The sequence below is a fragment of the Podarcis gaigeae genome, assembly GCF_964106915.1.
Source record: "Podarcis gaigeae genome assembly, chromosome: 2".
Lineage (NCBI taxonomy): Eukaryota > Metazoa > Chordata > Lepidosauria > Squamata > Lacertidae > Podarcis > Podarcis gaigeae.
In genome coordinates this window covers 109,248,621-109,319,297 of record NC_139679.1, presented here as the reverse complement: position 1 = coordinate 109,319,297, position 70,677 = coordinate 109,248,621, and the positions used below count along the sequence as shown (strand labels likewise).

Here is a 70,677-nt window from a genome sequence, read left to right as displayed (position 1 = left end):
ATACCAGATCTCGAAGAAAAACTTGGAGAACTCTTGTGCCCATCGAATCTGTCTCTGGTTGAGTACTCACGCAGTTCTCCAGTACTCCAAGTTCTTGTGATCTGTGCAAACCTGGATCTTGTGCTGCGCCCCTATTAACAGATGTCTCCATCGGCGAAACGCTGCATAGATAGCTAGCAGTTCGCGGTCATACACCGTGTAGTTCTGCTCCGACTTGTTCAGCTTCCTCGAGAAAAAGGCGCACGGCCTCCAGTCTTGCTGGGTTCCTGGCTGCAAAAGCATGGCTCCTATGGCCCGGTCTGACGCGTCGGTCTCTAGCCTCATGGGTTTTTCCAGATCCACGTGCAGGAGCTGTTCTTCCGATGCGAACACTTTTTTCAGGCTTTCAAAGTATTGCTGGGCTCCAGACGAACTTCTTTTTGCTACTGAGACAGTCTGTGATGGGTGCTGTTAAATGGGCAAAGTTCTTGATGAACTTCCTGTAGAAGTTGCTGAACCCTAGGAACCTCTGCACGTCCTTCCGGGTCCTGGGGGCCTTCCATTCCAGTACCGCCTGCACCTTGCTGGGGTCCATAGCTAGGCCCTTGTCTGACAACTTGTACCCCAGAAACTCGACCTCCCTTGTGTGAAATTGGCATTTTTCCAGCTTGACCCACAACTGGTGCTTCTGCAGTCTCTTTAGCACTTCCCTGACGTCTTTGACATGTTGCTTCTCATTGTCAGAATAGATTAAGACGTCGTCCAAGAAGGCTACGCAGTTTTTGTACAGCAGGGAACCCAACACGTGGTGCATGAAAGCTTGAAAACTGGCGGAGCCCGACTGTAATCCAAAGGGAATAACTAAGTACTCAAAGGCTCCCAGTGGGGTGAACATGGTGGTTTTCCATTCGTCCCCCTCCCTCATCCTGATCAAATTGTATGCTCCCCTGAGGTCCAGCTTGGTAAAAATTTTCCCCTACCTCACCCGTGTTAAAATATCGTCAATCCTGGGCATTGGGAAGGTCACGGGTTCTGATACCAGGTTCAAGGTCCTAAAATCTACGACTAATCTGGGCTGATTAGTGTCCTTTTTGTCCACAAAGAACACCGGACTGCCCCCCCACCGCCCTTGATTCTCTTATGAAACCTCTTTTCAGGTTCTTGTCAATAAATTCCCGCAACTCCTGCATCTCCCTGTCCGACATGGCATACAGTTTACCCACTGGCAACTGAGCCCCTGGGAGTAGGTTGAATTGGCAGTCAAAGGGCCTATGGGGGGGTAGTCTATCTGCCTCCTTCTCGCTGAAGACCTCCTGCAGGTCAGCATATTGGGGTGGCACCTTCCCCTTTGGCTCCACAGCCATTCCAGCCACCCTGGCCACTGTCATCCTAGGGGTCTCACCCCCCATGCAGTGTTCCAAGCAGTAAGCTGACCCAAAGGTGACTGACCGCTGGTGCCATGCCACTACTGGATCATGCAGTGCCAGCCAGCTCATTCCCAGTATTATTGGGGGTCCTGACAGTGTGGCTACGTGAAAGGCAATGGTCTCTGTGTGCCTGGACACCCTCATTCTCATTGTTGGGGTCTGGTGCGTCACCTCCCCTCCCAGAAGTTCCCTGCTGTCTATGGTTGTCACCTGCAAGGGGAAATCCAGAGGCAGCAGGTGGAGTTGGTGTTCCATAGCAAAACTCTTGCTGAAGAAATTGCAGGAACTGCCTGAATCCAGCAGCCCCTTCACCTTCACTGGGTGCCCATTTGGGAGTTCTAGCACCACTTCTATGGCTATGGCTGCCCTGGGAGGGTCTGGTTGGGGCACTTCTATTGGTTGTTGGCTTGGCTGCTGCCCCCGCTGATTGGCAGCCAAGCTTGGTCGTTTCCCTGGGCCTGCTCCATTTTCCCCTCCCCCTCACAGCCAGCAGCTCCCACCATCCCTTGCAAGGCCTTTCTTAGAGGGCAGACCCTGGCAAAATGTCCTGGCCGTTGGCAGAGGAAACACTTCTTGTGGGTTTTCCAATCCTTTCCCTCCCTCTTGCGCCCTTCAGTGGTGTTTGAAACCTCGCGCGTACGCGCGCCATCTATTTCCATTGGCTCAGCCGGCTGGAAAGGCTGCCTCGGTATTTCAGGAATGCGGTAGTCATGGTAACGTTCCCCGCTCCCTCTGCTCTTCTCCTGAGCCTGGGCTTCCTGTCTTGCTCCAATTGCAAGCACAGCCTTGGTCAGCTGGTCCATCGACTGCGGGCGGGCACGCGGGAAAGCTCATCCTTGACCGTTGGGGACAACCCCTCCTCAAACAACATCTGAATGGGTTCAGCGTCCAGATCCCACCCAAGCCGGTGGATTAACATCACAAAGCACGACCAGTACTCTCTAACAGATTGGTTCCCCTGCTTGCACCCCATCAATTGCCGTCGAACCACAGTTCGCTTGAAAACATTGCATTCATTGCCTGAAAAAATTTCCTGACGTCTTTCAAGGCGGCATTTTGCGTTGCCATTAGGGGCCTGATCGATTCCCGCGCTCCATCCTCCAGATGCCCCACAATGTAGGCCACCCTCTCCCCATCATCCACAAAGTCATCATGCTGCAGTTCCAAAGCGTACTCTATTTCCATTCGGAACGCGTTGTAGTCCTGGGGCTTCCCCCCAAACTTGTGCACTAGCCCCGGTACCTTCCTTGCGATGGGGGTGGGTCTGACCTTGGCATCCTGAGCCCTCCGTTCTTCCAGCCTCACCGTCAGCAGAGCCACATGCTGTTCTAAATCTCGGTTCCTCTCCACCAGATTCTGCACTCCAGCTGCTCGCTCCGCGCCGCCGGCTTCTCCGGTCTGACTCATTATGCTCCCCTGCCTGTCGCTGTGCACAAGCAACTTCAGGGACTGACGGATTGCTGTAATGGCTTTAAGGGTTGCTTGTGTGTAAGTTACCGCCTCTCCGGGCTAGTTTGCCTGGTTAAGCCGTTTCTCTCTGGACAGCCCTCCACTCCGTGGCTGTTCAGTCGCTGGCAGAATCCGTCAGTGGGTGTTTCTTGAACCTCTTCCAGCAAAGAAGCTCTTTGACGCCAAGTCACCGCCTACTTTCCCTGCGCAAAAGTCTTCTGCGCAGGGTGGGTGTAGGCAGCGGAGGACCTGTGCTCTCCTCGCTGGTCTCCTGTGAAGAGTCCTGGAGCCTCCTCTCCGCTTCCCCCATCGGCCCCCCCTCTATCCCTGGTGTAGCACTGATTATCTTCCCCAGCCGGGGACCTGCCTCTCTCCCTGCTTGGCCCCTCTCCAGCATCGCTGTTGAGCCTCGCCTCCTCTGCTAGCTGCGATGGCAGTTCCCTGACACCATCCAAATCTGTTATCATGGCCTTCTAAGTCCAATGCTTCTTACTTTTCCAGTTTTATCCAGTCCCTGATCCATACCAAACATGCAGCCTCATAATACAATTTAAGGTCTGGGAGGGCAAAACTGCCTCTTTCTTTTGTGTCTGTAAGTATTTTATGTTTAATCCTTGGCCTTTTGCGCCCGCACGCCCCCAATAAACTTGGAAATTTCCTTCTACCATCTTTTGAGCCAATCATCTTTCACCATTACTGGGACTGTCTGGAAAAAAAAGAGCATTCTTGGCAAAACAGTCATTTTTACCACTTCAATTTTTCCTAGTAGGGAGAGGTTCATTCTACTCCATATTTCTAAATTTATTTTTATCTCAAGCCACACTTTTTCATAATTATCTTTATAAATGCATATATTTTTTGCAGTTAGCCATATCCCTAGATATTTTACTTTTTTATGGCTTCTATCTCAATACTTTGCTCCAACTCTTTTTTCTCTCCTTCCTTCAGATTTTTTACTAATAACTTTTGTTTCTATTTAATTTAAATCCTGCCACTTCCCCAAATTTTTGAATTTTTTCTACAACTCTGGGGAGAGTTTTTTGGATCTTACACTGTAATCACTAAATCATCAGCATATGCTTTCAATTTAAACTCACTTTTCCCAGTTATTATCCCAGTGATCTCTTTATCTGCTCTTATGTTTCTAGTAAGTACCTCCAGAACCAGAATGAATAACAGCAGTGATAGTGGACATCCTTGTCTAGTTCCTTTTTGTATCTTACAGTCATCCATTATCACCTGATTTACAATTAATTTAGCTTTTTGTTCTGAATATATTGCTTGTATTCCTTTTAAAAATATGGATCCACAATTAATTTCTTCAAGTAATTTTGTCATAAAATTCCAAGAAACATTGTCAAAGGCTTTTTCGGCATCTATAAACATCATTGCTGCTTTCTTTTCATTTTTGACCTCCAGATATTCTATTTCATTCAGGATATTTCTTATATTCTCTTTCATTTGCCTACCTGGAAAAAATCCTGTCTGATCTTGATGTACATACTCATTTAATATTTTTTGCTAGCTAAAATGTTTGCAAATAATTTATAATCATTGTTTAACAATGAGATAGGCCTATAATTTTTAATTTGCAGCAAATCTGAATCTTGTTTTGGGATTACTGTAATATAAGCCTTTTTCCATGTTTCTGGGATTTCACCTGTATTTAAAATCTCATTCATAACATCTTTCAGTGGGTTTACCAATTGTTCACTTAATTTTTTATAATACTTTGCAGTTAAACCATCTGGACCCGGTGCTCCCACTGCGCTCCGGAGGCTTTGCATTGCTTTCGCTGAAGCCAGGAGAGCAAGAGGGGTCGATGAGCGTTGCAGCCCCAGAGTCGTCTGCAACTGGACTTAACAGTCAAGAGTCCCTTTACCTTTAATACCACTTTAAACAGCCATGGCTTACTCAAAGAATGCTGGGTGCTGTAGTTTAAGTCAGGCTGCCATATTTCAACACCCCCCCCTTTTTTTGCCAAATCTTAAAAAAAAAAAGAAAATCGCCAAAATCTACACTACCAACATGGGCTGCCACACATCCAGATTCTCCCAGACATTTCAGTGATTTTCCACCCCGACGCTGTTTACAAGTACTGAATACTGACTGTGTCCAGGAAATTTTGGACGTGTGGCAACCCTAAGTTTATGGTGCTGAAAGTTATTAGAAAACCCCTGTTCTCCTCACAGAGCTACAGTTTCCTACAGAATCAGACAGGATTTTTAAAAATTAGTAATCTACTGTATAGACCACAGGAGCAAATCAGATCCACTTTCCCCTTCCCAAAAGCAGCAGCTCAAAGCACCTTATGAACTATGAAAACAAGCATTACAAATAGCAGAAAACAATAGTATTATTATTATTATTATTAGTAGTAGTAGTAGTAGTAGTATTTTATTTCTACCCCGCCCATCTGGCTGGATTGCCACCAACAGTCGCCAAACCAAAAAGCAGCATCAAGGAAGAAGAACATAAAGGGTCCAAATGAAGAATCAATAAACTAACAGTTAATAACTTTGCCGAACTTGCAACACAAGATTCACAACTTTGGCACAATTATAGCAGTTTGAAGTACTTCTGCAAATGACGAAAGAACTCTGACGAAAGTCGCCTTCCCTGAGGATGTCATGCGAGTGGCAGCTGGCCTTTGGGACTGCATGTCTTAATAGGGAGTCTGCCTCTAATTGTTCAGCTTGAAGTTTGATTCCCTGAGGCTCCGTGATGTGCAGGAAACTTCCTTGCATTGTCCATTAGATTCTGGAGACGCAGCAACAACAGCCCCTTCTTCAGTAAGATCCCCATAAAGCCAGCTCCCTTCCCCTTCAATGCCCTGCAAGAAGTAGGCTGAAGCGGGGGGAGGTCTCTAGGTACATGTAGGTGGGGTGCAATTCTCAGCCAGAATAGCAATGATGCTGGGGTGAAGAAGACAAGTTGTGGGGAGAGGGAAGATCCTGCTTCTCCCTTTTATTTAATCTTTGAGGCTCAACAACTATCCTTCCAACCTTTCTGATAGTCTATATTCGTATCTGTTTCCATTCTCCTGATCTTACTCTCTCCCTTTCCCACCACAAACACACACACAAAGAATGGACGCTACCTCCCATCTAACTTCTAACTGCATTCAACTCCTTTCTCTCACCTCTTTTTTCTGTCACAAGTAAAGACATTGACATTTAATTCATTATAGTCTATAATCCTTGGACTCTTTCCTGCGAACATAGCATTTCCTTTCTTCACATTCCACATCATCTATCTATCTGTCTGCCTGCCTGCCCACCTGCCTCTTTGTACCTCTCCACACCTGTCTGCTTCTCTTTGCTTGACTTTCTTCTTCCATGTTGCCAGCTTCTCCCTCAAGCCAACTTCTGCCACAGCCTGTGATCTCTGGCCATAGCTTCCGAACCATAAAAGCATCTGTTGATGGGAGCGAAGCCCCGAGACAAGCTGACTGCGCTAGTTTCCTACAAGTAGGAGGACAAATACGGATTCATCCCTGGAATAGAAGCAAAAGTTGTATCCTTAGTCCTCACACGAGAAAAGAACTGGAAGAAGGGAAGGCGATTGTTACGAAGACAGAAGTGAGGTTAGGAAGGGGCCGACCCAGTAAAAGAACAATAACTTTGTACTAGAGTACCGATATACGTGAGATGAAAAGGAGAGCTGAGATTAAGTGGCGTTTAGTTTATGTTTTCGATCTATGGGAAGCAGCCTTTTCCTTCATGCAGAGGTGAGTACTGTAATTTGCTTTATTTACTCCTGCCGGAAGTTCCTAGTCCTTGTGGTTTTGCAAAATTTTGTGCCAACAGGCCTTTGCAGCTGCCTCCCCAGAAACACTCTTTAATGCATATTTGTTCTGATTTGCCCTCATGGTGCTCTCTGAGCGGTCACACTCAACCCCACTTTTAATACAGTTTGCGCCTGCAGAAGATTTCGGATAGTCATACTATTTCATTTCCAAGCAGTGCACAAGCTGTAACATGCTGCTGAAACCCTGTAACTTTTTATACCACAGCGTTTCCATATTATTTTTGTCCTGCTGCATCTGTACAGCAATAACACGCTAGCGTTGGGGAAGTGTCGCAGAACTGAGGGCTCGTTGACACTTCCGCTTGTCCGTTGCCTAGATAGAGCAGTTTTCCCCAGGGGAAAGCAGGGGAGCAAGAGGAAGCGTGGACAAGCCCTAAAGCAGGATAAATCCATTACTAATTCACTGTTGGGGGGATGCAGGTGGCGCTGTGGGTTAAACTATAGAGCCTAGGACTTGCCGATCAGAAGGTCGGCGGTTCAAATCCCTGTGATGGGGTGAGCTCCCGTTGCTCAGTCCCTGCTCCTGCCAACCTAGCAGTTCGGAAGCACGTCAAAGTGCAAGTAGATAAATAGGTACTGTTCCGTTGGGAAGGTAAACGGTGTTTCTGTGCGCTGCTCTGGTTCGCCAGAAGTGGCTTAGTCATGCTGGCCACATGACACGGAAGCTGTACGCCGGCTCCCTCGGCCAATAAAGCAAGATGAGCGCCGCAACCCCAGAGTCAGTCACGACTGGACCTAATGGTCAGGGGCCCCTTTAATTCACTGTTACTGTGTCATTAACATGTTGCAGAAGACACATGCAATAACACACCCATCTAGAAGTGTCCTCGGTTGATTTTTCTTTCTGAGCTCCCCCACCCCACAACTTCCTTATACATTCCTTCTTTGAAGTTGCTCTCTTCCTTGACTGTATTGTTTCCATTTGTCTTTTTCTGCACCTCTTTCAGTTCTACAGAACTGTGCGAGAGTCGGAAACCAGAGCAAAACACAGTTTTCAGTATTTATTATTATTGCTGTTTGTTGAATTTTTATACTGCCCTTCATCCAAAGATCCTGGGGCAGTTCACAACATAAGAACACAAAATGAGAATACAAAATACATAATAAGCCAAAAACACCCACACACAAAAACAACACATTAAAAAAGACATAATAAAACCCAAATAAGCCCATAGGAAGTCCATGGGTTGAAAACTTGGCATATTAATCCATGTCATATTAAATCACTTTGAGGTGTTTTATAGGAAGTGATTCACTAGTTAAATCATCACCATGCTCCTTTATTTTCAGTCCCTTTCCCAATAATTACTGGCACTGAATTGTTTTGTCTCTCTCTTTTTATTCCCCCCACTGCCAGCCCTAAAGAGCAGGCCGAAAGGAACCTGAAGGCTCCAGAGCCCAGTGGGAACTCCCGCTACGCTCCAAAGGCTTCGGGTTACCTTCACTGAAGCCTGGAGAGCGAGAGGGGTCAGTGCGCACCGACCCCTCTTGCTCTCCAGGCTTCCAAAGTAGCTACCTGAAGGCTCCAGAGCACAGCGGTAACTCCCGCTGCGCTCTGGAGGCTTTGGGTGAATGCACCTTAGCACACCTTGTTTTAGAGGGGGAGAACAAGATTTTTTTTTTCTGTTCTCCCCCTCCTATGGTCCAGTGCGTCCTATAGAACGAAAAATACGGTATTCAATAAATATTTTCCAATCTTCTTTAAACGTATGTGAGGGGAAAAACAAAACCCCACAGCTTTCTTGCCCCCATAAACTGTCAAATTGGGTTGCAGACAACTACGTTCTACTCAGAGCCACTGAAATTCATCAGTGGGTCTACTTTGAGTAGGACTAGCAATACAGACGGTTGTCTCCCCTTGATCTCTTGGGTTTTTTAACCAGTAACATAATCCATAAGAACAGAGGATCTCAAAGTGTGGTGTGCGGATCATTCAGGTGCTCTGTGGGGTTGCTCGTATTAAATATGAATTTTGCATAAATATAAATGAATATGGTATATGGATATACAAATAGATATTGTATATGGATAATTGTATTTTTATTCCATGGAATGCAATTTGTAACACAACAAAATAGAACGCCAGAAATCTAAACAGTGAAAATGCAATTAAAAATCACACAGCATCTACCACAGCACTTTACAATTGTTACAACAGGAAGAAACATAATTAAGGGTCCACCCATACCTTGGCTTAATGTGGAATGTGAACTACTTGTGCCTCCATCAATTCCTCTACATCCATGCATTGTTCCCCAACTGTTGCTGTCCCACACTTTATCCTCCCTAAATCAATGCAGCTCCCGTACTTGAATTTTCAAAGCATAGGCAATATCCAGTTTTGAGGACGGGAAAGTGTTGAATAGCAGTAGTTGGAGGAGAATGCTCTCAGTGGAGCATGAGACTCAATCTCTGGGTTGTGGGTACATTTATTAAAGATCACAACATAAATATCACTGCATGTGGTCCCTTTCATGTACCCTCCAGCATTTCTCCAGTGAAAATAGAGGTGTTGTATTCAACAACAACAACAACAACAACAGTTTTACTATTTATATCCTGGTCATCTGACTGGGCTGACCAAGCCACTTCTAACATATATAAAAACATAATAAAAAATTAAATATTTAAAAAACTTCCCTATATAGGACTGCCTTCAGATGTCTTCTAAAGGATGACACAATCGCTGCTGAGCACCCTCTCCCACTTTGTGGTTCTCGCTTGGATCCCTAGTATACTCTAGAAGAGAGTGGTCCAACACACGGCCCTCAAGGCCTTTTTTGGCGGCCCTCAGCACCGTATGCTGCCCACCACCTGCAGCCCTCGCCTTCCCAAAGCTGGATAAGTGAGTTGCTGGGCTTTGCAAAGGCGGAGCGAGGGGTCTGACAGGGTCTTAGGGTCCCCCTGCCTCCTTCCCAAAGCCCAATTAGTGCTTTTGCAGCTTTAGGAAGAAGGTGGGAAGGTTCAAGGATGCCGTCAGAGCATCGTGCCTCCTTCCCAAAGCCCAGCCCTCGCTTCTCTGGCTTTGGGAAAGCAGCAGGAGGGACCCCCTCAAATCTTGGCCTCGCTCCCCTGCCCTCCATGACAAGGCAGTGTGCAGCTTGTGGGTTCTGTGTCGAAATTCTTGGTATGAAAAGTTGGACTGCCCTGCTCTAGAATCAAGGGTGAGGAAAGAAGCTGGAAGGTGATTCCAACATGCGTGGAGGAAAACTCTGTTGAATGAAATTGAACACTAGTGAGGGCTCATAGATTCATCGAATTGTAGAGTAGGACCCACAGGACCATCTATTAAAAGCCAATAATTTTAAAAGTTGTGTGTCCTTGTTTCTCAATTTGATCCTTTCATATGGTTTTCTGGTCTTTCATGCATTGTGAGTTGCCATTATTTTTATTGATTATAGTTTAGTAAATCTTTATTATACAGTGGTACCTCGGGTTACAAACACCTTGGGTTACAAACACTTCAGGTTACAGACTCCACTAAGCCAGTAGTACCACCTCGGGTTAAGAACTTTACCTCAGGATGAAAACAGAAATCGCGCACCAGCGGTGCGGCACAAGCGGGAGGCCCCATTAGCTAAAGTGGTACCTCATGTTAAGAATGGTTTTAGGTTAAGAACGGACTTCTGGAACGAATTAAGTTTGTAACCAGAGGTACCACTGTAATTGTTAAATGAAAACTATTTAATTATTATTTGCTGATATTTAAGTTTGCTGTTTACTTATTGAATATTGCTTTATTAGATGTAAATTGTTTATTTTAAAATTACGTTTTTATTATGGCTTCTTTGCATTGGATCAGATCGTTATTAGGTGTGTGATCTTTGCTGTCTATTTTGTGGTTTCTTCAGCTTGTAAACCGCCTTGTGCATAGCAATATAGAAAGGTGGCATGCAAATTATGATTCTTGGAGAAAGCACAATCTCCCAGCCAAATAACTATTGCTTCCATTTGCTGGTTGTCTGTGATTCATTAAGGTCTCCTTGATGTTACAGATGATGTACAGGGAAGCATCATGGGAAGAAGGCAACCAAAGCTACCAAGGAGAATTCATCTTACTGGGAGTGGCTGACCGCCCACGCTTGGAGATGCTGCTCTTTGCCATTATCCTGATCTGCTACGTGATGACCCTGCTGGGAAACACAACCATCATTGTGGTGTCACGACTGGACCCCCATCTCCACACCCCTATGTATTTCTTCCTCTGCAACCTCTCCATCCTTGACCTTTGCTTCACCACTAGTGCGGCCCCACTGATGCTGGTGAACTTTTGGAGGAAAAGCAAGACCATCAGTTATGGTGCCTGTGTGGCCCAGCTCTACATCTTCCTTGCCTTGGGCTCCACAGAATGTGTCCTTTTGGCTTTTATGGCGTATGACCGATATGCTGCAGTCTGCCATCCGCTGCGCTACACTACCATTATGAACCATTCTGTATGTTTCACAATGGCTGCCATCTCCTGGGTTAGTGGCTTCAGCAATTCACTAGTGCAGACCGTGTTGACATTTAGGATTCCACGATGCGGAGAGAACCGAATAGACCATTTTTTCTGTGAGGTGCCTGCCTTTATGAAATTGGCCTGTGGGGACACCTCACTCAATGAGGTTGTCCTCTTTTTTGGCACTGTGGCCATTCTTCTGTTACCAGTGGGCCTGATCACCATCTCTTATGCCTACATTGTGGCAGCTGTGTTACGGATCCGTTCAGCCAAAGGCAGGCAGAAGGCCTTCAACACCTGTGCTTCCCACTTGATCGTGGTGTCACTCTTTTACGGGTCAGCCATTTTCAGTTACCTCCAGCCCCGATCCGGCTACTCCCGTGACCAGGAAAAGATGGTCTCCCTTTTCTATACATTTGTCACCACCATGCTAAATCCACTAATCTACACCCTGAGGAACAAAGAGGTACACAAAGCTCTTGGAAGGGTATTGAAGAGAATCCCAATAGCTCCTACCTTTTAATAATAATAAAATCTCTCATTAATCATCTGTATGATTCCCCTTCCTGTGGGAATATGTCACTTTTCTAGGTCGTATATTAAGGAATGTTTCTTTTGTGAATGTTTTATTGCTGTTATGATTACTGCAGTCTTATGATGCTGTAATATTGTTTTATTGAAATTGTTATAGAAAGGTGGGGTGGAGATGTTGAAAATAAATGAATCTATCTTTCTTTCTGTTCTGGCCCTTGCTTCTTGACAGAGTACTCAAATTCAGGTTTCTGTTTCTACCAAAATATTTTATTCACAGATTACTATGATACATAGGCACCACAGCTGACAGGAGATGGTAGTGCTGCAGCAGGACATTCATCTCATATCTAGCTCATGCCCCCTTTTCTCTCTCTCCCATCACACCAGAACTTGTGGACCTCAAACAAAGCTGACTGTCGAAAGATAAATTATTTCTCCCCAAAGTGCATATATAAATTTTGGCGTTTGCTCCCACAGGAGGCAGTGATTGCCACCAACCTATAAAGCCTTGTCCTCCATGCTTTTCTCCAACCCTCTTTTAAAGCTATCATTGGCTACTAGTCACGATGACTATTTTCTACATCCTCTGTCAATACCAGTTTCTAGAAGTTGCAGGAGGATAGAGTGCTCTTGTACTTGCTAGTTTTCCGCAGGCATCTGTGAGACGACTATATGGGCCTCACCTGATCCAGTAGGCTCTCATGTTCTTGATGTGCTCCTAAATTTTCTCTATATTGAATAAATATTTTTAGAGATTGCATTTATGATTATTGTCAAGAGGTTTTCACTGCCACAGTACACCAAGGGGTGGGTTTTCTCTAATTGCAGAGGGCAGGCCAGCTTCTTCCACTTCTGATACTCTAGAATTTGTAAACCAATATTTTAGATTGCAGCATGGTTAAAAACGTTTTCCATTAGGAAAAGCTAAACCCCTTTTGGTTGAGTATTTTTGCTGCTACTCTGGGCTTCTTGTTGTTGTTGTCGTTTAGTTGTGTCCGACTCTTCGTGACCCCATAGACCAGAGCACTCCAGGCACTCCTGTCTTCCACTGCCTCCCGCAGTTTGGTCACACTCATGCTGGTAGTTTCGAGAACACTGTCCAACCATCTTGTCCTCTGTCGTCCCCTTCTCCTTGTGCCCTCCATCTTTCCCAACATCAGGGTCTTTTCCAGGGAGTCCTCTCTTCTCATGAGGTGGTCAAATTATTGGAGCCTCAGCTTCAGGATCTGTCCTTCCAGTGAGCACTCAGGGCTGATTTCCTTCAGAATGGAGAGGTTTGATCTTTTTGCAGTCCATGGGACTCTCAAGAGTCTCCTCCAGCACCATAATTCAAAAGCATCAATTCTTCGGCGATCAGCCTTCTTTATGGTCCCTGCTCATAAAAATTTGAATAGTTCTTCCTATTTTTTGAAGTAAAGTTTCGCTCACCTTCAGTGGTACATTTGACATCAGTAAATAGGATTTGTTTATGTTCATCTTTATTACGGAATTCCTAGCCACCCAAAAAGTTTCACATTTTCCCAATTGCTAGATGTTTACTTCTTTCTTTAATTTATTTGTTATGATTAAATATTATTCCAAATTAGTGGTGGATTTATACCTGGGCATCCGCACACATTTGATGTCTTGGAATGTTTCCCCAATGATACTGCATCTAGAGTATTGGCATCTAGAGGGGTAGAAGAGAAGAGTTTGTATTTGATATCCCGCTTTATCACTACCCGGAGGAGTCTCCAAGCGGCTCACATTCTCCTTTCCTTCCTCCCCCACAACAAACACTCTGTGAGGTGAGTGAGGCTGAGAGGCTTCAGAGAAGTGTGACTAGCCCAAGGTCACCCAGCAGCTGCATGTGGAGGAGTGGGGAAGAGAACCCAGTTCACCAGATAACGAGTCCACCGCTCTTAACCACTACACCACACAACAAAAACAGAAATTAAATTGCAAGGTTTACAGTATAAAAAGTTACAAAATTTCAGCAGGAGCTACATGGCGTGCACTGAAATATGACATGCACAGAAACAAAGCAGCATGTCTACCCCAAATATTTGCAGGTATAAACAGCATTGAAGGTGGGATCACAAAGAAACAATAACCTGCCTGGATGGCCACTGTGAGAAAAGGATACTGCACTGGTCGTTGCCACGATCCAGAAAACTCTTCTTATCTTCTTATATATGCAATGTTATGCACAGTCTTTGAGCGGTGAGAGATTCCAGTGGTTCCTTCCTCCCAGACCTCCATTTGAAGGTTAGCAGAGACTGGTATCTTTAGAATATATGCATATATATTCTATACATAACCTGAGCACAGGATGGAGGAGCTCACAGCTCTAACATCCCACTAGATCTTGCTTCCCCATTTAGTTTCCAGAGAAACCCCAAAGTTCAACACACAGAGCAAAACATGTTTCTCTCTCTAGTTTACACAACAAGGGACATCTTTCCCATTGGGTGTAGTGGCGCAGCGAGCCAGGGCGCCAAGCAGTGGACAGCGCTAGGTGGAGAGTCCGGGGAGAATCCAGGGAGGGGAGATTGGGGAGGTAAGTGAGGCGGAGCAGGGGCTTAGTGTCTGCATGCCTCCAGCACCCATCGGAGGCAGGAAGGCTCCAGATGCTTTCCTGCCGTCCAGAGCTCTCTCCACTAGCTCCGCGACACACCACCTCCTCGGCTGCGTGCTATGTGCTTGCATCCCAAGCTCTGTGCATAATAAATGTGACTCTACCACCGCTCCCCCTGTCCACTCTACCTCAAAACATCCCTGTGCTCGAGGTTACAGGCTGCAACTGCTGCTCCCAGCGGCCCTCCCTCCTTCCCCTGCTTTTCCAAAATGGTCAAAGGCCTGGAAACGATGCCTTATGAGGAACGGCTAAGGGAGCTGGGCATGTTTAGCCTGGAGAAGAGGAGGTTAAGGGGTGATATGATAGCCATGTTCAAATATATAAAAGGATGTCACATAGAGGAGGGAGAAAGGTTGTTTTCTGCTGCTGCAGAGAAGCGGACACAGAGCAATGGATCCAAACTACAAGAAAGAAGATTCCACCTAAACATTAGGAAGAACTTCCTGACAGTAAGAGCTGTTCGACAGTGGAATTTGCTGCCAAGGAGTGTGGTGGAGTCTCCTTCTTTGGAGGTCTTTAAGCAGAGGCTTGACAACCATATGTCAGGAGTGCTCTGATGGTGTTCTGATGCACTGCCATGCTTGGTAGGGGGTTGGACTCGATGGCCCTTGTGGTCTCTTCCAACTCTATGATTCTATGATTCCACCACCTTGCACGGAGCCTGCCTCCTCCCGCTGCCCCCACAACCTCTGCACTCCTTCACACGAACCACATTTCCTTCCCCTGCCCGATCCCCTCCCAGTCACACTCTCTCTCCCCCACCCCAAGCAAGGATGGCGAGACTGCGGCTGAGTGAGCGCGCTTCTCTGCTGCGGCGACGTGGATGCCCAGCTCGCTTTGCCTGTCCCTGCCCAGACGACATCCCCGCCTGCCTCCCATGCCACCCCCATCATGCCTGGCTGCCCAGCCCCGCACCATGATCCCACCGCAGGAGCTGATGCCCGGTCGCGCATGGGCAGCGCAGGGCAGTAGCGCGAGGGCGGGAGCAGCCTTTCCTAATAAAAGGTCTACAACTCTGGGAAATGGGGGGGGCACTGGAGGGATCTTTGCACCACAGATATGCTTAAGACGGCCCTGTACACAACTCAGGATGTTGTTCTTCTATGTACCACACAGGTGAGGTGGCAACAGGAAGGCAACTGTTGAACAGGATCCAGAATGCAGCAGTCTGATTGGTCCGCAGGAGGATCAACCATAGGATCCAGAATGCAGCAGTCTGATTGGTCCGCAGGAGCCACCCAATCCAGCTCCATGGTGGAAGTGAATCAGCGACCTGATTGGCCTGCAGGAGCAGCCAATCAGGCTCCTGGATGAAGTGAATCCGCAACCTGATTGGCCTACAGGAGCAGCCCGGAATTAGCCAATCACGCAGGGCCCATTGTGTAAATAATGTATATATTAGCTAGATGTTTTGGGGAAAGTTTCATTCATTGCTACTACTATGAGCTGAATAAAGAGCATGAAATTCACACTGGACTCCGAGTATATTTCATCTTCCTTATAGATTTAAAGCTTCTGCCGCTAGCACAAGGGAAAGGGAAAAGAACCCTTGTTTTGTCCCACGCAAGAGTAAAGGCTGGGAGGTAGGGGAGGCAAAAGGTGGCGGACGCCAAAAGGCTGGGTAACCAAACGCCAAACAAAAGTAAAAATAAAATAAAATAAGGGTGGGGGGAGTAAAGCATAGAAATTTAACTAAGGAAGAAGGAAAATGCAGCGGTAAATGGGGGTGGGAGGAGGGGGAGGATCCAGGGAGGGAGGAAAGCAAAGCGCTCTATGAGGTAAAGCACCCAGCTCTCACACGCCCTTCTCTCAGCAAAGTTTGGGGGGGGGGAATCGGAATTAAGCAAAGCTGCAAACAACGCAGAAGAGAGGGGGGAAGGAAACCTCAGGACAAACCGCAGGACAAAAGGCAAAGCGCCCAGAAACCTCTCTCACCTGTGACTCCGTTTTGGCTTGGATAGACTTTGGTCGTCCAGAGGCGAGGGGTGAAGAGCTTTGGCAGAAGAGGCTTCACAGAAAATAGACAGAAAGCCAAGCATGGAGAAGCTGACTGATGTGGAGAGGTAGAAAGAGGCAGGCACGTGAATAGATAGATAAAGATAGATATGGGGTGTTTGGGAAGAAAGGCTGACTAGATAATGCAACGAGAGAGATCCAGTGGGCAGGCAGTAAGATGAGGAGAAAGGAAGCAGGAGAAAGATGAAGATAGGTCCAGCTACAGCAGTTAGCCTCAAAGTTTAAAGAAAAGGGAGAAGGTGGACATTTCTTCTCCGCCCAACTCCTGCCCTGATCAGCTTGTCTATTTCACCCCAGCATCTTTGCTATTCTGATTCAGCATTGCATCCCAACTACATGTCCCACAGCTTAAGCCTACTTCTTAAGAGCCGGGGCTGGGAGAGATACTCGGTTTTATGGTATTCTTAGTGAAAGAGAAAGGGGCTTCTCCGCCAGCCAGCACTACCATCTCCTGTCGGCTGTGGTGCCTATGTATCATAGTTGTTAAGATGTGGGTTGACATAACAGACGGCACAGCGATTTCTCCAAGTAGCTCTTTATTTTGTAAGCTGGAATAGAACTGACTGCAAACAGCTCAGCCGGCCTGCTTTTATAGGCAGCCGGCTGTCAACATTGTAGCAACAACAGCCCAGAGTTTCCCGCCTAAAATAACTGACGTGGACCTGAGTGAAAACTACCGTAGTTTTCGCTCCAAAACACGCACTTTTTTGCTCCTAGAAAGTAAGGGAAAATGCCTGTGCGTGTTAAGGAGCGAATGCACGGATCGGAGCCATGGCTGCCGTCAGTCAAGCAGAGCGGAGCCGCTTACACACTCTACGAGGCTCTCTCGCTTTGCTTGCTTTAAAGCGACCTGGAGCCGGGGAGGAGGGAGGGAAGGAGAGCCATGGCAGCAAAGCGGGCAGCAGCCACTTACACGGGAGGAGGGACAGACGCTAGCAAAGGTCCGTGCGCTCTCTAAACAGAGCAATGAGGCTGCAGAGGGACGGCAGGAAAGATAAAATTTAAGCAACCAGCAGCAAAATAAAACCAACCTCAAGCTCTGAGCCACGCAGTGAAAACGAGGAAGTTAAAGGAAAAAAGGCTGGGGATGAGGGAGAGGGGAAAACTTCGCAAATCCCCGCATCCGCTGGGAGGGAGCAGCTTGTTTTCAGGCAGGATAGATTCGAGCATTGTCTGGGTCCTAGTGCCCCTACCCCTTTTTTGTGCTCCATTCTATTGCTGCTGTTGGCTGCTTATCACTCAGGCTGCAAGGAGGAGCGCTTTTACACAGCTAATGGTGAATCCCCTGCAATCCAAGTCCTCCTCACTTGCTCAAATCTACTCTGCCTCAAAACAAGGAACGGAAGGAAAAGGCTGCAAACTGTTAAATGGAAAAAAAACCCAGGCACAGGGCAAGTACCTTAAGTATACCTTTAAAGCAACAGTGCTCTTTCCCTCCCTCCTCCCCGCTCAGCTCACCGAAAAGCTCCTTCTCCAGGCGTGCTCCCTTGAGTGCTTTTCCTTCCCTCCCCACTTAAAACGTGGTTACAAAGCATGGATCCACATGGATCCTCAGGATTTTTGCATTGGGCTACCCCAAACTCACCATCAGATCACATGTCTGTGGCCACAGCATGAACCATAAAAATCATGCACCCACTGTTTTGTTCAGAATATTTTTTTCTTGTTTTCCTCCTCTAAAAACTACGTGCGTGTTATGGTCAGATGCGTGTTATAGAGCGAAAAATACGGTATATACAGTATCCCCCTGCTGGCCCAGGGTGAAACTTCACTACATAACAATAGTAATCTGTGAATAAAATATTTTGGTAGAAACAGAAACCTGAATTTGAGTACTCTGTCAAGAAGCAAGGGCCAGAACAGAAAGAAAGATAGATTCATTTATTTTCAACATCTCCACCCCACCTTTCTATAACAATTTCATTAAAACAATATTACAGTATCATAAGATTGCAGAAATCATAACAGCCATAAAACATTCACAAAAGAAACATTCATTAATATAGGACATAGAAAAGCGACAGATTCCCACAGGAAGGGGAATCATACAGATGATTAGTGAGAGATTTTTTTATTATTAAAAGATAAGACTGAACTGCTGAATAAAGTTAGGAGCTATTGGGATTGATTCCTCTTCAATACCCTTCCAAGAGCTTTGTGTACCTCTTTGTTCCTCAGGGTGTAGATTAGTGGATTTAGCATGGTGGTGACAAATGTATAGAAAAGGGAGACCATCTTTTCCTGGTCACGGGAGTAGCCGGATCGGGGCTGGAGGTAACTGAAAATGGCTGACCCGTAAAAGAGTGACACCACGATCAAGTGGGAAGCACAGGTGTTGAAGGCCTTCTGCCTGCCCTCGGCTGAGCGGATCCGTAACACAGCTGCCACAATGTAGGCATAAGAGATGGTGATCAGACCCACTGGTAACAGAAGGATGGCCACACTGGCAAAAAAGAGGACAGCCTCATTTAGTGAGGTGTCCCCACAGGCCAATTTGATAAAGGCGGGCACCTCACAGAAAAAATGGTCTATTCGGTTCTCTCCGCATCGTGGAATCCTAAATGTCAACACCGTCTGCACTAGTGAATTGCTGAAGCCACTAACCCAGGAGATGGCAGCCATTGTGAAACATAAAGAATGGTTCATAATGGTAGTGTAGCGCAGCGGATGGCAGACTGCAGCATATCGGTCATACGCCATAAAAGCCAAAAGGACACATTCTGTGGAGCCCAAAGCAAGGGAGATGTACAACTCAGCCACACAGCCGCCATAGGAGATGGACTTGTTTTTCCTCCAGAAGCTCACCAGCATCCGGGGTCCGAGGCTGGTAGTGTAACAGAGGTCAAGGATGGAGAGGTTGCAGAGGAAGAAATACATGGGGGTGTGGAGATGGGGGTCCAGTCGTGACACCACAATGATGGTTGTGTTTCCCAACAGGGTCATCACGTAGCAGATCAGGATAATGGCAAAGAGCAGCATCTCCAAGCGTGGGCGGTCAGCCACTCCCAGTAAGATGAATTCTCCTTGGTAGCTTTGGTTGCCTTCTTCCCGTGATGCTTCCTTGTACATCATCTGTAACATCAAGGAGACCTTAATGAATCACAGACAACCAGCAAATGGAAGCAATAGTTATTTGGCTGGGAGATTGTGCTTTCTCCAAGAATCATAGAGCTGTAGAGTTGGATGGGACCCTGAGGATCATTTAATCCTACTCCCTGCAATGCAGGAATCTCAACTAAAGCATCCACAACAGATGGCCATCCAACCTCTGCTTAAGAACCACCAAGGAAGGCAGGTCCACCACCTCTCATAGGACTTCCATCCTTGGACTGGCACTTGAGCTCTGGCCTCTAAAGTTTTGGTCCAATTTATAGTTAGCGGGCTGCTGTCATCTCCATACCCAGAAAAGCTGTGCTGGACGGCACAATGGGGATGCAATGGAGGCAGCCTTCAGTGCCTCTAGGTAGGCTTGATGACTCAGTTTGTTTACAAAGCTATTGTACTACCAACCTTACTGTATGCTTATGAACCATGGACCACTTACAAACGCCATCTCCAGCTTCTCAAAAGATTCTCTGAAAAATCTTACACATCACTTAGGAAGACAGGCAAACTAATATCAGTGTACTGGATGAAGCAAAGATCACCAGTGTTGAAGCAATGATTCTTCAACATCAACTTCGTTGTACGAATGCCTGATTATTGTCTTCCAAAGCAACTACTCTATTCTGAACTTAAAAATGGAAAGCATAATGCTGGTGGTCAACAAAAGAGGTTTAAAGTGTTTCTCAAGGCAAATCTTAAAAAATGTAGTATAAACACTGACAACTGGGAAACACTGGCCTGCGAACGCCAGTGGCGTAGCGTGGGGGGTGCAGGGGGGTCCGGGCACAACATCTGGGGGTTAGGGTTAGGGGGCGCAAATCCACGGGTTAGGGGATGCAAATTACTTGCCTTGCCCCGGGTGCTGACAACCCAAGCTACGCCACTGGCAAACGCTCCAGTTGGAGAACAGCCCTTATCAAAAGTGCCGTGGACTTTGAAGAAGCATGAACTCAAGGCTAAGAGGATGGCATGTTTGGCAAACCTTCACCATGATCAACTCCCGCACGGAAACCTATGTCTCCACTGTTGAAGGATGTGTGGATCTAGGAATTGGCTTCCACAATCACTTACAGAATCACTGTTAAGACTGTTTTTGTGGAAGACAATCTTACTTGGCTACGAGTGATTGCCAAAGAAGGTTAGGGTGTGGTGCTGACCATGCCAAGGTTGTGGGTTTGATTCCCATATGGGGCAGCTGCATATTCCTGCAATGCAGGGGCTTGGACTAGATTTCATTTCATTTCCATTTCACTTTTTTTTTTAAAAAAAATATTTTTTATTGCTTTTTAGAAATACAGAAAAAAGAACAAAGAGTGGTTATAAGAAAATAGAATAGAAGAATAACAAATTTCCATATTCTTTTTCCATCCAATCTATAGGACTTCCCCACATCCTCCAAACCCTGCGTTCCCTGTCTTATAAAGCATCAGCAATTTGTTAACTTATTTCAAAACTTATTGTAACTTCCATTTTATCATGTTCCCTAATTTCAATTTTACTGTAACCCAATTCTTATATGCTTTGTATTAAACACAATAAAGTTGTTTCATTATTTTACCTCTAAATTCTTGTGTCTTAATTTTCATTTCATTAACTTACATTTGCTGAAGCTAGAGTTTCCTGAAAGGTGCATTTTTTAACATTCATACAGCTTATAGTGTTTTTTCAAATAGTCCTTAAACTTTTCCCAGTCCTCCTCAATTGTTTCTTCTCCCACGTCTCGAATTCTGCCAGTCATTTCAGCCAATTCCATATAGTCCATCAACTGCGATTGCCATTCCTCCAGCGTGGGTAAATCTTGTGTCTTCCAATATTTTGCGATCAGAATCCTTGCTGCTGTGGTAGCATACATGAAAAAGGTTCTGTCCTTTTTAAGCACTCTCTGGTCCACCATGCCCAGAAGGAAGGCCTCTGGTTTCTTAGGTAAGGTAAATCTCAGTACCTTTTTTAGTTCATTATGGATCATTTCCCAGAAGGCCTTCACTTTCGGGCAGGTCCACCAGAGATGAAAGAATGTCCCTTCCGCCTCTCCACATTTCCAACATTTGTTGTCAGACAGATGATATATCTTAGCTAGCTTGACTGGGGTCATGTACCACCAGTATACCATTTTCATAATATTTTCCTTCAAGGCAGTGCATGCCGTAAATTTCAAACCGGTGTTCCATAACCTTTCCCAGTCTACAAACATAATGTTATGCCCCACATCCTGAGCCCATTTTATCATAGCGGATTTGACTGTCTCATCCTGTGTATTCCACTTAAGCAGCAAGTTATACATTCTCGAAAGTAGCTTACTTTTTGGCTCTAACAATTCAGTCTCTAGTTTCGATTTTTCCACCTGGAATCCAACTTTTTTATCTATTTTAAATACCTCTTGAATTTGCGCATAGTGCAGCCAGTCTCGTACCTTAGTTTTCAATTTCTCCAAGCTTAGCAACCTCCAATTGTCTCCAATTTTTTCAATTATTTCCCAATATTTAGGCCAATGGGCCTCCATGTTAAGTCTCTTACGTGCCTTGGCCTCCACCGGTGAGAGCCACCTCGGAGTTTTACTCTCCAATAAGTCTTTATATTTTATCCAGACCTTCCAAATTGCTCTTCTGACAATATGGTTTTTAAACAATTTGTGCACTTTAACCTTGTCATACCACAAATATGCATGCCACCCAAACGCATTGTCAAACCCTTCCAGATCTAGGACGTCAGTGTTCTCCAATAAAATCCAATCTTTCAACCAGCAGAAGGCTGCAGATTCATAATATAACCTCAAGTCTGGCAGGGCAAATCCCCCTCTTTCTTTCGCATCAGTTAATATTTTAAACTTTATTCGGGGCTTTTTGCCCTGCCAAACAAACTTAGAAATATCCTTCTGCCACTTTCCAAAACATTCCACCTTGTCCACGATCTGTAGGGCCTGAAACAAAAATAACATTTTCGGCAATACATTCATCTTTACAGCAGCTATTCGGCCTAACAAGGAAAGTTTCAATCTTGACCATGTTTCCAAATCTCTTTTGATTTCTGACCAACATTTCTCATAGTTATCTTTAAACAAATTCAAATTTTTGGAGGTCAGGTACACCCCTAGGTATTTTACTTTTTTAACCACATTCAACTCCGTTTCTTTAGAGAACTCATCTGTTTCTGTAACTGTCAAATTTTTTGCTAAAACCTTGGTTTTTTGCTTATTTAACTTAAACCCCGCCACCCGACCAAAATCAGAAATTAATTCTAACACTCTTTTAGTACTGGAGACTGGTTCCTGTAATGTTAATACCAAGTCATCTGCAAATGCTTTCAATTTATATTGTTTCACTCCGACCTCAATTCCCTGAACCAACCGGTCCTTTCTAATCATGTTTAGCAACACCTCCAGAACTGAAATGAACAATAGGGGGGATAGGGGGCACCCCTGACGTGTCCCTTTTTCAATTTTGAACTCCTCTGTCACCACATTGTTTACTATCAATTTAGCTTTTTGTTCTGTGTAGATTGCTTCTATACCATTTTCGAACCCCCGCCCCACTCCCATCCCTTCCAAATTTTTCTTCATAAACATCCAAGAAATATTATCAAAGGCCTTCTCTGCATCAATAAAAATTAAAACCGCTCTGGTATTAAGATTTGTTTGTAGAAGTTCCAAAATGTCAATAATGTTTCTTGTGTTATCAAACAAATGCCTACCAGGGAGAAAGCCAGCCTGGTCCTTATGAATCACTTCATTTAGTACTTTTTTAAGTCTACTTGCCAAAATATCGGCAAAAATTTTATAATCCACATTTAGGAGTGAAATGGGGCGGTAATTCTTGAGTTGAGTCTTTTCAGTTTCTAATTTAGGTATCAATGTGATGAAAGCTTCTTTCCACGTTTCCGGTGCCTTCCTTCCCTCCATTATCTGGTTACAAACCTCCATCAAAGGTTGTATCAAATAGTCCTTTAAAACTTTATAATATTTGGAGGTTAAGCCGTCAGGGCCTGGGGACTTGCCAAGTTGAAGATTTTGAATGGCACTTTCAATTTCTTGCTGTGTAATGTTACAGTTCAGGTTTGTTCTCATTTCCAGGGGTATTTTTTGTAATCCATTAGTTTTAAGAAATTGATCCACCTCTGAAGCTTTTTGCGGCCCTTGTGAATAGAGTTCTTTGAAGTACCTCTGGAAGCACTTTCTAATTTCCTCGGGTTTCTGAACCATTCTCCCTTCAATCTCTAGATTTGTAACTGTATTAAGCTTTTGTCTCTTTTTCAACTGCCAGGCTAGCAGTTTCCCACACTTATTCGCCGATTCGAAGGATCTTTGTTTCATTTGTTTAATTTTCCATTCCACCTCCTGATTTATCAATTTTGAATATTGCGCCTGGAAAAATTTCACTTCTCTTAACACATCCTTCGACTTAGGCCTAGATCTTAATTTTTTCTCTCCTTCTCTTATTTTCTCCAATATCTTCTCCTTCTTTTCATTCCAGAGCCTTTTCTTAATCGTGTTTTGTTGTATTAGAAACCCTCTCATAACTGCCTTACTTGCGTCCCAGATTGTTCTTTTTTCCACGGTGGTATTCAAATTTATCTCAAAATAGTCCTTTAAAGTTTTTTGGGCCTTCTTCACAATCTCCTGATCTCTTAATAAAGTGCCATTCATTTTCCATCTAAAGGAACCGGTTGTATTAAGTCTCAATTCCATTTTCAAAGCATTATGGTCGGAGCAGGTTTTTGGGCAGATTTCCACTTTTCTAGTCTTAGGTGCCAGTCCTCTAGTTGTCCAGATTTGGTCGATTCGTGTCCATGTCAGATGAGCTTCAGAAAAGAAAGTCCCTTCTTTCCCTAGAGGGTTCTTAACCCTCCAAATGTCAACTAAGTCCATATTGTCTGTCATTTCAAAAAAAGTTTTGGGTAGTCTGCCGTCTTTCGATATGTTGACACTTTGTGACTTATCCATATTTACAGACACAACCCCATTCATATCACCCAGCATAATGATGTTACTATAGTCCAAGTAATCCAGCATAGTCTCGTGCAGCTTCCTGAAAAATTCCGATTTTCCCTCATTTGGAGCATATATTCCTAATATCAAAAATTTTTCTCCTTATGTCTGTATTTCAATCGCCAAAATTCGGCCATGTTCATCTTTAAATAGAAGTTTCGGTGACAGGCTCTCCTTTGCGTATATCACCACTCCTCTCTTCTTAACTTTGTCCGAAGAAATAAATTCTTGGCCTAGTCTTTTATTAATTAACACTTTTCTATGAAGCCTTGTCACGTGTGTTTCCTGTAGGCAGATAACGTCCAGTTGTTCCTTTTTCAAGATGTGAAAGACTTTTCTTCTTTTTTCCGGGGAATTTCCGCCATTTATGTTCCAACTAAGAAGCTGCAGAGACATCCTGAATCAATTGACGGGTTCTACAATGGGGTATCTAAGCTTCCCCCCGATCCCGGAGGAGGTAGTGCTGGTCCTGATCCAGGTGGTATAACTCTTGGAGGTGGTCCCGGTGGTGGTGGAGGCCAAGAAGCTGCAGCTCCTTTTTGCAGGTCCTCCTCGTGGTCGTGTAGGAACTTCTGCTGGTCTTCAGGTGATTTAATCTTTATTTTCCTTCCTTTGTAAGTAAATGAAAGTCCTTGTGGAAACTCCCACCTATAAGGAATTCCGTTGTGTCTCAACAATTTGGTCAGATCTATATAGGTAGTCCTAAGTTCCAAGAGATATTTGGGTATATCTCTGTAAATTTCGGCCCTTTTGCCTTCTATCTCCAAAGATTTCTTAAAATGTAGGCCTAATATCTTATCCCTTTCTTCTCTTGATCTCAGAGCAACTAAGCAGTCTCTGGGCTTGTCTTTCTTTACTGATTTTCCCAGTCTAAAGGCTGTCACGATTTTAAAGTCCTTTTCTTCCTCAATTCCCCAGAATTTGGAGAACAAAAGTGTCAAAAATCCCTCTAAATTATTTTGCTCCAGTTCCGGGATAGCCCTTATCCTGAGATTACTTTCTTTACTTTTCAATTCAACCAATGACAGGTAGGCTTGTTGTTCCCCTACCTGCCTTTTCAGAGGTCTTCCTTCTCCTTTAATTTCATCAACCTTTAAATTCGCCTGTTCTGCTTTTTGATTGGCTTCCACAGCTAATTTGTAGTTTTCTGCCGTAGCTCCTTGCAATTTCTCAATTGCCTGAGTATGCTGCGAAACCTGTTCGGTTAATTTGCCAATAGAGGATGTAGCTTGGTCAATCTTTGATGTTTGATTGTCCACTTTTTGATTTAAAACTGCCAATTGTTCCAAAATTTGTTTCAAAACTGTTTCAGATCCTCCAGTTGCCATATCTTCTGCAGCAGGCTGCACTAGTTCCACCTCCTGTGCTGTCAGCACAGTTGGGACAGATGATCTGCGGTGATGAGTTAAGGTTGTTTGCAAAAGTTGCCCAGATTTTTTCTCTTTTTCTTTATCTTTGGCTTTAGCTGCTCTTGTTCTCCCTGTGCCGCTCATTCCACACCTGCCTCTGTTCAAGGTCAGATGATCTTTTGTCCCATGGGAAAGACAAGTCCCAAGTATAAACAAATTAAACCACAAAAAGTTTCAATAAAGCTCAATTCCCATGCCACTATACTTCCACAGTCCTATAGGGGGGGTATTTCAAAGTTTCAAAAAAGAAAGGAACTATTTTCCGCCATTGAAGTTCCTCTATTCCCCATGTTAAGTTTTGTAGTTCCCAAACACCGAAGGAAGGTTTCCAGAACTTCTGATCTCTTAAAATCCAGCCACAAGGTATCAATATAGGTCCATGCAACAATGTTTAATGCTAATGTCTCAGTCTATGCACCAATTTCAATCTCTGCAACAATGTCGTCAATTTGACAGCAGTTTGACAGTTCTTTTTCTATGCACTGGCAGCCCGATGACGGGGTTATCTCTTTCAACCCCGTTTAGCCCAAAGATAGGAGGGTAGTTCCAAAAAATAAAAGTCTATAAATCACACAGTTCTTTCCCTTTTATCTTCAAAATGCAGAGTCTATCAATGCACCCTTTCTTCCACTTTTACAGTCCCTTTTAAATACTTCAGCTCGTTTCCGAGCCCTTGCTTTGATCTAATTAGCAGAGTCGGGAGGCGGACTTCCTGTTACTCGCCTCCCGTTTTCAGCCGAATTTCTTCAATTTAAGTTAAAAATTTAGGTCCCTTACTCACGGGTATGTTGCTCCAATTCCGATAATTTCAAGAAGAAAGGTCAGCGCTCATCAGCAGCAGCAGCGCGGCTTTGCTTCCACGAAAAGAGCGATGAACTCACAGCGCCGCTCCCCCTTTCACGTTCCGGAGCCTCTTACGAGGCTCCTTCCCCGCTTCTGGGGGGGCTCCAGGCGCCCGCCGAGTCCCACGGCCGCAGGCTCGCTCTGCCTGCGGTTTTCTTGATGGGTCTCCGCTTTGCCGCAGCGGACGACCCTTTTTCGCGGAGCCCCTCTTCACAGCGCGAAGAGGACCGCCATTGCTGTTTCGCGCCGCCTCCGGAAGTCCCATTTCCATTTCACTTTTAATTTGCCTGCCACCTTTCTCTATTGCTATGCACAAGGCGGTTTACAAGTTGAGGAAACCACAAAATAGACAGCAAAGATCGCACACCTAATAACGATCTGATCCAATGCAAAGAAGCCATAATAAAAACGTAACTTTAAAATAAACAACTTACATCAAATAAAGCAATATTCAATAAGTAAACGGCAAACTTAAATATCAGCAAATAATAATTAAACAGTTTACACTTAACACTTACAGTGGTACCTCTGGTTACAAACTTAATTCGTTCCAGAAGTCCGTTCTTAATCTGAAACCATTCTTAACCTGAGGTACCACTTTAGCTAATGGAGCCTCCCGCTTGTGCAAGATTTCTGTTTTCATCCTGAGGTAAAGTTCTTAACCCGAGGTGGTACTACTGGGTAAGTGGAGTCTGTAACCAGAAGTGTTTGTAACCCAAGGTGTTTGTAACCCGAGGTATCACTGTATAATGAAGATTTACTAAACTATAATCAATAAAAATAATGCCAACTCACAATGCATGAAAGACCAGAAAACCATATGAAAGGATCAAATTGAGAAATAAGGACACACAACTTTTAAAACTATTGGCTTTTAATGGATGGTCCTCTGGGTCCTACTCTACAATTTGATGAATCTATGAGCCCTCACTAGTGTTCAATTTCATTCAACAGAGTTTTCCTCCACGCATGTTCGAATCATCTCCCAGCTTGTTTCCTCACCCTTAATTCTAGAGCAGGGCAGTCCAACTTTTCATACCAAGAATTTCGACACAGAACCCACAAGCTGCACACTGCCTTGCCATGCAGGAGGGGAGCGAGGCCAAGATTTGAGGGGGTCCCTCCTGCTGCTTTCCCAAAGCCAGAGAAGCGAGGGCTGGGCTTTGGGAAGGAGGCACGAGGCTCCGACGGCATCCTTGAACCTTCCCACCTTCTTCCTAAAGCTGCAAAAGCACTAACTGGGCTTTGGGAAGGAGGCAGGGGGACCCTAAGACCCTGTCAGACCCTCGCTCTGCCTTTGCAAAGCCCAGCAACTCACTTATCCAGCTTTGGGAAGGCGAGGGCTGCAGGTGGTGGGCAGCATACGGTGCTGAGGGCCGACCAAAAAGGCCTTGAGGGCCGCATGTTGGACCACTCTGCTCTAGAGTATACTAGGGAGCCAAGTGGGAACCACAAAGTGGGAGAGGCGATTGTGTCAACCTTTAGAAGACATCTGAAGGCAGTCCTATATAGGGAAGTTTTTTAAATGTTTAATGTTTTATTATGTTTTTATATATGTTGGTAGTGGCTTGGTCAACCCATTCAGATGAGCAGGATATAAATAGTAAAACTGTTGTTGTTGTTGAATAGGACGTCCCTATTTTCATGGGAGAAATGCTGGAGGGCATATGAAAGGGACCACAGGTTGTGATCTTTAATAAATGTACCCACAACCCTGATACTGAGTCTCATGCTCTGCTGAGAGCGTTCTCCTCCAACTGCTGCTGTCCAACACTTTCCCGTCCTCAAAACTGGATATTGCCTAAGCTTTGAAAATTCAAGTACGGGAGCTGCATTGCTTTGTGCATTGTGGGACAGCAACAGTTGGGGAACAATGCATGGATGTAGAGGAATTGAAGGAGGCACAAGTAGTTCACATTCCACATTAAGCCAAGGTATGGCTTGTTTCTTCCGGTTGTAACAATTGTAAAGTGCTGTGGTAGATGCTGTGTGATTTTTACTTGCATTTTCACTGTTTAGATTTCTGGCGTTCTATTTTGTTGTGTTACAAATTGCATTCCATAGAATAAAAATACAATTATCCATATACAATATCTATTTGTATACCCATATACCATATTCATATTCATTTATATTTATGCAAAATTCATATTTAATACGAGCAACCCCACAGAGCACCTGAATGATCCGCACACCACACTTTGAGATCCTCTGTTCTTATGGATTATGTTACTGGTTAAAAAAACCCAAGAGATCAAGGGGAGACAACTGTCTGTATTGCTAGTCCTACTCAAAGTAGACCCATTGATGAATTTCAGTGGCTCTACTCTGTGTAGAACCTAGTTGCCTGCAACAGAATTTGACAATTTATGGGGGCAAGAAAGCTGTGGGGTTTGGTTTCCCCCCTCAAGTTCTGCATTGAAACTGTGGAGTTAACATATAGAATAAGAGAACAAGAGGAACATACGTTTAAAGAAGATTGGAAAATGTTTTTTGAATATACGGGTGAAAATTGTGTACATTTGAAAATGTTGGCAGTATTAAGATAAATTCAACAGTGTAAATAAATTTTGATGGCTGTAGTAATGGAATAATGAATGGTTTAGTTTATGTAAAATATGCAGGAATTTATGTTATGTAAAATAAACCATGGGAAGAGAAGAAGGGAAGTCATTGACATTTAAAAATTGTTTAAATGAATATTCTAAAATGTAAAATAGAATGTGTGTGTGTGTGACACTGGTTTTACTTAAATGATTCATAGGCAAGTCAAGGGTGTAACTTGAACTAGTCAGGTTTTCTAATAATGACAGTAAACTATTCATTATTGTAAAATTCTGAAGAACTCCAAAACCAAAATTGTCTAAACAGGCAACAGCAGAGCAAGTGAAATTCAGGCTAAGGCTAAAGTGATGCATACCAGGGCAAAGAGGTCTGAATTTCACAAACATGCTAACGCTGTCTGAATGGGGCTGTGGGCTCCCAAGGTTTTCCCAATATATCCTGGGGCCATATCAGAAAGCCCACTTATTATAGCAGTGTGCTGTAATGAATAAAAATAGAGAGACAAAACAATTCAGTGCCAGTAATTATTAGGAAAGGGACTGAAAATAAAGGAGCATGGTGATAATGATGATTTAATTAGTGAATCATTTCCTATAAAACATCTCAAAGTGATTTAATATGACATGGATTAATATGCCAAGTTTTCAACCCATGGACTTCCTATGGGCTTATTTGGGTTTTGTTATGGCTTTTTAAATGTGTTTCTTTTGTGGGTGTTATTGGTTTGTCTTTGGTTTATTATGTACTGGTATTTTGTATTCTCAACCTATGTGTTCTTATGTTGTGAACTGCCCCGGGATCTTTGGATGAAGGGCAGTATAAAAATTCAACGAACAACAATAATAATAAATACTGAAAACTGTGTTTTGCTCTGGTTTCCGACTCTCGCACAGTTCTGTAGAACCGAAAGAGGTGCAGAAAAAGACAAATGGAAACAATACAGTCAAGGAAGAGAGCAACTTCAAAGAAGGAATGTATAAGGAAGTTGTGGGGTGGGGGAGCTCAGAAAGAAAAATCAACCGAGGACACTTCTAGATGGGTGTGTTATTGCATGTGTCTTCTGCAACATGTTATTGACACAGTAACAGTGAATTAAAGGGGCCCCTGACCATTAGGTCCAGTTGCAGATGACTCTGGGGTTGCGGCGGTCATCTCGCTTTATTGGCCGAGGGAGCCGGCGTACAGCTTCTGGGTCATGTGGCCAGCATGATTAAGCCGCTTCTGGCGAACCAGAGCAGCGCATGGAAACACTGTTTACCTTCCCGCCAGAGTGGTATCTACTTGCACTTTGACATGCTTCCGAACTGCTAGGTTGGCAGGAGCAGGGACTGAGCAACGGGAGCTCACCCCGTTGCGGGGATTCGAACCGCCGACCTTCTGATTGGCAAGCCCTAGGCTCTGTAGTTTCACCCACAGCACCACCTGCGTCCCCCCAACAGTGAATTAGTAATGGATTTATCCTGCTTTAGGGCTTGTCCACACTTCCTCTTGCTCCACTGCTTTCCCCTGGGGAAAACTGCTCTATCTAGGCAACGGACAAGCGGAAGTGTCAACGAGCCCTCAGTTCTGCGACACTTCCCCAACGCTAACGTGTTATTGCTGTACAGATGCAGCAGGACAAAAATAATCTGGAAAAGCTGTGGTATAAAAAGCTACAGGGTTTCAGTAGCATGTTACAGCTTGTGCACTGCTTGGAAATGAAACAGTATGACTATCGGAAAGCTTCTGCAGGCGCAAACTGTATTAAAAGTGGGGTTGGGTATGACCGCTCAGAGAGCACCATGAGGGCAAATCAGAACAAATATGCATTAAAGAGTGTTTCTGGGGAGGCAGCTGCAAAGGCCTGTTGGCACAAAATTTTGCAAAACCACAAGGACTAGGAACTTCTGGCAGGAGTAAATAAAGCAAATTACAGTACTCACCTCTGCATGAAGGAAAAGGCTGCTTCCCATAGATCGAAAGACATAAACCAAACGCCACTTAATCTCAGCTCTCCTTTTCATCTCACGTATATCGATACTCTAGTACAAAGTTATTGTTCTTTTACTGGGTCGGCCCCTTCCTAACCTCACTTCTGTCTTCGTAACAATCGCCTTCCCTTCTCCCAGTTCTTTTCTCGTATGAGGACTAAGGATACGACTTTTGCTTCTATTCCAGGGATGAATCCGTTGCTCTGGTATTTGTCCTGCTACTTGTAGGAAACTAGAGCAGTCAGCTTGTCTCGGGACTTCGCTCCCATCAACAGATGCACTCTGGATAGGCCTTTATGGTCGGGAAGCTATGGCCAGAGATCACAGGCTGTGGCAGAAGTTGGCTTGAGGGAGAGGCTGGCAGCATGGAAGAAGAAACTCAAGCAAAGAGAAGCAGACAGGTGTGGAGAGTACAAAGAGGCAGGTGGGCAGGCAGGCAGACAGATAGATAGATGATGTGGAATGTGAAGAAAGGAAATGCTGTGTTCCCAGGAAAGAGTCCAAGGATTATAGACTATAATGATGTGTTTACTTGTGACAGAAAAAAGAGGTGAGAGAAAGGAGTTGAATGCAGTTAGAAGTTAGATGGGAGGAAGCGTCCATTCTTTGTGTGTGTGATTGTGGTGGGAAAGGGAGAGAGTAAGATCTGAAGAATGGAAATAGATATGAATATAGACTATCAGAAAGGTTGGAATAATAGCTGTTGAGCCTCAAAGATTAAATAAAAGGGAGAAGCTGGATCTTCCCTCTCCCCACAACTTGTCTACTTCACCCCAGCATCATTGCTATTCTGGCTGAGAATTGCACCCCACCTACATGTACCTAGAGACCTCCCACAGCTTAAGACTACTTCTTGCAGGGCATTGGAGGGGAAGGGAGCTGGCTTTATGGGGATCTTACTGAAGATGGGACTGTTGTTGCTGCGTCTCCAGAATCTAATGGACAATGCAAGGAAGTTTCCTGCACATCACGGAGCCTCAGGGAATCAAACTTCAAGCTGAACAATTAGAGGCAGACTCCCTATTAAGACATGCAGTCCCAAAGGCCAGCTGCCACTCGCATGACATCCTCAGGGAAGGCGACTTTCATCAGAGTTCTTTCGTCATTCGCAGAAGTACTTCAAACTGCTATAATTGTGCCCAAGTTGTGGAACTTGTGTTGCAAATTCAGCAACGTTATTAACTGTTAGTTTATTGATTCTTCGTTTGGACCCTTTATGTTCTTCTTCCTTGATGCTGCTTTTTGGTTTGGCGACTATTGGTGGCAATCCAGCCAGATGGGCAGGGTAGAAATAAAATAAATAAATATAATAATAATAATAGTAATAATAATAATGTTTTCTGTTATTTGTAATGCTTGTTTTCATTGTTCATAAGGTGCTTTGAGCTGCTGCTTTTGGGAAGGGGAAAGTGGATCTGATTTGCTCCTGTGGTCTATACAGTATATTACTAATTTTTTTTAAATCCTGTCTGATTCTGTAGGAAACTGTAGCTCTGTGAGGAGAATGAAACTTTCCCCAAAACGTCTAGCTAATATATACATTATTTACACAATGGGCCCTGCATGATTGGCTAATTCCGGGCTGCTCCTGTAGGCCAATCAGGTTGCGGATTCACTTCATCCAGGAGCCTGATTGGCTGCCCCTGCAGGCCAATCAGGTTGCTGATTCACTTCCACCTGGAGCTGGATTGGGTGGCTCCTGTGGACCAATCTGACTGCTGCATTTTGGATCCTATTCTTCTAGGATTCAGCTCAGTACATAACAGAAGAGGAGCGTGTAGGCAGTGGGTGTATAACAAGGGCTGTTGCTTCCTCCCTCCTCTCAAGGCTTAAATTAACCTTTCCTTCATTGAAACAAAATTTAAAAAAATCCTTCCAGTAGCACCTTAGAGACCAACTAAGTTAGTTATTGGTACGAGCTTTCATGTGCATGCACACTTCTTCAGATACACTGAAACAGAAGTCACCAGACCCTCATATATAGTAGAGGGTGAGGATGGGTATTACTCAGAAGGGTGGTGGGAATGGGTGATTGGCTGATAGGTGTGGTAAACCTGTTGACAACTGCAATGGTCTTACAGGAAAAAGCAATGGTGAGATGACTAAAAATAGCTTTGTCATGTATAATGATAAGAATCCAATGTCTCTATTCAGACCAGGTCTCTCCATGGTTTTAAGTTTGGTAATAAATTGCAATTCAACTTCACTTTCCAGTCTATTTTTGAAATTCTTTTGTAATAAGACAGCTACTGCTGGTGAGCTTCTGGAAGAAAAACAAGTCCATCTCCTATGGTGGCTGTGTGGCTGAGTTGTACATCTCCCTTGCTCTGGGCTCCACAGAATGTGTTCTTTTGCCTGTCATGGCCTATGACTAATAATAATAATAATAATAATAATAATAATAATAATAATTTATTTATACCCCGCCCATCTGGCTGGGCCTCCCCAGCCTCTCTGGGCGGCTTCCATAGAAACCAAAAATACACTAAAATATCACACGTTAAAAACTTCCCTTAAGATGTCTTCTGAATGTCAGGTAGTTGTTTATCGCTTTGACATCTGCTGGAAGGGCGTTCCACAGGGCGGGCACCACTACCGAGAAGGCACTCTGCCTGGTTCCCTTATAGCTTTGCTTCTTGCAATGAGGGAACCGCCAGAAGGCCCTCGGCGCTGGACCTCAGCTTCCGGGCAGAACGATGGGGGTGGAGACGCTCCTTCAGGTATACTGGACCGAGGCCGTTTAGGGCTTTAAAGGTCAGCACCAACACTTTGAATTGTGCTCGGAAACATACTGGGAGCCAATGTAGGTCTTTCAAGACCGGTGTTATATGGTCTCGGCGGCCGCCCCCAGTCACCAGTCTAGCTGCCGCATTCTGGAATAGTTGTAGTTTCCGAGTCACCTTCAAGGGTAGCCCCACGTAGAGGGCATTGCAGTAGTCCAAGCGGGAGATAACCAAAGCATGCACCACTCTGGCGAGACAGTCCGCAGGCAGATAGGGTCTCAGCCTACGTACCAGATGGAGCTGGTAAACAGCTGCCCTGGACACAGATTTAACCTGTGCCTCCATGGACAGCTGTGAGTCCAAAATGACTCCCAGGCTGCGCACCTGGTTCTTCAGGGGCACAGTTACCCAAGGACCAGGGAATCCTCGACACCTGCCCACCTCCTGTCCCCCCAAAATAGTACTTCTGTCTTGTCAGGATTCAACCTCAATCTGTTAGCCGCCATCCATCCTCCAACCGCCTCCAGACACTCACACAGGACCTTCACCGCCTTCACTGGTTCTGATTTAAAAGAGAGGTAGAGTTGGGTATCATCCGCATACTGATGAACGCCCAGCCCAAACCTCCTGATGATCTCTCCCAGCGGCTGCATGTAAATGTTGAAAAGCATGGGGGAGAGGACAGAACCCTGAGGCACCCCACAAGTGAGAGCCCAGGGGTCTGAACACTCATCCCCCACCACCACTTTCTGAACATGGCCCAGGAGGAAGGAGCGGAACCACTGTATGACAGTGCCCCCAGCTCCTAGCCCCTCAAGACGGTCCAGAAGGATGTTATGGTCGATGGTATCAAACGCCACTGAGAGATCCAGCAGAACTAGGAAACAGCTCTCACCTTTGTCCCTAGCCCTCCGGAGATCATCAACCAGTGCGACCAAGGCGGTTTCGGTCCCATGATGAGGCCTGAATCCCGACTGGAAGGCTTCCAAATGGTCCGCTTCTTCCAGGTGTGCCTGGAGTTGTTCAGTAACCACTCGCTCAATCACCTTGTCCAAGAATGGAAGATATGCTGCAGTCTGCCATCCGCTGCGCTACACCACCATTATGAGCCGCTCTGTATGTTTCAAAATGGCTGCCTTTGCCCGGCTTTGTGGCTTCAGTAATTCACTAGTGCAGACAGTGTTGACTGTTCAGCTTCCACGGTGCGGACATAACCGAATAGACACTTTTTTCTGTGAGGCGCCAGCCTTAATCAAATTGGCCTGTGTTGACACCACGCTCAATGAGGCTGAGCTCCTTTCTTCCAGTGTGGTTTGTCTTCTGTTACCACTGAATGTCATTATAACCTCTTACAGATACATAACAGCTTCTTTGTTGAGGATCCGCTCAGCCAAAGGCAGGCAGAAGGCCTTCAGCACCTGTGCTTCCCACTTGATTGTGGTGTCACTCTTTTACGGGTCAGCCATTTGCAGTTACGTCCAGCCTCCATCCAGCTACTCCATGGAGAATGGCAAGATGATGTCGCTCTTTTATACATTTGGTACCACTACCCTCAATCCGCTGATCTACACTCTGAGGAACAAAGAGATGCACAGAGCTCTCGGAAGACTAATGAGGAAATCAACAACTTGAGTTGAATGGCTGCCAACTTTTTAAAAAAGGTTTTTTATTTATACTTTTCAAATTGATACATTTCATTAATTTTACAATCCATTTAACATTTCAAAATTTGACTTCCTTCCCCCTCTTTCTGTGGTTCCTTAATTTTTTTCATTTCTGCATATCCAAATTCATTTAATTTGCTCATTTAATTATCTGCTACGAATATATAGTCTTATAAAACTACAGATTATTACAGTAATCCTGCTAATGTTTTTATCGGTTTACAATTTGTCTGTAATTATTCAATAAACCATTTCCATTCTTTTATAAAGAGTTTGTTATCTTGATTTCTTATTTTTCCAGTAAGTTTTGCCATTTCTGCATATTTCATAAGTTTTTGTGTCCATTCTTCTTTTACTGGGACATCTTTCCATTTTGGCGCAAGTAATATTCTTGCTGCTGTAGTAGCATGCATAAATTAATTTATATACAATTTTGGTAGTCGTGTCCCTATAATTCCCAAAATAATTTTTTTATAAAATATTTTTTAGAAATGTTATTTTGAACATCATTTTCAATTCATTGTATATAATTTCCCAGTAAGCTTTAACCTTACTGCAAGACCACCACGTATGCTAAAAACAACCTTCTTTCTCTTTATGTTTCCAACATTTGTTTGATTTAGATTGAGATTTTGCCAATTTTTTTGGTGTTAGATACCAACGATATATCATTTTCATATAATTTCCTCTTAAACCATAACACGCTGTAGATTTTACATTCAAATTCCACAATCGTTCCCATGCTTCCATATCTATATGATGACTGATATCTATTGCCCAGTGTATCATTGAAGATTTTATTTGCTCATCCTTTGTCTCCCATTCCAATAATATTTTATACATTTTAGACAACACGTTTATATTACATTCCAGCAGGTCTCTCGCCAGTTGTGATATTTGTTCCCCAAAGCCTCATGTCCAAACTTTATTAAACACTTCATTCAAATGATGATATTATAACCATGTTGTTAATTTCCCAGATAATTCCCTAAATTCTTTTAATTTATACTCTCCTCCCTCTTGTTTTTATAAATTTCTATAAGTTGTCCACCCTTCTGTCGTGTTCTTTTTCTTTACTGCTATAGCTTCCAGCTGTGAAAGCCATAATGGTGTTTTTACTTCTAGTAAATTCTTCTAACTATCCTGCACTCTATACAATTTTTTCCTAATTATATGGTTTGTAAATCCTTTATGAACATTCACCTTTTTGTACCATAAACAAGTGTGCCAGCCAAAAATATTATCATGATTTCTAAGTCTTAAAATATGTGAATTCTCTAACGTTATCCATTCCTTCAACCAACAAAGACAGGATGCTTCATAATATAATCTCAGATCCAGCTGGGGAAAACCTCCTCTTTCTTTTGCATCTATTAATTTTTATATTTTATCCTCGGTTTCCCCTTGCTAAATATGTTTAGAAATATCTTTTCGTGATGCCCAACAACAATCCGTCCTGCCGATCATTCGAATCGATTGAAACAGAAATAACATTATTGGCAACACGTTCATCTCTATGGTTAACACTCTGCCTAATAATGAAAGATTCAAATTTGGGACAGAATGGCTGCCAACTCTAATAATAATGAATTGTCCTTCATTCTCTGGCAACTTGCAGTGTTTCTTCTGTTCATTTGTTTTTAATGATTATTTTACAGATGTTTTATTTCAGTGTTGTAACATTGTAATGTAATAATGACATTATTTTTATAGAAAGGTGAGGCGAAAATGCTGCAAATCAGTGCTCCTGATTGGTGGACCTTGGTCCCCGGGGGATCCATGGCACCATTCACATAACAAAGGCTGCCATAGAGATATTAAAATATTAAAAGTAAGGGTCCATTTGAAAATCAGAGGGTCCACAGTCCTCAGTGCCGGATTACCAAATAGGCAGAGTAGTCACCAGCCTATGGGCTCCATGCCCATAGTTTGATCTCCCTTCAAACTAAATCCAGTTCCCTAAATGTAACACCACATGAGGTCTCCTAACAGGTAATTGGAATACCCAGAAATATCCATATGCAATGAAATAAATTTATCCTGCCAACTTTGAAATTTTCTGCATAGCTAGTTAATTAAAAGACTTTTGCCCCCTAAGGAGTTAAGTAGTGTTCTCTTTTCCATCCCTGCCCTGGTGCAAGTCACAGCCTCCAGAGGACGCTGCGCAAGGGAAGAGGAGGCAGGTCCTTTGGGGCTTCATTGCTCATGACTGAAGGGTAATATGTAGTTTTCCCTTAATTATCGAGCCTGAGTTCTGGCCCTTATGGGGCTTCATGGTGGTTCCTCAGAGAGCTGCTGAAGAAGGGGAGAGAGCAATTTCCTCCACCTCTCCCATCCTCCTGGATGACATCATAAAATCATTTATCCTGACCCCTGAAGGCCCCTTTAGAGACAGAGAGATCATCCTACTATGGCCACGTAGATGTGCTGGTACAATACTGAGGCAGAAGAACCAAGGCACTGGACCGAATTAGGCAAGCCGACCAGAGTAAGAGTTGCAGGGAGCATTTCTCTTTTCCCACCATCATTTACACTGATCCTTATGGAGGTAAAACAAAAAAAAATCCTTCCAGTAGCACCTTAAAGACCAAGTAAGTTAGTTCTTGGTATGAGCTTTCGTGTGCATGCACAATTCTTCAGGTACCTGAAGAAGTATACTTCTTCAGATATCTGAAGAAGTGTGCATGCACACGAAAGCTCATACCAAGAACTAACTTACTTGGTCTTTAAGGTGCTACTGGAAGGAATTTTTTTTGTTTTGACTATGGCAGACCAACACGGCTACCTATCTGTAACTGGCCTTATGGAGGTGTAAGAGAATCTGCATTTCTATCTTTTTTAGTCTCCTCCTGCCCTTTTCCCCTTGACCCTCTCCCCTTCAGATACACATACAGACTGCTCTTTCTCTCTGCTTTTTCAAAAAGATTTATTCTTATTTGAATTCATTCTCTGCCTGCTTCGACTATAGAACAGGAAGGTGTAGAGCAACCTTCTCTGGCATCGTGCCTGACAGGTGGTTTGAATGACAACTACCATCAAATGATTAATAGTCAGGGGTGTGTGAGGTTTATTCTGAAGCAGCCTTCCCTTTCCTACCACACCACCCCTCTTTAGTGCTCACCCTGCCTGTTGGACTACAACTCCCATCGTCCATCACCATTGGCTAAGGTGTCTGAGGGTTGATGGGAATAGTAGTCCCACAAAACCTGGCAACTCAAGCATGGAGAATACTGTGTAATACTGAGATAGCTGGACTAATGCTCTTTTTGGCTATAAGGCAATTTCATGACTGCCCAGGCTACCCCTGGTATTTTCCACACAGTAACCTCTTGATGACCTGAACTACGGAGTTGCATCCAGAGTGAGCTCTGTGAGAGTTTCCTTGGCCCAAGGTGGAGCCACTTGCTCCCTCAACACAGACTGTCACAGCAGACCAAGAGTCAGGGGTGAGCTAATTCCAAAAATGAAGGGTGCTAAAAGTTCTAACATGACAGGAATTCAAAATATATTTTTGTTAAATTAATACAATTTTGTTTTGCTTGATAAGTAAAATGGGTGTAAGATTGCATAGATATCATTCAAATTGATTGCCAAGTGCTTGCAGTTATATATTTTATATGATAATATTAAACTTATTCGGTTTTCCCAAAGTAGTTTATGTGCTTCTTCATCAAACATGGACTTACCAAACTAAATGTTGTCCAGTCACAAAAATAATAGCAGATTTGTATTCCTCACACTCAAGAATACCTTGCAATAATTAAGTTTCAACCCTCAAATGGCACACCCTTCTGAGTTGAGAAAGGGACCACAAATTATAGGATGGATGGAAGAGAAATGAAGAGAAGAAAAGAGATAAAATATTGGATACACATTTTTCAGAATGAATTTACTTCTCACTGAGACAGAGGTGAGCTAAATCCAAAAATAAGGGTTGCTAAAATGTTTTAATATGACTTGGAAATTCAAAAGATATTTTGGTTAAATTAATACAATTTCATTTTGCTTGGTAAGTTAAATGGGTGTAAGATTGCATAGATATCATTCAAATTGATTGCCAAGTAGTTGCAGTTATATATTTTATATGATAAAATTAGTATTATTTGGTTTTCCAAAAGTAGTTTATGTGCTTCTTCATCAAATGTGAACTTACCAAACTAAACATTGTCCAGTCACAAAAATAATAGCAGATTTGAATTCCTCACACTCAAAAATACCCCTCACTGAATAAATTGGCAAGAACTAAGTTTCAACCCTAAAATGACACTCCCTAGTGAGGTAGTGTGAGGAGTATCATCTGAGAAAGAAAGGGACCATAAATTATAGGATGGATGGTTGTGAAATGAATAGAATAGAGATAAAATATTAAATACACCTTTTTCAGTTCATGGGACATGGCACTTTCAACAATATACTGGTGAGTAATTTTCTTGTCTTGTCCTAAAGTTTCTCTCCCTCACAGCTTTGAGACGTGTGCTTGGAAATGTATATGGGGAAAGTGTATGGGAAGGATATTTCAAGCTGAAGTTGGGAAACAGATTAAGCATCTTTATCGCGGATTCCTACTCCCTCCTTAAGTTGATTCTTCTTTTAAATACCGGGGGGGGGGGGGCAAGCAGCTTTTGTCTTTCCGTTACTTGTATTTGCAGCTGATACAATTAGGTTATTCGACCTTTGTGTAGTTTCTCTAAACAAATCTTCCTTATAAGCGAGGTCTCCAACCCTGGATCATTTTATTGTATGCTCTTTGTCTTTATGTATTTTTAACCGCAAGTCTACATTTTTCTGAGATTTGACCACCAGAATAGTGCACAGTATTCAAGGTGTGGCTGACCACTGGTTTACATATGAGCATATGGTAGCTGGTAATTTATTTCAATCTAATTATTTTCAACTCTAATTTGCCTTCTTTCTATCACTACAAAATATTATCGTTTTTAGTAAGCATCTCAACCCTTACATGTCCTGTTCAGAGCCAAACAACATTTCCCCTTTTTAAAACAGGAATTGGCTAACTCCCAGTTTGTGGTTTCCTGTCAGAAGCCACTGTATTTTGTATGAACTAAACTCTTCTGGTATGTTCTAAAGGTAGCACCATCTAGAGCACATTTAAATATTTATTTGAAAATACAGATATGCCACTACAGTGGTACCTCGGGTTAAGAACTTAATTCATTCTGGAGGTCCATTCTTAACCTGAAACTGTTCTTAACCTGAGGTACCACTTTAGCTAATGGGGTCTCCAGCTGCTGCTGTGCCACCACTGCACGATTTCTGTTCTCATCCGGAAGCAAAGTTCTTAACCCGAGGTACTATTTCTGGGTTAGCGGAGTCTGTAAGCTGAAGCGTCTGTAACCCGAGATACCACTGTACTCATAAAAATACCAGAGTGGTTCCCCACAGCTCTGAATAAAAACCATACAATAAAAAAAGCAGAGCAATCTTAAAATCCAAGATCAGTTACGTATACTCTTCCATTAGCACTATGCCTCCCATCATTCCTGATCATTTCCCATGCTTTCTGGGAGCTGAAGTCCAGTGTTGGCTTTCCCTGTGCTAGAATAACCTGGAGCAAGAATGTATGCCCATCCACCCTTCTGCTTGTCCCGTGTGTAGAAAGCATGGGTCCAAGTGATTTTCCACTTGTCCCATGCTTTCTAGGGCCCTGCTACTTCCCCCGGAAAGTCCACACTTCAGTCCTAAATCAGAGCACCCTAATCTTCTGATTGTAACCTGGTTTAACTCCCTTTAATCTTGAATATCAGATTACCCTTGGCCCTCCAGACATAGCTGAACTACAACTCCCAGCATCCCATGCTTTTTGCGATGCTTCCAGGGCCGAAGAGGGTTATAGTTCAGGAACATCAGGAGGGTTTCCCATCCCTGCATTAAGCCATGTAAAAATTAGAAGGTTTTCTCATTGTACACATGGTACATGGGTGATCTCAGCCATACCAAAATGCCACTATTGCTTTTGTGTCAACCGTTTATTCCAGCTCAATTTTGAGTAGGTATTTTGCTATTTTTGTTTCTTCCTTTTCTAGATAATGTACAGAGAAGGATTGTGGGAAGAAGGTAATCAGAGCTACCAAGGAGAATTCATTTTACTGGGAGTGGCTGACCGCCCACGCTTGGAGATGTTCCTCTTTGCCATTATCCTAACCTGCTACATGATGACCCTGTTGGGAAACACAACCATCATTGTGGTGTCACGGCTGGACCCCCATCTCCACACCCCTATGTATTTCTTCCTCAGCAACCTCTCCTTCCTTGATCTTTGCTTCACCACCAGCCTCGGACCACAGATGCTGGTGAGCTTCTGGAAGATAAAGAAGTCTATCTCCTATGGTGGCTGTGTAGCTGAATTGCACATCTCCCTTGCTCTGGGCTCTACAGAATGCGTCCTTTTGGCTGTCATGGCCTATGACAGATATGCTGCAGTCTGCCATCCACTGCGCTACACTACCATTATGAGCCACTCTTTATGTTTCAAAATGGCTGCCATCGCCTGGCTTTTTGGCTTCAGCAATTCACTAGTGCACACAGTGATGACTGTTCAGCTTCCACGGTGTGGAGAGAACAGAATAGACCATTTTTTCTGTGAGGTGCCAGCCTTAATCAAACTGGCCTGTGTTGACACCTCCTTCAACGAGGCTTTGCTTGTTGCTTTTAGCGCAGTGTTCCTTATAGTACCACTAGGCCTCATTATGGTCTCTTATAGCTATATTGTGGTTGCTGTGTTGAGGATCCGCTCAGCAGAGAGCAGGCAGAAGGCCTTCAACACCTGTGCTTCCCACTTGATCGTGGTGTCGCTCTTTTATGGGATGGCCATCTTCAGCTACGTCCAGCCCGCGTCCAACTACTCCCGCGATCAGGGCAAGATGGTTTCCCTTTTCTATACATTTGTTGTCACCATGCTCAATCCCCTAATCTATACCCTGAGGAACAAAGAGGTGCACAAAGCTCTAAGAAGACTGACGAAGAGAACTTAAGACCAATGTCTCCCAACTCCATGCAGAGGCTCTGTGGTTATATTTTAATAAAAATAAATAAAACATCACTGATCACTTATATGGCAACCAGAGCTTCTTTTTTATGTTGGATTGCCTGCACTTGATTGTGGTGTCACTCTTTAATGGGATGGCCATTTTCAGTGACCCCCACCTCCATCCAGCTACTCCAGCTAATTCCAAGAATAAATCTGAGTACCTCAACCACTTGATATCCATATTTAACTTTTTCTGGGCCTTCGCCTCCATTGGTGAAAGCCATCTGGGTGTCTTCCTTTCTAAGAGATCATTATATTTTATCCATACGTTGTACAGAGATTTCCTAGTTACATGATTTTTGAAAGCATTATGGGCCTTTCTCATACCATAGATATGCATGCCATCCAAACAAATTATCGAATCCCTCTAAATCTAAAACATCAGTGTCTTCTAGTTGTATCCATTCTTTAATCCAGCAAAAAGCAGCTGCCTCAAAATAGATTTTCAAATCTGGAAGGGAGAATCCCCCTCTTTCTTTAGAATCCCTAAGTAATTTATATTTAATTCTGGGTTTTCCCCCCTGCCAGAGAAATCTAGATAAAGCTTTCTGCCATTCTTTAAAGCATTTCACATTGTCTATGATTGGGAGGGCTTGAAACAAACAAACAAAAACCTTTGGCAATACATTCATCTTAACCACTGAAATCCGGCCCATTAATGACAGTTTTAAATTTGACCATATATCTAGGTCTCTCTTAATTTCATTCCATAGTTTCTCATAGTTCTCTTTATATAAGTTCAAGTTTTTCCGAGACAGATTCACACCCAAATACTTGACTTTTTTCACAAAATCTAGGTCCGTCTTTTCTTGTAATAGTTTTATTTCATCATTATCCAGATTTTTCTCTAATACTTTGGTTTTACTCTTATTTAACTTGAATCCCGCTACCTGCCCAAATTCCTGTATCAACTCCAATGCTTTCACTGCACTGGAGTCTGGATCCTGTAATATCAGTACTAAATTGTCAGCAAAGGCTTTTAATTTATATTGTTTGGATTCTACTTTAATACCTTTAATTTGTTCATCTTTTCTAATCATACTTAGCAAGACCTCTAGGACCGAAATAAACAGGAGAGGGGAAAGTGGGCACCCTTGCCTGGTTCCCTTCTCAATTCTAATTTCCTCTGGTACCACATTATTTACAATAATTTTAGCTTTTTGTTCATGATAGATTGCATTGATACCATTTAAAAAGTCATGTCCCATCCCCAATCTGCTTCTGAATCTATGCAGTATGAATATGAACCAGGAACCATGTGTACAAGAAAACCTTCTCATGTTTACATGACTTAACATTCAGCCCTCCAAATGTTGCTGAAGCACAATTCTGTTCAGCCCGAACAAGCATGGCCAAATACTGGGATGATGGGAGTTGTAGTTCACCAACATCTGGAGGGCCAAAGGTAATTAGTATTTTTTTAAAAAAACAACATTTAAACCAAATTACTGTCAGATTTTATGATGTTATCCAGCAGGTGGTGGAGCAAGTTGCTAACCTCCCCAGCCACATCTTCAGCAGCTCCCTGAAGAACCATCATGGAGCCGCAGATGGAACAGAACTCAGACTCAATAATTAGGGGGAAATTTCACGAAGGCTCAAAGGACTCTCCTCCTCCTTGTGTGCTGGACCCGGGGGTAAGGTACCGTGGGCATAAGCAGAGTCCACACGAAGAGGGGCAAGGTCCGAGGCGGAGAGCCGGGCGGGGAACAGGAACGCTGGAACAGAAGGCCGAGCAGGGAACAGGAACACCGGATGGTCAGGAACAGGAGGCCGGGCAGGGAATAGGAGCATCGGATGGTCAGGAACAGGAGGCCGAGCAGGGATCAGGAACATAGGAAGGTCCGAAGCCAACAACGACGTTGCTCCCGCAACCTGGGGCCGGGCTGACTGGGCTTTCATCCTCTTCTAAGGCCAGGGGCGGTCCCGGCCCCCAGGAGCCCCGCCTCCTCTGACCTTAAGGCGAGCACTCCTCCTGGGAGCAACCAGTTCCCTTCGCCTCTCTGCCCTAAGCCTCTGCAGATCAGGAGAGGCCGAAGGGTTACTGGGCCCTGGAGGAGGCTCACCTGTAGCCACTGAGTCCTCAAGCCCCTCTGGGGCCAGAAGGGTTTCACCTGGGGCCAGCTCCTGGTGCTCTGCCACAGGTGCAGGCTCTTCAGCATCTAGGCCTTGCCCCAGTTCAGCCGGCCCTGGAGGCGGGGACTCCTGTGCAGGCTGGGATTCCTCTGGTTCGTCCTCTGAATCGGAATCCCAGGCCATCACACCATCCCCCCTCCCAGGCCCCCCCCTCAACCGAGGGTCCGAACCCGGCTTGCCGGGGTACGTCGCATGGAACTCTCGGAGGCAGGCAGGTGCGTGGATGTTGGCCGCTGGTTCCCAGGAGCGGTCCTCCGGTCCATACCCCTTCCAGTCAATGAGATACTGCAGCTTTCCCCTGCGGTAACGGGAGTCCAGGATGCGTTCCACCTCGTACTCAGGCTCTCCCTGAACCAACACTGGCTGCAGTCGGGGACGGTTCGGGTGGAACTCGTCGGGTGGGGCCACTGGACTCAGAAGGGACCTGTGGAAGACCGGGTGAACCTTCAGGGTTGTGGGCAACCGGAGACGGAATGCCACAGGAGAGACTTGGTCCACGATAGGAAACAGGCCGGTGAAGCGGGCGTCCAACTTCCGCGAAGGTCGAGAGGGGTGGAGGTGGCGAGTGGAGAGCCAAACCAGGTCACCGACGCGAAGTTCCGGCCCCACCTGGTGGTGGCGGTCGGCCTGGGCTTTGTATGCTTCCTTGGCCTGGTGCAGTTGCTCCCACAAAAGCTGTTGCTGGGACTGGAGCTCTTGAAGCCACTCCGTCACCGCCAGGACCGTGGACGCCGGCAGCACCTCTGGAAACAGCCGTGGACGATAACCGTAACTGGCCTGGAACGGGGTCTGCTGGGTGGACGCATTCACCGCGTTGTTGTAGGCGAACTCCGCCAATGCCAGGTGGTCGACCCAGTCATCCTGCTGGTAGCTGCAGTAACACCGGAGGTACTGCTCCAGCACCGCGTTCGCCCGTTCTGTCTGGCCATCGGTCTGTGGGTGGTAGGCTGACGAGAGGCAGACTTCTGTCCCGAGGGTCTGGTGTAATGCTCGCCAGAACCGGGATGTGAACTGAACGCCCCGGTCGGACACCACGAGCTCAGGTAGGCCATGCAGGCGGAAAACATGCTGAAGGTACAGCTGAGTTGTTTCCTTGGCTGTGGGTACAGATGGGCAGGGGGCGCAGTGCACCATCTTGGTGAAATGGTCGGAGAAAACTAGAAGGCAGGTACAGCCACGAGACGGGGTAAGTCCACTACAAAGTCCAACGAAACCGTGTGCCAAGGGCGTGGTGGAACTGGCAATGGCTGAAGTAGGCCGGGGGGTCGCCCGGTAGGGCCCTTGGCGCGCCGGCAGACATCACAACCAGCAACGTAGCGAGCCACGTCAGCCTTCAGACGGGGCCACCAAAACTCGCGACTTACCAGATGGGTGGTCCGATACCGTCCAAAGTGCCCCGCTGCTGGGGCATCATGGGCCATCCGGAGAACCTCCAGCCGCAGTGGCCCTGGCGGGATGTACAGACGACCGTGGTGCAGCAGAAGGCCCTGATGCAGGACCAGCCCCGGATACTGTGGGCTGGACCCTTCAGCCAGCTCCCGGAGTCGTTCCTGGGCCCAAGCGTCGACCCGCTGCTGTTCCCGCACCCGAGCCTGCAGTGGCTCCGCCTCCTGGGTGGCCAGGAATGCAGCTGGAGGTAGGATCATGGTGGGTTCTGCTTGCTGTACCGTGTCTGCGTTGTCTTCAGGTTTCCGGGACAGGGCATCCACCTTCTGGTTCTGAGAGCTAGGGATGTAGCAGATCCGGAACTAGAACCGGGAAAAGAACAACGCCCACCGGATCTGTCTTTGGTTCAGCTTGTGGGTGGTCTGGAGGTACTCCAGGTTCCGGTGGTCGGTTCTCACCTCCACCGGATGTCGTGCCCCCTCAAGATGGTGGCGCCAGACCTCAAAGGCCACCTTGATGGCCAGTAGTTCCCGCTCCCACACAGTATAGTTACGCTCCGCTGGTAGGAGCTGGCGGGAATAGAAGGCACAGGGTAAGAGTGGCGCTTCTGGTCCACTCTGTTGGGACAAGACGGCACCGAGAGCCGTACTGGAGGCGTCGGTCTCCACCACAAAGGGTCGAGAGGGGTCAGGATGTTGTAAGATTGGCGCCCTCTGGAAGCAGGCCTTCAACCCCTGAAACGCCTCCTCTGCCTCCTTGTCCCAGGAAAACGGCGTCTTTGGGCGCAGTAGCCGGGTCAACGGGGTGGTGCGATGAGCATAATCTGCGATGAAGGTCCGGTAGTAGTTGGCGAACCCCAGGAACCGCTGTAGGTCCTTGTGGTTCCGGGGTGCCGCCCATTCTCGAACCGCTGCCACCTTCCCAGGGTCCATCTGCACCCCATCTGGAGAGAGCCGGTGTCCAAGGAAGTCCACAGTCCGCTGATGGAACTCGCACTTGCTGAGCTTTGCGTACAAACGGTGCTCACGCAAGTGCTGCAGCACGGTCCGGACATGTCCCTCATGGCGAGCCGGGTCACGGGAGTAAACCAGTATGTCATCCAAGTACACCACCACGTACTTGTCTAACAAGTCCTGGAACACGTGGTTGATGTAGCGTTGGAACACAGCAGGCGCGTTGCACAAACCGAAAGGCATAACCAAGTATTCGAACTGCCCGTACCGGGTCCCAAACGCTGTCTTCCACTCATCCCCGGCTCGGATCCGAATCAAGTTGTAGGTCCAGCTTGGTGAACACCTGTGCCCCTTGCACCCGCTCCAGCAACTCCGAGATAAGGGGCAAGGGGTACCGGTCTGGGATGGTAATTTTGTTCAGGGCTCGGTAATCATGGCAAGGGCGGAGTTCCCCACATTTCTTCTTAACAAAGAGCACTGGTGCCGCGGTAGGCGAGGTGGAAGGCCTAATGAACCCACGCTCCAGGTTCTTGCGCAAGAAGTCCTGCAAAGCCTCGCGCTCTGGCTCAGTTAGAGAATATAAGCGACTCACTGGTAAGGGCGCTCCGGACTGGAGGTCTATGCCACAGTCAAAAGGCCGATGCGGCGGCAGCTGGTCTGCCCCCCGTTCCTCAAACACGTCCTGGTAGTCCTGGTACACGGTTGGGAGCGTGGGTGCTGCCTCCTCCGTGGGCGTGGCCGCCAGCGTCTCGGATTGAGCATGGGAACATGGGTCTGGGAAGTGCACAGTCCGTTTGACCCAGTCAATCTGAACGTTGTGAGCTTCCAGCCAGTCCATCCCGAGCACTAGGGGGAACCGGGGCATAGAGGCAATGTCCAAAGTCCGCAACTCCCGGTGCTGCTGGAGACACAGGACCAGGGGCTGGGTCTCCTGAGTAACGGCACCTGAACGCAGAAGCCGTCCGTCAATTGCTTCCACCTGGACCGGTTCTGGCTTGTTCCGAAGTGGCACCTGATGATGGGCAGCAAAAGCAGCGTCCATATAGGAGCGGGTTGCTCCTGAATCTACCAAAGCATGAGTAAAAATCCAGGGCCCATCTGGAGGGTATAAACGTACAGAAACCATAAGATGTTGCAAGTCCATTGGTGCGGGCCCATTCTGCGCTGTTTGGGACCCCCGGTAGCTAGGGCCATCAGCTACTGGGGTTGGCGGTTTCCCCTGCGGCTGGCGTTTCTCAGGGCAGGACCGAGCGTAGTGTCCACTTCCGCCACAGTAGAGACATAGATTTCCCTCCCGACGCCGCACCTTCTCTGCGGGGGAAAGGCGTGGCCGCACTGCCCCGAGCTGCATAGGCTCCTCCGTTAACTCAGTTGTGACCGTGGGGCTGCCGGAAGAAACTGGTGCCGAGAACTGGAAGTGTCGGCGACCCCGGGCTTGACGACGATCCTCCAGCCGGTCGTCTATCTGTAGACTCCGTTGAATGAGAGTGTCTAGCGTGGTGGGACGTTCCATTGTGGCCAGCTGGTCCAGTATCTCGTCCGAAAGCCCTTCGAGATACTGGTCCCGCAGCGCCGAGTCATTCAAGGTCAAGTCCTGTGCCAACAGCCGAAACTCCGTGGTATATGTGGCCACCGTGGACTTGCCCTGTTTCAACCGCCGAATCGCCCGGTTGGCTTGACTGCCTTTCTGGGGGTTGCCGAACGCGGCATCCAAAAGATTGCAAAACCCCGTATAGTCTGCCAGCAAGGGGGAGTCTTGCCTGAGTAGCGGCAACGCCCACTTGGCCGCCTGGTCCTTTAACAAACTAATCAAAAAGTGCACCTTGGTGCGGTTGTCAGGGAAGTTCCGGGCTCGCCCCTGAATATACAGCTTGGCCTGGGCAAGGAACATGGGAAAGCTGGCCGGGGCCCCATCAAATTTCTCAGGCAAAGCCACTGGGTACTTGCCAGGAGCCGGGGCGTCGGCCCCAGGAGCCGGTAGGGCTTCCAAGCACTGCTGAAGCGCCGTAACCGCGTCGCTGAGCTGCTGCACGGTGTGAGTCAAGGCCTGGTTCTCCTGGGCCAAAGCCACCAGCGCAGCCGCCTGGTCAGCCATGGCCTCTGGCTCTTCCCGAACGCACCCCAACAAAGGGGGAGTGCGGGTGTGGCGGGAGCAAACTGTGCTGGACCCGGGGGTAAGGTACCGTGGGCGTAAGCAGAGTCCACACGAAGAGGGGCAAGGTCTGAGGCGGAGAGCCGGGCGGGGAACAGGAACGCTGGAACAGAAGGCCGAGCAGGGAACAGGAACACCGGATGGTCAGGAACAGGAGGCCGGGCAGGGAACAGGAGCACTGGATGGTCAGGAACAGGAGGCCGAGCAGGGATCAGGAACACAGGAAGGTCCGAAGCCAACAACGACGTTGCTCCCGCAACCTGGGGCCGGGCTGACTGGGCTTTTATCCTCTTCTAAGGCCAGGGGCGGTCCCGGCCCCCAGGAGCCCCGCCTCCTCTGACCTTAAGGCGAGCACTCCTCCTGGGAGGAACCAGTTCCCTTCGCCTCTCTGCCCTAAGCCTCTGCAGATCAGGAGAGGCCGAAGGGTTACTGGGCCCTGGAGGAGGCTCACCTGTAGCCACTGAGTCCTCAAGCCCCTCTGGGGCCAGAAGGGTTTCACCTGGGGCCAGCTCCTGGTGCTCTGCCACAGGTGCAGGCTCTTCAGCATCTAGGCCTTGCCCCAGTTCAGCCGGCCCTGGAGGCGGGGACTCCTGTGCAGGCTGAGATTCCTCTGGTTCATCCTCTGAATCGGAATCCCAGGCCATCACACCTTGCTTGCGCAATGTCCTCTGGAGTCTGTGACTTGCATGAGGGAGGACCTGGAAAGAAAAATACTACTTAACTCCTTAGGGAGCAAAATTCTTTGAATCAACTAGCTATATGGAAACTGTTGGCCGGATAAATTTATTTCATTGCATATTGATATTTCTGAGTACTCCAATTTGCTCTTTGGACACCTCATGTTGGTGTCACATTTAGAGAACTAGTTTTAGTCCAAGGGAGGGGGGATCTGGGTTCACATCATCATTCAGCCACAAAATTCACTAGGAATTGACCCACATTTGGTTTTTCTCCCCCTTGGCTTTTTGTCTGCTTGCTATACATACGACACAGTTCACCCCTACTTGTGGTGATGTACTGCTATTCAAGGCCCTGTAAGTGATATTCTGCAACATGTTTTTGACACCATCATTGTGTATTAGTGGCAGTGCTTTTTCCCTCCTAAAAAACTGTTTAGGGGTGCTCTCATTTTCCTACTCATATTGAAATACTGTCCCTCAATGAGGCCAAACTTAGATTCACAAAATGTTTAGGAGTATGCGTACCCCTGCGCCCCCGAGGAAAAAGCACTGATTAGTAGTAGCATAAATAATTTGCTTCGGGTTGTTCTGTGATGCTTCCTCAGTGTTACCACATAACTGCTGGGGCTATAGCATAACAGATGTGGGAGAAACCCCTTACACCAAACATTTGTGGTATAGAATATTTCAACAGGAAGTTTGCAATGAATGGAAATGCAGCAGTGTGAGTGCCCCCCAAATTCTGCAGGTGCAAAAAGCAGACGACAGTAAGCCTAAGTTCCTGTGAAGCAGAACTCAATGCTCTGTCATTTTCACTCATGGATTGTGAATGGTTGATGCAACTGTTTAAGGACATCAGAGTTTCTGTGAAATGTCCTATACAAGTGTATCAAGACAATAGATCCTGTTTGGCTTTGCTGAACTCAGAGAGTTCCAAGCAAAGAACCAAGTACTTGCAGATTAATATACATCGTGCAAGAGAGTGTATTCAGAAAGGACTCATTCAGGTGTCCTACACGGCAGGAAATGAAATTCCTGCTAATCTGTTGTCTAAGGTTGTTAACAGAGAACAACTTAAGGTTTATGTACAGAGGAAGCACATCGAAGATTTTGTCACATGTCTTGGCAGGCGCTGGCCAAGATGCCTGGGTTGGTTGAGGGTTTGAACATCAAACCCTGTAAATTTCACATGAAGTGTTTATTTTGTGCAGAGAACAAGGTGAAGGTTGCTCCAAAAGGCAAGGAGTCTAGCAGGCAGGCTTCCAAAACCTACCAGCTAGTCCACGCAGACCTGGTTCGTCCACTTGCACCCTCTTTGGGTGGAGCAAGGTACTTCATGGTTCTAATTGATTCTTTTTCCAGGTACATTCATGTGTTTATGCTCAAGCAGAAATCGCAAGCGTTTCCTGTGCTTGGTTGGAGAATGTTCACGGTAAACGTATCAGCTGTCTCTTTACTGATCGGGGCAGGGAATTCACTTCTCAGCAGTTTGAAGCTTTCCTGACTGAGAAGGGAATCCAGCATAACTTGTCAACGCCTAGATCGCCATGGATGAATGGACTTGCGGAGCGAGCAAATCAGACTTTGCTTCAAGGCCTGAAAACCTTGTTGCATGATGCCAATCTCCCTGAGAAGTTTTCGGGGGAGGCTCTGTCAACATTTGTTTATACCTTTAATCACAGACTGTCATCACCTATTGGTTGTACTCCCTATGAGAAGATGTTTGGTAAGAAACTGTCAGGGAACTGCCATCAGAGCGAGAAACGGAGGCAGGGCTACCCAGCGATGCCGGAGAGGGGACGAGCAGGGGGGAAGGATTTCAGCGTAACACCCATAGAGAAGAGAGGGAGATGGAGGAATTGGTGACAGGGCTCCAAGACCCTTCCCCCGACACTAGTGGAGAGAGCTCTGGGACGCCCCTGCCTTCCCCTTACTTGCGCAGACGCGTTTCGCGCAAAGAACATAGGAGGAGATTCGGGGTCAAACAGCTTTTATGCTGGAAGAGGTTCAAGAGACGCCCACTCTCGGATTCTGCAAGTGACTAACAGGTCACGGAGGGCGAGCTCCGACCCTAGGCATGGTTGGGGCAAGCAAACTAACTGAACTGAAGTAAGGTTACGCACAAGTAACCCCTCACAACCATTACAGAAACCTTATGTCAAGCACATGAGAATCTTTGGTTCTGACATGTGGGTACACACCCCACAGAGCAACAAGCTTGGGAAGCGTGGGGCACATGGTTTGTTCATGGGGTACGAAAAAGGTGCATACAGGGTATGGATGACTGATTCTAAGTCCATTAAGTTCACAAAGAGTGTTGAGTACAATCCTAAGTGGGGGGGAAATGTGGGAATTTTCCAGAGTTACCCAGAGGAAGATAAAGGTGATGTGAAAAAAGCAGATGAGGTAGAAGAGGAAGCTGAGGATGATGATGATCAGAGTTCGGATTCCAGTTCAGTGGGCGGCGCTGCTGCCGATGTCAGCGACAGTGATGACACAGCAGACTACAAGAGCGCAAAGGCCTCAGTCAGACCATCTGATGCGTCTGACAATGAACTGGAAGAACCACTGTTCACCATTGGTCACTTTTCTCCTAAGAAGGAGGAGATGAGTCCAGAAGACTTGCGTCTAGTTTGCAGGTCTGAAAGGGCGACCAAAGGCAGACCTCCAAAGAGATTTGCTGATGAGTTTGCTAAGGCAGCAACTGCTGTTCTTAGTAGCTCAGAGAAGGTGTGGGAACCTTCAAGCTTCAAAGAGGTTCAATAGTTAACCTCTAAAGATGCTGAGCCTTGGCTAAATGCCATGAAGGTTGAAGTTGATTCCTTGAATAGGAACGAAACTTGGGAGCTGGTACCGGTAGTCCCAGGAATGAGACTGGTTGGCAGCAAATGGGTCTTCAAGGCCAAGAGACCAGAATGGCAAGGTTGTCAGGCACAAAGCCAGATTGGTTGCCAGAGGTTTTTCACAGGTACCAGGACAGGATTACCACGAGACCTACTCACCCACCGTCAAGTATGAGAGCATTCGGCTAATGCTCAAGATTGCTGCAGAGGAGAAACTGCATGTTTCCCATCATGACATTAATACAGCTTTTTTGTATGGGGTTTTGGGGGAGGAGCTGTTTATGCTTCCACCTGATGGAATGCAGATACAGAAGGGAATGGTCTGTAAACTGCGGAAATCCTTATATGGTCTCAAGCAGAGTGCCAAGGGTTGGAACACAAAACTCACTGAGAGGTTGCTTTCTCTAGGTTTTCACCAGGGCAAAGCTGATCCTTGTGTGTTTGTCAAGGAGGAGGGGCAAAACAAACTGTATTGTTTATGTTTTGTTGATGATCTTCTGATGTTTTGGAAGAATCAGGCTTTGTACAAAAGCACCCTAGCTCAGCTGAAGGAGCACTTTGACATGAAGGATCTTGGTGAGGCATCCAACTATCTTTCTCTGCAGGTGGAGAGAGACCAAGCAGGTAATTTTCTGGTACACCAAACACAGAAAATTGCTGATGTATTAACCAGGTTGAATTTGGTTGATGCAAACCCAGCAGACACACCGATGGTGACAGGTTACCAGGTAGATAGTACTGCTGAAGCGTTTTCTGACACTACACTGTACAGATGCATTCTAGGCAAGTTGAATTTCATTGCTAGATGCTCAAGACCTGACATTGCTGTAAGCACTAACCTGCTTAGCAGACATGTTAACAATCCTACTGTTCAGGATTGGAAAGCTCTGAAGCGCATAGCCCGCTATTTGAAAGGGACTTTGCACTACAGGCTGAGGTTCACCAGTCAGAAGACTGGAGGTCTTGAAATCTTTGCAGATGCTAGTTTTGGAAGTGACACCACGGATGGTACAAGCACTTCTGGAGTATGCTGCATGTACAACCACTGTCTGTTTGACTGGTTGTGCAATAAGCAGACGACAGTAAGCCTAAGTTCCTGTGAAGCAGAACTCAATGCTCTGTCATTTTCACTCATGGATTGTGAATGGTTGATGCAACTGTTTAAGGACAGCAAAGTTTCTGTGAAATGTCCTATACAAGTGTATCAAAGCAATAGATTCTGTTTGGCTTTGCTGAACTCAGAGAGTTGCAAGCAAAGAACCAAGTACTTGCAGATTAATATACATCGTGCAAGAGAGTGTATTCAGAAAGGACTCATTCAGGTGTCCTACATGGCAGGAAATGAAATTCCTGCTAATCTGTTGTCTAAGGTTGTTAACAGAGAACAATTTAAGGTTTATGTACAGAGGTTGCAATTGGGTTGAACCACAGGTACTACAGGTTACACGGAAAGGGGGAGGATGTTAGGATATTTCTGTTCCACCTTAAAAGGGAGCAGGATGTATGGATCACAGCCAGCGTATTTCCTGTTCACAGGATGTTTCTGTTGTGTCTTTGCTTTCGTTTCTCTCTCTGTGCCTGAAAATGCAAGTAGGCAGTCATGATTTTTCCTTTGTTCTGACCAATGCTGAATAAACTTCTAAATAATGCTCTCCTGCGTGCATCTTTCGCTGTGCGAATTCTGCTGATAGAGCGTGCATCAGCTCTGGAATGTGGCAAGCTATTTTCTGGAGCTCATGTCGCTAATTGCTGATACTGTATCTACGGGAGATCGATGGATCGTCCGGAGGCGACGTGGGGGCCATGATGGGCCATATCTCCCTGGCAGTATCCCAACACAATCAGCATGGTTTGGGCAACCCAGCCAGATGGGCAGGGTACATATAAAATTGTTGTTGTTGTTGGATTGTATGTGACCACCCCAAAAGCGTCCTGAGCACAAAGAGCTATGAATGTGTGTTAAAAAGTACAGCTGCAGGGGCCCTTAATTTGACTTTCCAATCCAAGATCTTTTGGCTTTAGCTGTCTGCCAGTTCTACACACACACACACACACACACACACACACACACCCCATACCAACACACTACTTTTCTGTTTAATGCATTTTACGGCTGCTGATTGTCATTGTGTCATGTGAACCAGACATTTGGTATTATTGCTACTCTGGAGAGGGGGGGTGACTTCCATCCTGCAGAACCAGTTTGACACTGTTTTCCCCACCTTCCTTCCCTTCCCATCTTTTGCCTTACAGTAGATCTGTAGGAAGGACATTTTATCCTCCATTTTATTCCCATCAACCCAACGGTCGTATTAATGGCAGTCTTTTTTATCTTTATCTTTTTAAAAAGGATATTAGTTCTCAATGCACACCTCCAAATGTAACTTCTAGTTACAAATGTAACTAATAGGCACCAGCAGTTACCATTCAACCTTAAAATGAATGCACCTGAACTCTGAAGGTGAATGTAGACATTACAATAAACATGGTATTCAGGCTCTAAATATCAGTTGCCAGGAACTGCAACTGGAGAGGGTGGTTGCTGTGCTCTCTTTGAGCTTATCCACTTTTAGCTTTCCTCCACACTTTCCAGACATGGTCCATGCTTTAAATCTGCGCCTGAATAACCTTTCACTTTAAAGAATTTTTTCTGTGGTGAATGCACTGGAGCAAAATGGGGGGGGCACTAAAACACAAAGTTTTAAAACAAGGACATGTGTTTGGAAAGAACGGGGCAAGCCCATTGTACCTCAGGATATAAATTAGTGCATTAAGCGTGGTGACAACAAATGTATAGAAAAAGGAAACCATCTTGCCTAGTCACAAAAATAGTTGGACCGGGGGCTGAAGGTAACTGAAAATGGCCGCCCCATAAAACAGCGACACCACAATCAAGTGGGAGGCACAGGTGTTTAAGGCCTTTTGACTGCCCTCAGCTGAGTAAACCTAACACAGCATCATAGTGTAGCTATGAAAGTCCATAATGAGGCCTAGGGGTGATACAAGGTGTTATGTAGTGAAGTTTCACCCTGGGCCAGCAGGGGGATACTGTATATAGTTTTCAATCAGGTCTGTAGATAGTTTTCCCTCAGGTCCGCGTCAGTTATTTTAGGCGGGAACTCTGGGCTGTTGTTGTTACAATGTTGACAGCCGGCTGCCTATAAAAGCAGGCCGGCTGAGCTGTTTGCAGTCAGTTCTATTCCAGCTTACGAAATAAAGAGCTATTTGGAGAAATCGCTGGTCGTCGGCTATGTCAACCCACAACTTAACACAAGGAATACCACACTGGAAGCAAAGAGCACCACCTCATTCAGTGAGGTGTCAGAACAGGCCAATTTGACTGAGACTGGCACCCAGGGCCAGCCCTATCATGGGGCAAACTAGATAACTGCCTAGGCCACAGACCTCAGAGGGGTGCAGTACAGACTGCTGTGTCCAGCCTGATTTAATGGCATATCTGGCAGTCAATTCAAAATTAAAAAGCTCTGGTTAAGACAAAAAGTGCCACATAAGTGATAAGTGAGGTTTTATTTATTTTTTATTAAAATATAACCACACAGTCTCTGAACGGAGTTGGGAGACATTAGTCTTAAGTTTTCTTCATCAGTCTTCTTAGAGCTTTGTGTACCTCTTTGTTCCTCAGGGTATAGATTAAGGGATTGAGCATGGTGACAACAAATGTATAGAAAAGGGAAACCATCTTGCCCTGATCGCGGGAGTAGTTGGACGGGGGCTGGACATAGCTGAAGGTGGCCGTCCCATAAAAGAGCGACACCACGATCAAGTGGGAAGCACAGGTGTTGAAGGCCTTCTGCCTGCTCTCTGCTGAGCGGATCCTCAACACAGCAACCACAATGTAGCAATAAGAGACCATAATGAGGCCTAGTGGTACTATAAGGAAGACGGCACTAGAAGCAACAAGCAAAGCCTCATTGAAGGAGGTGTCAACACAGGCCAATTCGATTAAGGCTGGCACCTCACAGAAAAAATTGTCAATTCGGTTCTCTCCACACCGCGGGAGCCGAAGAGTCATCACCGACTCCACCACTGAGGTGCTTAGCCCACTAATCCAGGCAAAAGCAGCCATTTTGAAGCATACAGAGTGGCTCATAATGGTAGTGTAGCGCAGCGGGTGGCAGACGGCAGCATAGCGGTCGCAGGCCATGACAGCCAAAAGAATACATTCTGTGGAGCCCAGAGCGAGAGAGATGTAGAGCTGGGTCACGCAGGCACCATAACTGATGGTCTTGCTTTTCCTCCAAAAGTTCACCAGCATCTGGGGACCAAGACTGGTAGTGAAGCAAAGATCAAGGAAGGAGAGGTTGCTGAGGAAGAAATACATGGGGGTGTGGAGATGGGGGTCCAGCCGCGACACCACCATGATGGTTGTGTTGCCCAACAAGGTCATCGTGTAGCAGATCAGGACAAGACCAAAGAGCAACGTCTCCAAGTGTGGGCGGTCAGCCACTCCCAGTAAGATGAATTCTCCTTCATGGCTCTGATTATCTCCCCACATTGCTTCCCTGTACAACATCTGGAAAATAAAAAAAGATAAATAGCAAAATACCTACTCAAAATGGAGCTGGAATAAACCGCTGGCACAAGAGCAATAGTGGCTAAGATCACCCATGTACCATGTGTACAATGAGAAAACCTTCTAATTTTTGCATGGCCTGATGTAGGGATAGGGTACCTGCACGTAAGGGTTGGGATGCTTACTGAAAATGGTAATGTTTTGTAGTGATCTAAAGAAGGCAAATTTAAAGTTGAGAATAATAAGATTGAACTAAAGTGCCAGCTACCATATGCTCATATGTAAACCAGTGGTCAGCCACCCTTGGAATACTGTGTACTATTCTGGTGGTCAAATGTAGACTTGTGGTTAAAAATACGTAAAGACAAAGAGTATACAATAAAATGATCCAGGGTTGGAGACCTCCCTTATAAGGGAAAATCTGTTTAGAGAAATTTAACAAAGGTTGAATAACCTAATTGTATCAGCAGCAAATGCAAGTAACAGAAACACAAAAGCTGCTTTTTTCTTGCTGCTTGTATTTAAAAGAAGGATCAACTTAAGGAGGGAGGAAGAATCTGTGATAAAGATGCTTAATCTGTCCCCCAACTTCAGCTTAAAATATCCATCCCAGGCACTTTTCCCATACAGTGGTACCTCGGGTTACATAAGCTTCAGGTTACATACGCTTCAGGGCACAGACTCCGCTAACCCAGATATAGTACCTCGGGTTAAGAACTTTGCTTCAGGATGAGAACAGAAATCGTGCTCCGGCGGAGTGGCAGCAGTGGGAGGCCCGATTAGCTAAAGTGGTGCTTCAGATTAAGAACAGTTTCAGGTTAAGAACAGACCTCTGGAACATATTAAGTACTTAAGCTGAGGTACTGTCCACGTGACCCGGAAGTGTCTTCGGACGGCACCGGCTCACGGCCTCTAGAGCGAGATGAGCACGCAACCCTAGAGTCGGACATGACTGGCCCGTACGGGCAGGGGTACCTTTACCTTTACCACTGGATACATTTCCAAGCACATGTCTCAAAACTTTGTGGGAGAGAAACTTTAGGAGGAAAAACAAGACAAGAAAATTGCTCACAAGCATATCATGAAAAGTGCCATTTCCCATGAACTGAAAAATGACAACAACAACAACAACAACAAAACCTTTATTTGTATCCCGTACTCCCGGGCCAAAACTGGGCTCAGGGCGGCTAATATCAAATATATCATTAGTATAAAATCAAACAATAATTAAATTACCCACTAAAAACAAGTGTATTCAATATTATATCTCCATTCTTCTCTTCACATCCATCCTATAATTTATGGTCTCTTTCTCAAGATGACACTCCTCACACTACCTCACTAGGGCATGTCGTTTCAGGGGCTGAAACTTAATTTTTGCAAATTTATTCAGTGAGGGGTATTTCTGAGTGTGAGAAATTCAAATCTGCTGTTTTTTGTGTGACTGGACAACCTTTAGTTTGATTTCGACGTTTGATGAAGAAGCACACAAACTACTTTTGGAAAACTAAATAATACTAATTTTATTATATAAAACGGCTTTAGATCCATTTCAGTCTGGTTTCCATCCTGGTTTTGGGACCGAGACAGCTCTGGTTGCCCTAACAGATGATCTCCGTAGACAACTGGATCGAGGCGGGTCAGGACTGCTGATCCTTTTAGATTTGTCAGCAGCCTTTGACATGGTTGATCATGATCTTTTGGAGCACCGCCTCGCAGATGTGGGGATACAGGGCATAGCCCGTAACTGGCTGTGCTCTTTTATCTCTGGTCGGGGACAGAGGGTGGCACTAGGGAGGGAAATGTCGTCGTGCCATTCCTTGGTGTTTGGAGTGCCACAGGGCGCAATTCTTTCCCCGATGCTTTTTAACATCTTTATGCGCCCCCTTGCCCAGATTATCCGGAGCTTTGGGCTGGGCTGTCACCAATATGCTGATGACACTCAGCTCTATCTGCTGATGGATGGCCACACCGACTCGGTCCCGAACACACTGACCAGATGCTTGGAAGCTGTGGCTGAATGGTTTCGTGGGAGCCGATTGAAACTAAATCCTTCGAAGACAGAGGTCCTATGGCTGGGTCGGGATGGCATGGGGATGAGGGACCAACTCCCTTCTCTTGCGGGGGCCCAACTAGTGCCATTGCCTTCCGTTAAGAGTTTGGGTGTAATCCTTGACGCCTCCCTTTCCATGGAGGCGCAAGTTACAGCAACTGCCAAGGTGACATTTTTCCACCTTCGCCGCATCAAGCAGTTTGTCCCTTACCTTTCCCGCCCCGACCTGGCCACAGTGATCCATGCGACGGTCACCTCCAGGCTTGACTACTGTAATTCGCTCTACGCGGGGCTGCCCTTGAAGCTGACCCAGAAACTCCAGTGGGTGCAGAATGCTGCAGCGAGGCTCCTCACGGGGTCTCTGCCATGGGAGCATATTCACACAGTGCTTTTCAAACTGCACTGGCTCCCGGTAGAGTACAGGGTCAGATTTAAGGTGCTGCTTTTGACCTTTAAAGCCCTTCACAGCCTAGGACCCTCGTACCTACGGGACCGCCTCTCCCTGTATGCCCCACAGAGAGCCTTAAGGTCCATAAATAGCAACACCCTAGTGGTCCCGGGCCCTAAGGAAGTTTTCCTTACCAAGCAAAACTAAATTGTATTAATTTAACCAAAAAATCTTTTGAATTCTCAATACATATTAAGACTTTTTTGTACCCCACATTTTTGGAATTTAAAAGTGGAAAAATTCAATATACCCTACTATCTCACCCCTGTCACAGTGAGAAGTAAATTCATTATGGCTAGGTCAGTTTTACACACTGGATATTCTTTTATTTATTTAATATGTGTATAGCCCAAATGGCATTCTGAGATCTTTGGCTGGGGAAAATAAAAAAAGATTTGCAAAGAAGAATATTAACAACAACAAAAATCTATCCCATGGAGTGGTCCATAGCTTGGCCTCTTGGTCTGCTATGACAGTCTGTATTGAGAGAGCAAGTGGCTCCACCTTGGGCCAAGGAAACTCTCACAGAGCTCACTCTGGATGCAACTCCAGGTCATCAAGAAGGTATTGAGTAGAAAATACCAGGGGTAGCCTGGGGCAGTCATAAAATTGCCTTATAGCCAATAAGAGCATTAGTCCAGCTATTTCAGCATTACACAGTATTCTCCGTGCTTGGGTTCCTGGGTGTTGTTGGACTACTACTCCCACCAAGACCCAGACGCCTTAGCCAGTGGTGATGGACGAAGGGAGTTGCAGTCCAACAGCTCTGGGGATTGAAGCTTGAAGGACACTGGAACCTTTTCCATGCAAAGCAGATGCTCCACCACTGAGCTATGGCCCTTCCTATGTGACTAGAGTGGGGGTGCTAGAAGGGAAGATGAGACTGGGGGAGACACCCAGAGAGGATGAGCCAAGCAAAAAGAAGCACACACTGATAAGAAATCTTTTTGAAAAAGCAGAGAGTAAGAAGATCCAGTATGTGTATGAGTTTGTGAAGGGGAGAGGGTCAAGGGGGAAAAGACAGGAGGAGACGGAAAGAGAAAGAGAAAGAGATGCAGATTCTCTTACATCTCCATAATGATCAATGTAAATCGTGGTAGCAAAAGAGAAAGGCTCTCCGCAACTCTTACCCTGAGCGGCTTGGCTAATTCAGTCCAGTGCCTTGGCTCTTCTGCCTCAGAATTGTGTCCCATACTATCTGTTGATACCGGCACAAATACATGACCAAAGTAGTCTGATCTCTCTATCTCAAAAGGGGCCTTCAGGGGTCAGGATAAATGATTTTATGATGTTATCCAGGAGGATGGCAGAGGTGGAGGAAATTGCTCTCTCTCCCCTTCTTCAGCAGCTCTCTGAGGAACCATCATGAAGCCCCATAAGGGCCAGAACTCAGACTCGATAATTAAGGGGAAACTACATGTTACCCTTCAGTCATGAGCAAAGAAGCCCCAAAGGACCTGCCTCCTCTTCCCTTGCACAGCGTCCTCTGGAGGCTGTGACTTGCACCAGGGAAGGGATGGAAAAGAGAACACTACTTAACTGCTTAGGGGGCAAAAGTCTTTGAATTAACTAGCTATGCAGAAAATTTCAAAGTTGGCAGGAGAAATTTATTTCATTGCATATGGATATTTCTGGGTATTCCAATTAGCTGTTAGGAGACCTCATGTGGTGTTACATTTAGAGGACTGGATTTAGTTTGAGGGGAGATTAAACTATGGGCATGGAGCCCATAGGCTGGTGACTTCAGAACACTGGTTCTGAAGACAATGTCCCATGACCCTTTAAAATGAATTCTGAACAAAACTGGTGAAGTAGCCAAAAGGATTATTGAAATAAAAACATCATTTCAAGATAGGTGACCAATGCAGGCACAGCTTGATCAGGGAGTCACAAGCATTTTATCCTTTCCCTGAGCGCAAAAATTCCTCCTCTACGCACTCACCAGGAAGGGACATGCAAAGTTTACAGCCTATCACGTCCGCCTTATTAGCATATAACCATCCTACTTCTCCTTGTTAATCATTGCACAGATATGGTCAGAAGCCCCCTTACAAAAATCTATTGACATGAGCAGTATCTATTTTCTTTCCACAAGTTGTCCTATTTACACGTGTTAACCGCTTTATTTGTTCTTAATGCGAGCAGAAGCTAGTTTCATATCTGATAACGCTAAAATGGCAAATCACAATTTGCTTACCAAAGGTTCTAGTCCTAGATGTAAGAGGATCTTTGCTTCTGGGTCCTAACCACAAGCTATATGACTTTCTGAGCATTCTAACCACCAGTTTTGCTAAATGTGTATATACCTATCTGTATATGGTTTTCCCAGTATTGATGTATGGAAGTGTTCATGTGGAAGTGAACAATTTCCACATGAATCAAAAAATCTAAAACTAAGAATACAGCATTAGTAAGAATCACATATTTGAGGACCGGGACATTCGCAGGGAAACCAAAATGCTTGTTTACAAAGCTATTGTACTACCAACCTTACTGTATGCTTGTGAAACATGGACCACTTATAAACACCACCTCCAACTCCTCGAAAGATTCCAATAACGGTGTCTCTGAAAAATTTTACACAACACTTGGGAAGACAGGCAAACTAATATCAGCGTACTGGAAGAAGCAAAGATCACCAGCATTGAAGCAATGATTCTTCAACATCAACTTCGTTGGACTGGTCATGTTGTGCGGATGCCTGATGATCGTCTTCCAAAGCAACTACTCTATTCCCAAGTTAAAAATGGAAAGCATAATGCTGCTGGTCAACAAAAGAGGTTTAAAGATTGTCTCAAGGCAAATCTTTAAAAATGTAGCATAAACACTGACAACTGGGAAACACTGGCTTATGAGCACTCCAATTGAAGAAGAGCCTTTACCAAAGGTGTCATGGATTTTGAAGACACTCGAACTCAGAACGCAAGGGAGAAATGTGCTAAGAGGAAGGCACACTTGGCAAATCCACACCGTGATCAACTCCCGCCCAGGAACCAATGTCCCCACTGTGGAAGGACATGTGGATCCAGAATTGGCCTCCATTACAGACTCATTGTTAAAACCGTGTTTATGGAAGACAATCTTACTCGGCTACGAGTGATCCCCAAAGAGAAGAAGAGAAGAGAGTTTTTTATCTATGTCATTTTAAATTGTGATTCTTATTAATGCTGTATTCTTAGTTTTAGATTTTATGATTCATGTGGAAATTGTTTTCCGTTTGGTGGTGTCCTTTTTAATGTGTTTTATTTATTGTTTATGACTTTTGTTATGTTGGCAATTATGTAAATCTTGTCATGCTGTAAGCCGCCTAGAGCATTGTTTTAGCTATGGAAAGGCGGCATACAAATAAATGATGATGATGATGATGACTGCCTGATAGAACTAGGACACATACAATCTGATAAGAGTTGCAAATTAGTAACTGCCTAGTAGAACAAGAGGATGCATGGACTTTGACAAGGTTTGCAAAATTAGCCAAACTCGTGATAACCACAAATGGCTTTTGTTGTTGTTGTTGTTTAGTCATTTAGTCGTGTCTGACTCTTTGTGACCCCATGGACCAGAGCACGCCAGGCACTCCTGTCTTCCACTGCCTCCCGCAGTTTGGTCAAACTCATGTGCATAGCTTCGCGAACACTGTCCAACCATCTCGTCCTCTGTTGTCCCCTTCTGCTTGTGCCCTCCATCTTTCCCAACATCAGGGTCTTTTCCAGGGAGTCTTCTCTTCTCATGAGGTGGCCGAAGTGTTGGAGCCTCAGCTTCATGATCTGTCCTTCCAGTGAGCACTCAGGGCTGATTTCCTTAAGAATGGATAGGTTTGATCTTCTTGCAGTCCATGGGACTCTCAAGAGTCTCCTCCAGCACCAGAATTCAAAAGCATCAATTCTTCGGCGATCAGCCTTCTTTATGGTCCAGCTCTCACTTCCATACATCAATACTGGGAAAACCATATACAGATAGGTATATACACATTTAGCAAAACTGGTGGTTAGAATGCTCGGAAAGTCATATAGCTTGTGGTTAGGACCCAGAAGCAAAGACCCTCTTACACCTAGGGCTAGAACCTTTGGTAAGCAAATTGTGATTTTCCGTTTTAGCGTTATCAGATATGAAACTAGTTTGTGCTCGCATTAAGAATAAATAAAATGGTTAACACGTGTAAATAGGACAGCTTGTGGAAAGAAAATAGATACTGCTCACGTCAATAGATTTTTGTAAGGGGGCTTCTGACCATATCTGTGCAACGATTAACAAGGGGAAGTAGGATGGTTATATGTTAATAAGGCGGACGCGATAGGCTGTAAACTTTGCACGCCCCATCCTGGTGAGTGCGTAGAGGGGGATAAGGATAAAATGCTTGTGACTCCCTGATCAAGCTGTGCCTGCATTGGTCACCTATCTTGAAATGATGTTTTTATTTCAATAATCCTTTTGGCTACTTCACCAGTTTTGTTCAGAATTCATTTTAAAGGGTCATGGGACATTGTCTTCAGAACCAGTGTTCTGAAGTCACCAGCCTATGGGCTCCATGCCCATAGTTTAATCTCCCCTCAAACTAAATCCAGTCCTCTAAATGTAACACCACATGAGGTCTCCTAACAGCTAATTGGAATACCCAGAAATATCCATATGCAATGAAATAAATTTCTCCTGCCAACTTTGAAATTTTCTGCATAGCTAGTTAATTCAAAGACTTTTGCCCCCTAAGGAGTTAAGTAGTGTTCTCTTTTCCATCCCTTCCCTGGTGCAAGTCACAGCCTCCAGAGGACGCTGTGCAAGGGAAGGGGAGGCAGGTCCTTTGGGGCTTCCTTGCTCATGACTGAAAGGTAACATGTAGTTTTCCCTTAATTACTAAGTCTGAGTTCTGGCCCTTATGGGGCTTCATGATGGTTCCTCAGAGAGCTGCTGAAGAAGGGGAGAGAGAGCAATTTCCTCCACCTCTCCCATCCTCCTGGATAACATCATAAAATCATTTATCCTGACCCCTGAAGGCCCCTTTTGGGATAGAGAGATCAGACTACTTTGGTCATGTATATGTGCCGGTATCAACAGATAGTATGGGACACAATTCTGAGGCAGAAGAGCCAAGGCACTGGACTGAATTAGCCAAGCCACCCAGGGTAAGAGTTGCGGAGAGCCTTTCTCTTTTGCTACCACGATTTACATTGATCATTATGGAGATGTACGATTTACATTGATCATTATGGAGATCTGCATCTCTTTCTCTTTCCGTCTCCTCCTGTCTTTTCCCCCTTGACCCTCTCCCCTTCACAAACACATACACATACTGTTCTTGCTCTCTGCTTTTTCAAAAAGATTTCTTATCAGTGTAGCTCAGTGTGTGCTTCTTTTTGCTTGGCTCATTCTCTCTGGGTGTCTCCCCCAGTCTCCACCTTCCCTTCTGCCCTCCCTCTCTCTAGTCACATAGGAAGGGCCATAGCTCAGTGGTGGAGCATCTGCTTTGCATGGAAACGGTTCCAGCTTCAAACTTTGACATCTCTTGAACGGGCTTGCAGAGAGCCGGGTCTGCAATATTGACAGCTGCTGCCTGTCAGACTAGACCAGTGTCCTTCAAGCTTCAATCCCCAGAGCTGTTGGACTGCAACTCCCATCGTCCATCACCATTGGCTAAGGTCTCTGGGTCATGGTGGGAGTAGTAGTCCAACAACACCCAGGAACCCAAGCACGGAGAATACTGTGTAATGCTGAAATAGCTGGACTAATGCTCGTATTGGCTATAAGGCAATTTTATGACTGCCCCAGGCTACCCCTGGTATTTTCTACACAATACCTTCTTGATGACCTGGAGTTGCATCCAGAGTGAGCTCTGTGAGAGTTTCCTTGGCCCAAGGTGGAGCCACTTGCTCTCTCAATACAGACTGTCATAGCAGACCAAGAGGCCAAGCTATGGACCACTCCATGGGATAGATTTTTGTTGTTGTTAATATTCTTCTTTGCAAATCTTATTTTATTTTCCCCAGCCAGAGACCTCAGAATGCAGTTTGGGCTATACACATATTAAATAAATAAAAGAATATCCAGTGCGTAAAACTGACCTAGACATAATGAATTTACTTCTCACTGTGACAGGCGTGAGATAGTAGGGTATATTGAATTTTTCCACTTTTAAATTCCAAAAATGTGGGGTGCAAAAAAGTTTTAATATGTCTTGGGAATTCAAAAGATATTTTGGTTAAATTAATACAATTTAGTTTTGCTTGGTAAATAAAATGGGTGTAAGATTGCATGGATATTATGAAAATTGATTGTCAAGTACTTGCAGTTATATATATGATAAAATTAAGTATTATTTGGTTTCCCAAAAGTACTAAATGTGCTTCTTCATCAAACGTCGACATCAAACTAAATGTTGTCCAGTCACAAAAAATAATAGCAGATTTGAATTCCTCACAGTCAGAAATACCCCTCACTGAATAATTTTGCAAAAATTAAGTTTCACCCCCTAAAATGACATGCCCTAGTGAGGTAGTGTAAGGAGTGTCATCTTGAGAAAGGGACCATAAATTATAGGATGGGTGTGAAATGAAGAGAAGAATTGAGATATAATATTGAATACACTTGTTTTTAGTGGGTAATTTAATTATTGTTTGATTTTATACTAATGTTATATATTTGATATTAGCCGCCCTGAGCCCAGTTTTGGCCAGGGAGGACAGGATACAAATAAAAGTTTATTTATTGTTGTTGTTGTTGTTGTTATCATTTTTCCGTTGATTGGGACATGGCGCTTTTCATGATATGCTGGTGAGCAATTTTCTTGTCTTGTTTTTCCTCCTAAAGTTTCTCTCCCTCAAAGTTTTGAGACATGTGCTTGGAAATGTATACAGTGGTATCTCGGGTTAAGTACTTAATTCATTCCAGAAGTCCGTTCTTAACCTGAAACTGTTCTTAACCTGAAGCACCACTTTAACTAATGGGGCCTCCTGCTGCTGCCGCGCTGCCCCTGTGTGATTTCTGTTCTCATCCTGAAGCAAAGTTCTTAAGCCGAGGTACTATTTCTGGGTTAGCGGAGTCTGTAACCTCAAACGTATGTAACCTGAAGCATACGTAACCTGAGGTACTACTGTATGGAGAAAGTGCCTGGGATGGATATTTTAAGCTGAAGTTGGGGGACAGATTAAGCATCTTTATCACAGATTCCTCCTTCCTCCTTAAATTGATCTTTCTTTTATATACAAGCAGCAACAAAAAAAGCAGCTTTTGTGTTTCTGTTACTTGCATTTGCAGCTGATACAATTAGGTTATTCAACCTTTGTTAAGTTTTTTTAAACAGATTTTTCTTATAAGGGAGGTCTCCAACCCTGGATCATTTTATTGTATACTTGAGGCATCTGATTAAGGCCTGTATTTTAAAATGAGCTTAAAGATATATTTGCAAATGTTTGTATGTTTCATGCCAGGCAGAAACCAGCTGGCTAAGTACTCTGGCAGTTGTTTATCTTCCTGCTCTCCTGGACAAAGGCCCCCCTGATTTATAGCAGTAGCAGGAGACAAGTTTCCCAAAGTTGTAAAAGGGAAATACAGGCTGGGAGCAGATGTTACACTGACCCTACAAATTACAGAATACAACCAAGCTACAAAAACACTAATTAAGAGTTGGTAAATAGTAAGATTTATTGTTTAACAGAAAATAATACCATGTGCCTCTCATCAGACTCTAGCCATATTTTCCTAAGGGCAATAAATTTTGGGAAAAGCTAATGGGAAAAGCAGCTGGCTGGGAAAGGGGGGTGTAAACTGAAGAGGCTTCTTTTTGAAGCTGTTTTTTACTGAATTCCTTTTTTCATTGTAAAGGCCTTTTCTTCTAAAAAGCTATCTATATTATGTATGAGATTTGTTGGCTTAATGTAATTATGCAAAGGATTTAGAAAGTAAGAAATGTTAGATTCTTATGTTAGATTCTTATTTCATTGATGGTGTGTGAGAATGTGAACCCAAGATCTCTGTTTAGATAGAATTTAATACCATGAGCCATCTGTTTTAGCCATTTGTTTTGGAATGCAGGGGCAACAGGGGCAAAAAGGTGATCTGGTAATTAAGGTGCCTTCTCGAGGCAAATGTAAGATATATGGCTACTTGTCTGCCATTTATGGATAGAAGGAAATATAGCTCTTTGTCTCCCATAAAAGGTAATAGGAAATGGGTGTATCTTTTATGATTGGTTCTAGCAAACAGCCAATAGGAATTTCAACCAGGCTGATTGGACAGAGGCAGCCAAAGGAGGAGCAAGGGGGCTGGGCTGAAGAAATATAAGTGCTGGCCATCAGGGCTGGAGTGGGCAGAGCTTTGGTAACCATATACCACTGTGCCTATCATTTATTTGTCTGACAAATAAATTATTATTTTAATTTATTGCTGCGTTGAATATTTCATTCCAGCTAAGCGTTAACCACAAGCAGGGTGCTACATACTCTTTGTCTTTACGTATTTTTAACCGCAAGTCTACATTTTTCTAAGATTTGACCATCAGAATAGTACACAGTATTCAAAGTGTGGCTGACCACTGGTTTATATATGAGCATATGATAGCTGGTACTTTATTTCAATCTAATTATTTTCAACATTAATTTGGCTTCTTTAGATCACTACAAAACATTATCATTTTCAGTAAGCATCCCAACCCTTACGTGCAGGTACCCTATCCCTGCATCAGGCCATGTAAACAATTAGAAGGTTTTCTCATTGTACACATGGTACATGGGTGATCTCAGCCGCTATTGCTCTTGTGCCAGCGGTTTATTCCAGCTCCATTTTGAGTAGGTATTTTGCTATTTATCTATTTTTCTTTTCCAGATGTTGTACAGGGAACCAATGTGGGGAGATAATCAGAGCCATGAAGGAGAATTCATCTTACTGGGAGTGGCTGACCGCCCACACTTGGAGATGTTGCTCTTTGGTCTTGTCCTGATCTGCTACACGATGACCTTGCTGGGCAACACAACCATCATGGTGGTGTCGCGGATGGACCCCCACCTCCACACCCCTATGTATTTCTTCCTCAGCAACCTCTCCTTCCTTGATCTTTGCTTCACCACCAGTGTGGCCCCGCAGATGCTGGTGAACTTCTGGAGGAAAAGCAAGACCATCAGTTATGGTGCCTGTGTGGCCCAGCTCTACATCTTCCTTGCTCTGGGCTCCACAGAATGTATTCTTTTGGCTGTCATGGCCTGCGACCGCTATGCTGCCGTCTGCCATCCACTGCGTTACACTACCATTATGAGCCACTCGGTATGCTTCAAAATGGCTGCTGTCGCCTGGATTAGTGGGCTAAGCACCTCAGTGGTGGAGTCAGTGATGACTCTTCGGCTCCCACGGTGTGGAGAGAACCGAATAGACAATTTTTTCTGTGAGGTGCCAGCCTTAATCGAATTAGCCTGTGTTGACACCTCCTTCAATGAGGCTTTGCTTGTTGCTTCTAGTGCCGTCTTCCTTATAGTGCCACTAGGCCTCATTATGGTCTCTTATTGCTACATTGTCGTTGCTGTGTTGAGGATCCGCTCAGCAGAGAGCAGGCAGAAGGCCTTCAACACCTGTGCTTCCCACTTGATCGTGGTGTCGCTCTTTTATGGGACGGCCACCTTCAGCTATGTCCAGCCCCCGTCCAACTACTCCCGCGATCAGGGCAAGATGGTTTCCCTTTTCTATACATTTGTTGTCACCATGCTCAATCCTTTAATCTATACGCTGAGGAACAAGGAGGTGCACAAAGCTCTAAGAAGACTGATGAAGAAAACTTAAGACTAATGTCTCCCAACTCCGTTCAGAGACTGTGTGGTTATATTTTAATAAAAAATAAAATAAAACCTCACTGATCACTTATGTGGCACTTTTTGTCTTAACCAGACCTTCTTTTTAATTTTGAATTGACTGCTTGATATGCCATTAAATCAGGCTGGACACAGCAGTCTGTACTGCACCCCTCTGAGGTCTGTGGCCTAGGCAGTTATCTAGTTTGCCCCATGGTAGGGCTGGCCCTGGGTGCCAGTCAAATAGGCCTGTTCTGACACCTCACTGAATGAGGTGGAGCTCTTTGCTTCCAGTGTGGTATTCCTTGTAGCACCCCTAGGCCTCATTATGGACTTTCATAGCTACACTATGATGCTCTGTTAGATTCACTCAGCTGAGGGCAGTAAACACCTGTGTCTCCCACTTGATTGTGGTGTCGCTGTTTTATGGGGCGGCCATTTTCAGTTACCTTCAGCCCCCGGTCCAACTATTCTTGTGACCAGGCAAGATGGTTTCCTTTTTCTATACATTTGTTGTCACCACGCTTAATGCACTAATTTATATCTTGAGGTACAATGGGCTTGCCCCGTTCTTTCCAGGCACATGTCCTTGTTTTAAAACTTTGTGTTTTAGTGCCCCCTTCCCCATTTTGCTCCAGTGCATTCACCACAGAAAACACTCTTTAAAGCAAAAGGTCATTCAGGCACAGATTTAAAGCATGGACCATGTCTGGAAAGCGTGGAGGAAAGCTAAAAGTGGATAAGCTCAAGGAGAGCACAACAACCACCCTCTCCAGTTGCAGTTCCTGGCAACTGATATTTAGAGCCTGAATACCATGTTTATTGTAATGTCTACATTAACCTTCAGAGTTCAGGTGCATTCATTTTAAGGTTGAATGGTAACTGCTGGTGCCTATTAGGTACTTTCTCATTAACATGGGAACAAAATCCCAAGTTCTCCTTCATCCCTAGCAGCATTATTTATTGAGAAGTTACATTTAGAGGTGTGTATTGAGAATTAATATCCTTTTTAAAAAAAGATATGTTTAATTATTGTTGAAAATGATATGTTAAAAAACTAATAAAATTAGATAGATAGATGATAGATAGATAGATGACAGATAGATAGATGATAGATAGATAGATAGATAGATAGATAGATAGATAG

The 70,677-nt window shown here is 45.1% G+C and overlaps 5 protein-coding genes and 1 pseudogene across 7 annotated transcripts; 4 read left to right on the top strand and 2 right to left on the bottom strand.

Moving 5' to 3' along the window:
- Positions 1-6,564: 6,564 nt before the first annotated feature.
- On the top strand, positions 6,565-11,626 carry LOC310839494 (olfactory receptor 2G3-like; the record flags this gene model as incomplete). The annotated part of the gene is made up of 2 exons (XM_083728133.1): positions 6,565-6,585; positions 10,661-11,626. The coding sequence occupies exon 2, from the start codon at positions 10,661-10,663 to the stop codon at positions 11,624-11,626; it is 966 nt and encodes a 321-aa protein (XP_083584259.1). The 5' UTR covers positions 6,565-6,585.
- Positions 11,627-18,281: 6,655 nt separating this feature from the next.
- On the bottom strand, positions 18,282-31,180 carry LOC310837856 (putative olfactory receptor 2B8). The gene is made up of 2 exons (XM_083725049.1): positions 31,096-31,180; positions 18,282-19,342 (listed from the first exon to the last, which is right to left on the bottom strand). The coding sequence occupies exons 1-2, from the start codon at positions 31,174-31,176 to the stop codon at positions 18,386-18,388; spliced, it is 1,038 nt and encodes a 345-aa protein (XP_083581175.1). The 5' UTR covers positions 31,177-31,180; the 3' UTR covers positions 18,282-18,385.
- A 418-nt stretch (positions 31,181-31,598) lies between these two features.
- LOC310839493 (olfactory receptor 2B2-like) lies at positions 31,599-35,498 on the top strand (annotated as a pseudogene). The gene is made up of 3 exons: positions 31,599-31,693; positions 33,386-33,517; positions 34,931-35,498. The product of its transcript is annotated as an olfactory receptor 2B2-like (transcript).
- A 3,116-nt stretch (positions 35,499-38,614) lies between these two features.
- LOC310837880 (olfactory receptor 2G3-like) lies at positions 38,615-42,551 on the top strand. 2 transcript variants are annotated; one of them, XM_083725093.1, is made up of 2 exons: positions 38,615-38,976; positions 41,575-42,551. In XM_083725093.1, the coding sequence occupies exon 2, from the start codon at positions 41,578-41,580 to the stop codon at positions 42,520-42,522; it is 945 nt and encodes a 314-aa protein (XP_083581219.1). In that variant the 5' UTR covers positions 38,615-38,976; positions 41,575-41,577; the 3' UTR covers positions 42,523-42,551. The 2 variants fall into 2 exon arrangements, with proteins under 2 accessions (XP_083581219.1, XP_083581218.1); XM_083725092.1 differs by lacking the exon at positions 38,615-38,976 and adding an exon at positions 39,553-39,947.
- On the top strand, positions 41,416-69,728 carry LOC310837900 (olfactory receptor 2G3-like). Its single transcript, XM_083725122.1, has 2 exons — positions 41,416-41,541; positions 68,545-69,728. The coding sequence occupies exon 2, from the start codon at positions 68,578-68,580 to the stop codon at positions 69,520-69,522; it is 945 nt and encodes a 314-aa protein (XP_083581248.1). The 5' UTR covers positions 41,416-41,541; positions 68,545-68,577; the 3' UTR covers positions 69,523-69,728.
- On the bottom strand, positions 56,242-57,345 carry LOC310837899 (olfactory receptor 2G3-like). Its single transcript, XM_083725121.1, has 2 exons — positions 57,300-57,345; positions 56,242-57,262 (listed from the first exon to the last, which is right to left on the bottom strand). The coding sequence occupies exon 2, from the start codon at positions 57,260-57,262 to the stop codon at positions 56,318-56,320; it is 945 nt and encodes a 314-aa protein (XP_083581247.1). The 5' UTR covers positions 57,300-57,345; the 3' UTR covers positions 56,242-56,317.
- Positions 69,729-70,677: the final 949 nt, after the last annotated feature.

Coding starts and splice junctions, on each gene's coding strand:
- LOC310837900 (XM_083725122.1), top strand. CDS start 68,578: ATGTTGTACAGGGAACCAATGTGGGGAGATAATCAGAGCCATGAAGGA.
- LOC310837880 (XM_083725092.1), top strand. CDS start 39,918: ATGGGACATGGCACTTTCAACAATATACTG. Junction 39,948..41,574: donor GCACTTTCAACAATATACTG/GTGAGTAATTTT, acceptor TTCCTTTTCTAG/ATAATGTACAGAGAAGGATT.
- LOC310837856 (XM_083725049.1), bottom strand. CDS start 31,176: ATGAAAAGGAGAGCTGAGATTAAGTGGCGTTTGGTTTATGTCTTTCGA. Junction 19,343..31,095: donor GCCTTTTCCTTCATGCAGAG/GTGAGTACTGTA, acceptor TTGATGTTACAG/ATGATGTACAAGGAAGCATC.
- LOC310837899 (XM_083725121.1), bottom strand. CDS start 57,262: ATGTTGTACAGGGAAGCAATGTGGGGAGATAATCAGAGCCATGAAGGA.